We start from the raw sequence: 72,089 nt of genomic DNA on the forward strand, positions 1-72,089 counted from the left end.
CAACTCTTGACCACATGTCACCGCTCAAACTACAGAAGGTGGACTTGGAAACTCTCATTGGTCGCCATATTGGTCGATGGTTGAGGCACATACTTTGATTAATTGTACTTTTTCTTGTGTGAGTTATAATGAACCGTACTTTTGATTTGATATCAGACATTCCGTATTTAATGACCTAATGCTGAGTTTCCATTTGACCACGTGTCACTGCTCAAACTACAGCACATGGACTTGGAGACTCTCGTCAGCCGCCATATCGGTTAGACCTCACTACCACTTCTTTGTGGCTTTGTACCACTTTTAAGGAAAAATATTCAATTTTCAACAAGCTGTGGAAAACCCTTTTCTCGATTTCATTGTGGATGGTTGAGGCATGTACTTTGATTAATCATACTTTTTATTTTATTTTATTTCTTTTTTTTTATTTCAGCATATTATGGGAGTACAAAAGTTTAGGTTATGTATATTGCCCCCCTGCCCCCCCCCCCCCCGGGTTAGAGCTTCAAGCGTGTCCATTCCCCAGACAGTGCGCATCGCACTTATTATGTAGGTATACACCCATCCCCTCCCCCCACCCCCCACATCAGCCTGACACCCAATTGGTGTTATTCCCAGATGTGCACTTAGGTGATGATCAGGGAAACCAATTTGCTGGTGAGTACATGTGGTGCTTATTGTTACAGCCTAAGATGCAAGAAATGACCACCTAAAGACCAAATTGAGCCAAATTAGCAGTCTTTATTAGCTGGCCAGCGACCACCCCTGTTCTGGGAAAGTCCAGAGACAGAATGGCCCCAATCTTAAAGTGGTCAGGGGTTATATACCTTCACCACTAACAATACTAACAATACACATACAGCTCAGAATATGTTGATTACAATAATTCATAAGCAAGCAAACTTACAGAAGCAAATAGCAACCGTTAAATCAAGGAACATTTCTTTGAGGAACATCCAAGGAACATTTTTCCAAGGAACAACCAAGCATAGTACAATGTAAGTATACACACCTAATGATTTTAAAGAATCACTTACAAGTTAATCACTGTATAAATTTTTTTTTTCTGTTATTCATGTATTCTTCTCTCAACTTCGCACAACAGTGAGTCCTTACACAAGATGGCTGCACTAGCCTGTATACAAGATGGCTTCCCTTCAGCTCATAAAACTATAGTGAGTACTGCGCTTCATCACACTTATTTTTCCATTCTTGGGATACTTCACTTAGTAGAATAGGTTCCAACTCTTTCCAGGAGAACATAAGAGATTCTATATCACCATTATTTCTTATAGCTGAGTAATACTCCATGGTATACATATACCACATTTTACTAATCCACTCATGTATTGATGAGCATTTGGGTTGTTTCCAAATCTTTGTGATTGTGAATTGTGCTGCTATAAACATTCAGGTGCAGGTGTCTTTTTTATAGAATGTCTTTTGTTCTTTTGGGTAGATGCCCAATAATGGGATTGCTGGATCAAATGGTAGGTCTACTTGTATCTGTTTAAGGTATCTCCATATTGTTTTCCAGAGGGGTTGCACTAGTTTGCAGTCCCACCAGCAGTGTATGAGTGTTTCTGTCTCTCCGCATCCAGGCCAACATGCATTGTTTTGGGACTTTTTGATAAAGGCCATTCTCACTGGACATCTCATTGTGGTTTTGATTTGCATTTCCCTGAGATGTTGAGCATTTTTTCAGATGTTTGTTGGCCATTCTTCTATCTTCTTTTGAGAAGTTTCTATTCATGTCCTTTGACCACTTTTTGATAGGATTGTTTTGTTGTTGTTGTTGCTGCTGTTGTTTTTGTGTTTTTTTTATTTTCTTCCTTTTTTTAATTTTATTTTTCTTTCCTTTTTTGTTTTTTATTTATTTTTATTTTTTATTTTTTTTTCCTTTTTTTATTTTATTGTTTTTTTTTATTTTTCTTTCCTTTTTTTGGTTGTTTTTTTCTATTTTATTTTTTTTTCCTTTTTTTTTAATTTTATTTATTTTTTTTCCTTTTTTTTTTTAATTTCAGCTTATTATGGGGGTACAAAAGTTCAGGTTACATACGTTGCCCATGTACCGCCTACCCCCTCCCCCCCCCCCCCCCAGTCAGAGCTCCAAGTGTGGGTTGTTTGACTTTTTCTTACTGATTTTCCTGAATTCTAAATAGACTCTAGTTATCAGTCCTTTATCCATGTGTAGCATGTGAAAATTTTGTGGGTGTTGAGAAATAGAAGTGGCTTATATTAGGGAAAGGGGGGAGTGCCTGCCGCGAGCCTGACACCACTTTCCCCACTTTTCAAATTCAAAAGCAAATTAGGTTGACACCACCTTTGTATGCATTTCCTGGAAATTTTTGCATAAGTTATCTGATCATTCAACGTGTATTCCGTTTTGCAAATGAGCACTTAGCACCTGATTAGAGGTTGTCTTCTTGTGGTTAAGTGTTGTTTACAGTATGTTAACAAGTTTTTGCTTTTTCCCTTTTTTGGTAAATTTTGAAAGGTTCCTAACCCTCAGATCACTTTAAATGCGTTAGGCCACGCCTTTTATGCCTTCCCTACCGCCATACTTCCTGCTGTGCTTAGACCCTGCATTTGCCTCCTGCTGCCATTGTTTCTTCTTCTCCAGACTACCCTCTAACTTCCGGACTGAAGATCCTTCTGTACCTACGGACCTTTTTGGACCCTTTTGCCACACCCTAACACCTATCATGGTGTATTTCTTGAAAAAAAATCATCAAAATTCTATAAAATATTTTAAAAATTCTATACTTTCTTCTAGTTGTTTCTTGACAGTTCCTCCATATTTTTCAGGTATTTGGAGTATTTTTAGGTAATTTTTAATTTTTAAGGAATGTTTTTCTTTGGAATGATTTTTGGTTGACATCACTTAGTATTCTAAGGGTATACCCTTTTTCTATATTTGGCCCATCGGGGCTGCGGATACCTGGTTACATTATTGTTTTTTCTTTGCCCATCGGGGCTGTGGATAGCTGCCTTTTAATTCTTTTTCTTTTTTTAAATTTGCCTATCGGGGCCATGGATACCTGCTTTTTTTTTTTTTTTTTTTTCCTTAGCCCATCGGGGCTGCGGATACTTGCTGTGTCCACCCGCCCCTCCCCCCATTCCTCTCTGGCTGATCGGGGCAACGGATACCCGCTTTTCAAAAATATTTGTTTTTGGCCCATCGGGGCTTCGGATACCTGCTTTTATTATTTTTTTCCTTGCCCATCGGGGCCTCGGATACCTGCTTTTATTATTTTTTTCCTTGCCCATCGGGGCCTCGGATACCTGCTCTAATTTTTTTTCCTTCGCCCATTGGGGCTTTATATGGATGAAAAAGTGTTGGTTTTGTGGGCTGTTCCACTATCTGGAATAGCTACACATTTTTTTTCTGCTGATCATTTGGTGGTTGTGAGTGTACCTACGGCTATGAGAGGAGAATGGCTTTGCAGTTATGCTAAGGCGCTGTTCAGGTTCTGGAGGACAAGGGGCGGCCATTTTATACTTGCCACATAACTCGGTTTAGGAGTGTTTGTGCTAAGTATAATCTAGGGAGGCAAGGTGGATGACAGAGGCTGTCAAGTGCGTCGCAGGAGCTAAACGTGTTTGAAGGAGCTAATTTGGGGTTTATTAGGAGCTTTGCCTTAATTGTATAGGGAGGCAAAGAAACAGGATTTCGTCTTATATTGGTACCGGGTGCTAAGTGAAAATGAGAGGTTCAAGAAGAGTTATGCATAGGGCTTCAAATGGCGATTTTGACACTGAGGCATTGCTCAGGATGGCAGGCTATGGTTTCCCCCAAATGGTGGATCCAGTTCTGCCACAGTGTTCAAGTGGCAGGAAGGCCACATCATGACGAGTGAGGCTTTGTTCCTGTGCATAGCATGCAGTGGACATGTACAATCACAGATTAAAAGATGGCGGCTGAAGGACTTGCCGCAGTGTACAACATAGTGGTCCTCTTTGTCTTTGCTGTGTGCTTTCCATGTTGGATTTCACAGCAGGGAGGATATGGCAGACTTTGTCATGTTAATATCATGGCTTTTGTCACCTGGACGTCACAGCAGGTGTTTGGGTAGTATGATCTTGGTGGACTTGCCGCATCGTTAAGGTGACATGCTTGCCGCTTATTGCCGCACACAGCAGGAGACCCGGAGAAACGGTGGGATGGACGGTGCTGGATTGCTACAAGACACAACCAATGAGAAATGAGAGTGGAATTGGTCACAGTCAGTTAGAGCAGAGGATGTAATTAGACTGATGACACACTGTCCAGCTACTCAGGGAGGACCTGGGTGAATTAGCACATCCCAATCCTTGGTATTGGTGCCATGGCCTGAGGCTAGTCTACTCCCCCCTCCTCAGCCTCTAATCTCTGCACTGTGTGGAGATGGTGGTGAGCCATGGCAAGCACCAGAGTGGATCACAGATGATCGTTGCCCAACAGGTGGGAGAAGAATAATTCCTACCTTCCTCAAGAGAAACACCTACCCCGTGGCTAATGCTGGGGTCGGATTTTGATTTATATTTATCTTTCAGATATCAGTCATATTGTCTGATTGTGTGATTTGATGCTGTTTGAATTTAAGTCTTAAGCGACTATTATAGAAATGTACTTAGGGGCTTTATTTGTAGAAAATTCATTTTAAGTACATTTAATGCATTTTCATTTTGGGTTTTAAAAAATTGCTTAGTCTCCAGTTTCTCTTTAAATGCCTTAATTTTTTTTTTTTTGACAGTAGATATTGAAAGTCAAATCATGTGGCATTTTTTTAAAAAAGCTGATTATTTTCTTTAAGATTAGCTTAACAAACTACTTTCCTTTGGCTTTTTAAAGAATTTTGTATCACAGAAACAGTTAATTAAATGTTTAACATCATGACTGATTGTAAAAAGGAGTATTTGAAGGTCTACACTGGTCCAGGCCTTGCTTTGTTTCCATCCTTGATAGTACTGCACTAATTGACTAATGACCTACCTAGTTGGTTAATGGCCTACCTATTCAGCAATTTGATTGCTGTGGTCTGATATCCTATCCAGGCTCATTCGAATGTTAATGGCCACATTTCAATTTTCCATGATACCCAGCCTTCCCAGTACCCAGTTCCTCCCATGTCCTGCTCCCAGCAACCCCCAGCCTATCCCTGGCCCTTCCCCAGCCCCTATGCTCCATCCCTGCTCCAGCCCCAGCCCCAGCCCGAGCCCCAGTCACAGTCCCCTAGACCCCAGCCCCGGCCGCAATTCCCAGCCCCAGCCCCGGCCCGAAATTCCCAGCCCCAGCCCCGGCCCCTAATTCCCAGCCCGAGCCCCGGCCCGCAATTCCCAGCCTCAGCCCCGGCCCCCAATTCCCAGCCCCAGCCCCGGCCCGCAATTCCCAGCCCCAGCCCCGCCTGCACCTCCCAGCCCCAGTCCCCGCTGGCCCCACCTCCCAGCCCCAGCGCCGCAAGTCCCAGTCCGTTCCAGCCAGGCTTCTATTTTTTTTTCTTTTTGAGACCGAGTCTCCTAAGCCTAGCTCACAGCAACCTCAAACTCCGGGGCTCAAGCAATCCTCCTGCCTCAGCCTCCTGAGTAGCTGGGACTACAGCCACGCGCCACCATGCCTGGCTAATTTTTTCTATGTATTTTTAGTTGTTGGATTCTACCTGACTCGGCCTCCCAGAGTGCTGGGATTGTACCCAGGAGCCACTCCGCCCCGCTCAGCTTGTTTCTAAAGCCACGCTAATTTTCATTGATTCAGTGCTCAGAATAGTCTGTTATTTATCTCATTACAATGGGATATTCCACCTACCTCTGGCATTGGCCATCTTCATTGCTGAGGACTGGAGTCACCGTCTTTCATTTGTTAAGCTGGTGACGGAAGCCGCCATCTTATCTTCCATTTGTTAAGCGGCTAACCGGAGTCGCCATCTTTCATTTTAAGCATCAGCATTATTGCCCGTACCTTGAGTTACTCATCTTCTCAGTCTCCGTCTAGTGAGGAAAGGGAAGCCATTACTCCGTCAGTCCGAGTTTTCTTTTCTTTTTTTTTTTTTTTTTTTTTTTTTTTTTCAGTCCGAGTTTTCTAAGCGGTTCTGAGCCAGGATTTGTTGCCTATGAAATCAGCCCCCCAAAACTTTGCTCATAATGAAATTCTCCAATCTCCGATCTTAAGTGATCTTTGCCTCTGGATCCTTCTTCCTCGGCCTCCCAGAGTCCTATGGTGAAAGGTATGACTCACCACACCCAGTCTGAGTGAAATTCTAATTGCCAGTTTCCTGCCCACTTTTCATTGAATTAACCCTCAGGGGGAACCTAATTTGCATTCATGCTGGTGTCATTTGGACAGACTTACCTGTTAAACGCAGGGACTGTCTTTTTTTAAGACAGAGCCTCGCTCTGTTACCCAGGCTAGAGAGCCGTGGTGTGAGCCTAGTTCACAGCAACCTCAAACTCCTAGGCTTAAACAATCCTTTTGCCTCAGCCTCCCAGGTAGCTGGGGCTATAGGCAGGTGCCACCATGCCCGGCTAATTTTTTTCTCTATATATTTTTAGCTGTCCAGATCATTTCTTCCTATTTTTAGTAGAGACGGGGTCTGGCTCTTGCTCAGGCTGGTCTCGAACTCCTGACCTCTAGCGATCCTCCCTCCTCGGACTCCCAGAGTCCTAAGATTACAGGTGTGAGCCACCGCACCTGGCCTGATAATCTTTTACAGTCCTGCTGTTCTTGGACAATTAAAGAACAAAAATAGTAATTATTCATTGTCCCATTGAGTAATCACAGGTACCTCCAATTCCCTTTGCATCTGCTCTGAGGCAGTGCTGACCAGCTGAGACCACATTTCTTAAATTTTAGAGTCCCTACTGTCGATAGTCTTGCTAAGTACACCAGGGCCCTTTGCAACCTCTTTGCACAACAGCAGAGATGCTCATTCTCAAAGCCCCTTCCCTGGGAATATTAATGGATATAATCGTAATTGTTCATGGTCCTACGTAACAGAAAAGACACACCTATGCCCTTTCCATTGCTCCTACATACTGCAAACTACCTACTACCTTGCATTAATATGTAAAATCCTCATTGCCCATGGTCCCACCCATTAGTGTAGGATGTCTCCTATGTATACCTCCAGGCTATTGTTGCTGAGTTCTCAACTACCCAAGGTTCCTTCTCTTAAACAGCTGATATGCATAATTGCATATACCATGGCTCTGTGCAATAAAAAATGGATTCTCACCCCATCCCACCCTCTGTGAAATGTTGCTAGGGAATGAAAATTATTCAAGAGCCCAGTTCTTGGACAATTAATCAGCACACTTGCAGATGTCCAGAGTCCTGTCTATGAGAAAGGGCCACTGTATCCTATGTGCATTCTATAATGTGGGCTAATCACCCAAGGCCACTTCTCTTGAATTAATAATGTCCATAATTGCATTTGTACAAGATCTTGTGTACTAGCTTTATCCACTGTCTTTATATTCCAGCAGCATAACCTTACTGCTCAAGACCTCTGCACTGGACAGTGCATATGCATAATCTTGATTGATTAGAACTGAGTTTTTTTTTTTTTGAGACAGAGTCTCACTCTGTTGCCCAGGCTAGAGTGCCATGGCATCAGCCTAGCTCACAGCAACCTCAAACTCCTGGGCTTAAGCTATCCTACCGCCTCAGCCTCCCGAGTAGCTGGGACTACAGGCATGTGCCACCATGCCCGGCTAATTTTTTCCATATATTTCTATATATATTTTAGTTGGCCAGATAATTTCTTTCTATTTTTAGTAGAGATGGGGTCTCGCTCTTGCTCAGGCTGGTCTCGAACTCCTGAGCTCATACAATCCACCCGCCTCGGCCTCCCAGAGTGCTAGGATTATAGGCGTGAGCCACTGCGCCCCGCCAGCACCTATCTCTTCTACAGCTCTCTTTTGTTGTGTGGGCTAATGTTTAATCCACCAAGCATGTTGTTGCCATCATGTACTAATTGCTTGAGTGCAATTAGGATAGGTGTTTTGTACTTAAAAATGTTCGGTACCCATACTATTTTGATAAAATACACATAACTTGAAATTGACCATCTTAATCATTTTTTTTTTTTTGAGACAGAGTCTCGCTTTGTTGCCCAGGCTAGAGTGAGTGCCGTGGCATCAGCCTACCTCACAGCAACCTCAAACTCCTGGGCTTAAGCAATCCTCCTGCCTCAGCCTCCCGAATAGCTGGGACTATAGGCATGCGCCACCATGCCCGGCTATTTTTTTTTAATATATATTTTTAGTTGGCCAGATAATTTCTTTCTATTTTTAGTAGAGACGGGATCTTGTTCTTGCTCAGGCTGGTCTCGAACTCCTGACCTTGAGCGATCCACCCGCCTCGACCTCCCAGAGTGCTAGGATTACAGGCGTGAGCCACTGTGCCCAGCCAGAACTGAGTTTTTTATATCAGGATCCTCTTGCTGTATATCAAGAGGGTGCTGATTACCTAATGGCCCTCCTTCTGAAATTACTGGAGTGCAAAATGGCAACTGTCCGTTTCCCATGAGATTGCATTCCCTCATACTCCTTTTGCCTCATTGCAGGGGGTACTTGGGACTGTAAATGTGCATAATTGCGATTTCTCCCTTCCATGAAACTAAGGTTCCACCTACTCACACCCTCGTAGCATTACAATAAAGGGTGTTAACCACTAAAGAAAGCCCCGCCTTTTGTACTGCTAAGGTGCACAGTAGCATTTGTTCCTCTTTCTATGTACTAGGTAAAAGACCTCACTCACTTCCCTTGAATTCAGCAGTGGATAACCTCTGCTGAAGACCTTTGCAGTAGGATAGTTAACATGAACCATGGTAACTGGTCACAGCTGTCTTTCAGATCAGTTCCACTGCACACTCCTTGTTTTACAGCAAGGGGATTAATTACCTTCATAACTTATTCCTGGGACTGTGAATGTGCCAAATTCCAATATTCGTTGTCCCTCCCTTTGAACTAATGCCCCACTCCTTTTATATTAAAGCAAGGGATGCTGGTGACCCAAAGTCCATCTCTTGGGACTCTTAATGTGTATATTTCCAATTGGCATGACTCTTAATCTGCATATTTCCAGTTGTCTATGGTCTTTCCCAATAAGCTAGTATTATAGCAGGAGGTACTGATGCTTGAAGTTTTTCTCTTGCACTGTTCATGTGCAAAATTGCTCTAGGATTCCATCCCCTCAAACCTCCTTTGCATAAAAACAGGAGCAGCTATGGCTGCTTCTCCTATACCGATTAAATATGCATAATTTACAGTAGTTGATGTGCCCTTAGAGTCAAAGCCCATTTTCCTTGCTCCATTTGGATTACTGCAGGAGCTTCTAAATAACCAAGGTTCACTCTTATGCATACTTATATTTTCTCCTGTACTTTTACACCAGGTAAGGACCCCACCCACTCTGTTTACATTCCACCAGGAGGTAATTACTACTCAAGACTCTTAGACTAGTAAAGTTAATGTGCACAATCTTAGTTGTCTTGTACAGGCTCTCAGTTGTCCACAATTATGCATTTTAGATCAGGACTTCTGTACTTATCAAAGCAGAGAGTGCTAACAAACATAAAGCCCTTCTCTAATTATGTATATTATGCCCATATAAATAATTGCAATGTCAGTGGTAGTGTCCACTACTCGAGACTCTTTCACTTGGAAAGTTCATGTGAACAAACATGATTCTCTCAGCATGTCTTACACCATCAGAACCCTTCCTGTATCCTCCTTGCTTTAGAGCAGGGGATGTTGTTCACCTAATGCCCCTTTTGGACTTTAATGTGCATTAATGCAATTTCCCATCCCTTCTTTTGGACCAGGATTTTATCTTCTCATAGCCCCTTTGGGTTAGGTGCATATTAACTATGAACGATCCCCTCTCTTTTGAATATTAATGTGCATAATTATATTTGTCTGTGGACCTGTATAGTAGAAAAGGACCCTGTGCTCCTGCCACTGCTTTTTTGATTGCTGCTGAGGAGTGCTAACTATTCATAACTTCAGCTCATGGACAGAGATCCCTTGCATCCTCTTTGCATATATCATGGGTACTGACCAACTAAGGCCTCTTGGACTGGTAATGTGAATATTTGCAATTATACATGCCCCTTTCTGTTAAACTGGGATATTATGCCCTCACACCCACTTTGTATTACTACAGGGGCTGCTTCCTACCCCAAACTTCTCTGGGACTGTTAATAGACACAATGGCAATTATCAGTGATTTCTTTTTTTTTTTTTTTTTTTTTTTTTTTGTTGAGACAGAGTCTCACTTTGTTGCCCAGGCTAGAGTGAGTGCCGTGGCGTCAGCTTAGCTCACAGCAACCTCAGACTCCTCGGCTTAAGCGATCCTACTGCCTCAGCCTCCCGAGTAGCTGGGACTACAGGCATGCGCCACCATGCCCGGCTAATTTTTTCTATATAGATTTTTAGTTGTCCATATAATGTCTTTCTATTTTTAGTAGAGACGGGGTCTCGCTCAGGCTGGTCTCGAACTCCTGACCTTGAGCGATCCACCCGCCTCGGCCTCCCAGAGTGCTAGGATTACAGGCGTGAGCCACCGCGCCCGGCCTATCAGTGATTTCTTTCTTTCCTAAAACTTTCCTGGGATTATTAATAGGCACAATGGCAATTATCAATGGTTTTTTTCCTCCCTGGCCTTGTGAAGCAAGCATCCCTCACCCCCAGTTTCCCATGGCATAATAAAGTATAAACATTGCAGTGTGTCATGCACTTGTCCATCCAACAATGGCCCGTACTCCCACTCCTTTTGCATTACCCCAGTGTATAAAATCCTAGGTAGCCATGGTCTCACCCTTCATACAAGGTCTTCCCTTTCCCTGCCCCTGTCTGCCCTTGGCCCCTTCTTATGGGCTACTAATGATCGCAATCTCAGTTGTCCATGTATCCAGCCATTACATAAGATTGTGCTCCCTCTCTCCCCACTTCTTCCTGGTCCTGCCCCTTTGGCCTCTTTGCTGGGTAATGTTGACTGACCAAAGCCCTTTTTCTTGGACTTAAAAAGTTAACAATCCCAGACATCATTGGTTTACCTACTTTGTATTGCTATAATGTCTCAGTTGCACTTTCCTTGCTCCCGCCCATTATGAACCCCTCTATTTCTTTTGCATTGCTTCTGAGTAGTGCTGACTACCCAAAGCCCTCTCTGTGTTGTTTAATGAACACAGTACTAATTGTCCCATTTTTAAGCCCATCAGTCCAAGGTCTCCCTACCACTTTGGTGTCTTTGTGCAGTGTTGACTATCAAAAGCAGGCCTGAACTAGGTGGATAAACCTTAACTCTTTTTCTTTCATTTGTTAATAATCTCAATTTAAATTATTGTCAGATTCTGGGGACAGGAACTATTCCTGTCCACCTTTGCTACTGCTTTGCTGTGAAAAATACTCAAGGCAAGTCAGGCCCAGGAAGCTGAGTTGCTACCCTTTATTTTATGTTTTTAATATACAGTATCAAATTGTCTCCACAGCAAGGAAGGTTAGCACTTTTTTTGCATTCTTCAAGAGGAGATTGCCTGGTTAAAAATCTCTCCTTGTCTCCTTTGTATATTGCTATTGTACAGTGCCAGTTGCTAGGATACAACCAGAAAAGTTACTGTTGATTTTTTAAATCTTTTATGAAAGACATCTAGATTGCAAAGTGGAATTGATAACCTGGTCATTTTTTTAACCACCCCCCCAATCCATTGATGTTATGATGTACCTGATGACCAGTGTATCTTATTTTCTCATTTTACTGAGGGTGGTGGGTCTGTGGATAGACCACTGTGACTCTTGCTATTTTAATATTACCAAAGGAGTTCGAGAATGGAACTCTTCAGACTAGTATCTTTGTTTGGGCTGTACCACCATTTTAGAACCAATCCTTGTTTGAGTTTTAACACTATTCACTTTAAGAAAAATGACCTACACTTTCTAATCCTTAAATTTCTTCATCTGGAGCACCAGCCTCTACTTATTTCAAGAATAATGCTGTAAAAGGATTAAAGGAGAGAATATATGCAGAGGCACTTTTAAGAGCATAGGTCACCTTGTTTGATTAATCTATAATATAAAATGAACCGTTTAATTATGCTATTAATTGTAAGTAGTTTGAAACACCACCCTAAAGTGAGTACTTATCTGAGAAATGATGAAATCAGTTTGCCCATTTTATAAGAAAAATAAGCCAAGATCTAATAATTTATATTTCAACAGTGAGAGATAGCTGCCTAGTAAAAATGAATTAATATCCCAGCTTCTAGTGTACGGGGTGTTTGTGGCAAAGGAGCATTTAATATGGGATTGCTGAAGCAAATAACTAGTTAATGCAACAGAAGTTCTTTTTAATCACTTGAAAAGGATACCATTTCTCTGAGAAGACTGTCAAAAGATTGGCCCAGCTCAGCGTGCAGTTTGCACTACTAGCTCCTTGGACTGCTGTAAGAAGAATCTCTGGCTCTACAGAATGCTGTAAGTACTACTTTGTAGTTATTAAGTAATCTTTTCACCATTCTATTTTCTTTCTTTTAAATGCCACCCATAGAAAAGTCAGAGGGTCCAAAGGGTCTTTCCCTTTTCCCACCTCATCTGAAATTCACGGGTTAACAAATGGAACTGTAGAAATAATATTGTGTACCCAGCCCTATGCTAGGTTACAGTGAAGTGAAGGGTAGGAATGATATCATCCCGTATAATTTCACCCCTGAGAAGGTGGTATTGTTGAAGAGCTATTATAATATAAGCACACTTAATATAACTTTAGGAAATGATAACCAGGTGCTGTCTTGTGCTGAATTATAGGTAATAGAGTTTTTAAAAGGGAGCCCACAAGGGTTTGAAATTGATAGGATAAACTTAAAGAAGGAGGTGAGTGTACTGCGGGGAGTTAGCTACGCTCCCCTCAAAGAGGTTTTTCCTTCCGATCAGGTCTCTCAGGCAGGGGTCATCCCAAAGGATGAAAAAATAGTAGAAAACAGAAACAAAAGAATAATAATAATAATACACAGAGCCAAAGGCCAAAGGCCGAGTACAGCCCTGTACAGCCAAGGGCAACGAAATTTACATACTAACAGGCAGTTTGCTTTAGGGTCAAAGTCTTCTAAAAGGCTACTACAGATCCTTTAACTAACTCTATCTAGGGGAACAATGAGTTACAAAATCTTCTTGGGGCAAACTTCTAAGTTTTCTGATAAGGCTATTACTTTAGCAAAAAACAGAGACATCTTGGCTCCAGTGATTGTGTTTTTGGAGACAGAGATGATCTCAGAAGTCAACAAGAGCTGTGCTTTGTGTTAATTACTTTAACCGCATGGTCTGTCCCTTGAGAGAGGCTGTTTTTCTAACTTTTAAAGAACAAACTAAAATCTTGGAAAAAGATGATCAGGTTATTGCTCAAATTCAACAGTGCTGTATTAGAGCATAAGAAAAGATAGCTTCTCCTAAACAGTCTGTGCTTTCTTGTGTAAAATGTTAAAGAAAATGTTAATGAAACTTAGGTAGATTTTATTGCTAGATTGCAAGATGTTGAGCAAAAAACGGTTAGTCCGCCTGACTTGGGAAAATTGATGTTACTTATATTGGCTTTTAATAATGCTAATTCAAAGTGTTAGTGGCTTTTGCAACTTCCGCTCAAAAAATTTTTAAAGAAAATTTTGCCGAAAGGTTTAGTCAGAGGCCTTTAAAATACAAATGTTAGCTGAGGCTAGCGGCGGGAAAGGCATTCCCGGAAAGCAAAAAACTGTCGTAAAATGTCTCAATTACGGCCGTAAAGGACATTTAAGAAAAGTTGGTAAACAACTTTCCGGAGCTTTTATCAATGACCGGAGCTCTCTTACATTAAAAAGCAATTTCAGTGTATTTGAGTATAATTGATTCAGATTACTCAGGAGAAATTTCAGTTATGATGAGTTCGAATTTTGATTATCTTATTCAGGCTGGAGACCGTATTGCACCAACTTCTATGGTTACCTTACAGACTGGAAAACTTTTAAGGCAAGGAGGTTGTGGGAGTACTGGAACTAAAGTATACTGGCAAACTTTTATTAACGACCAGAGACCTCAATTAGAAATTAAGTTAAGTGGTCTATAGGAAATATAGAAAAGAGAAAAAGAAAAAAAAATTCTAAAGGAGAACTTTCACTTTAAACAAGGGCTCTCTGCCTGGCTCAAGTCGGCTGCTTTAAGCTTGGGCACCGCTGCTTTCTAATGCAAATGATCCCCAGAAGCATGATCCACCCTTGAGAGAGGCTGTTTTTCTAACTTTTAAAGAACAAACTAAAATCTTGGAAAAAGATGATCAGGTTATTGCTCAAATTCAACAGTGCTGTATTAGAGTATAAGAAAAGATAGCTTCTCCTAAACAGTCTGTGCTTTCTTGTGTAAAATGTTAAAGAAAATGTTAATGAAACTTAGGTAGATTTATTGCTAGATTGCAAGATGTTGAGCAAAAAACGGTTAGTCCGCCTGACTTGGGAAAATTGATGTTACTTATATTGGCTTTTAATAATGCTAATTCAAAGTGTTAGTGGCTTTTGCAACTTCCGCTCAAAAAATTTTTAAAGAAAATTTTGCCGAAAGGTTTAGTCAGAGGCCTTTAAAATACAAATGTTAGCTGAGGCTAGCGGCGGGAAAGGCATTCCCGGAAAGCAAAAAAAACTGTCGTAAAATGTCTCAATTACGGCCGTAAAGGACATTTAAGAAAAGTTGGTAAACAACTTTCCGGAGCTTTTATCAATGACCGGAGCTCTCTTACATTAAAAAGCAATTTCAGTGTATTTGAGTATAATTGATTCAGATTACTCAGGAGAAATTTCAGTTATGATGAGTTCGAATTTTGATTATCTTATTCAGGCTGGAGACCGTATTGCACAAGTTCTATGGTTACCTTACAGATTGGAAAACTTCTAAGGCAAGGAGGTTGTGGGAATACTGGAACTAAAGTATACTGGCAAACTTTTATTAATGACCAGAGACCTCAATTAGAAATTAAGTTAAGTGGTCTATAGGAAATATAGAAAAGAGAAAAAGAAAAAAAATTCTAAAGGAGAACTTTCACTTTAAACAAGGGCTCTCTGCCTGGCTCAAGTCGGCTGCTTTAAGCTTGGGCACCGCTGCTTTCTAATGCAAATGATCCCCAGAAGCATGATCCACCCTTGAGAGAGGCTGTTTTTCTAACTTTTAAAGAACAAACTAAAATCTTGGAAAAAGATGATCAGGCTATTGCTCAAATTCAACAGTGCTGTATTAGAGCATAAGAAAAGATAGCTTCTCCTAAACAGTCTGTGCTTTCTTGTGTAAAATGTTAAAGAAAATGTTAATGAAACTTAGGTAGATTTTATTGCTAGATTGCAAGATGTTGAGCAAAAAACGGTTAGTCCGCCTGACTTGGGAAAATTGATGTTACTTATATTGGCTTTTAATAATGCTAAATACAAATCTTTTTTTGGACTTGTAGATACTGGAGCTGATGTTAGAATTATTTCTAAAAGTTTCGAGGCACCAAAGGCACATACTTCTCAGCACGGTTTAGGGTATCCAAATTTTGGATAGCAGCCACTGCTACTGAAAAGCACCGTTATGCTCTGGCTTTAAATTGGATATCACAAAAGCCTATATGGACAGAGCAGTGGCCGCTAAACAAAGAAAACTTGAGTGCTCTTCAAATATTAGTAGAAGAACAATTACAAGCAGGACATATAGAGGAGTCCACCAGTCCGTGGAATTCTCCTGTATTTGTTATTAAAAAGTAAGCACTTAAATTTTTTTTTTTTGGCATTTCTCTAAATGATTATCATGATTTCTGACTTTTATAGAACCTTAATGTATAAGATTACAGGAAGTTTTCTGACCCTGGTTTTGTACATCTTTTCTCACACCCCCTTTCAGCTTTCTCTTTCTGTAACTTTTCTACCCATTTCTCTGACCACCTGCCTAAATTACAAAAGACCACGAGACTGAGGGCTGTTATGATTAAGCATTCATAATTTCTTTTCAGGGTATTTGGGCCCTAGTTATCAAATGTATGCCTGGATGGGAGTTTGTGTCTTGAAGTAATGAATTAAAAGTTGGTCTGTGGTGACTGCTGGAATATTCTTTTTTTTTTTTTTTGAGACAGAGTCTTGTTCTGTTGCCTGGCCTAGAGTGCCGTGGCATCAGCCTAGCTCACAGCAACCTCAAACTCCTGGGTTCAAGCGATCCTCCTGCCTCAGCCTCCCAGGTAGCTGGGACTAAAGGCCTGCGCCACGACACCCGGCTAATTTTTCTATTTTTAGTAGCAACGGGGTCTGCTTTTGCTCAGGCTGGTCTCAAACTCAAGCGATTCTCCTGCCTCGGCCTCCCAGGGTGCTAGGATTACAGGCGTGAGCCACCACACCTGGCCTGGAATATTGTTATATGTGAAAGCATCCTGAAAAAATTCTTTCAGCTTAAACAGAAGGAAACTAGAAATTAGATCTGAACCAGCTAATGTCTCTTTTGTTCCTCCAGACTTTATAAGCTTGGATGACAAAGAGTACTGATATGTATAGTTAAACAGAGCTAATGCCTTCCTGTGCTTCAGGTCTTACAGATTGCATTGAAAGGAAACTTGCTATTCCTACTACCATATTTTGGGTTGCAGACAAGTAGCATTTTATAGGGGTGTCCTTCAAAATACAACTCAAGTTGGATCCTCAAGTATTTGAGACTTAGCTGGCCTGCTGAATTTAACAAACTAAACTTCAGTGGCCATGCACGGTTATGTATCAATGTGTTGGGCCATTGAGTTGGATATGCTTTTGTGGTGAGTTAGGCTTTAATTCATTCATAGCTCTTCCTTGGCCTCTCCACATTAGAGCTCTGAGATATGGAACATTGGGCTCCTTCTGCATCTTGTACAAATGAGTTTGGTAAAGAACTCTTTCCTTTACTGTTTTGATGCCTATATTGGAAATGAGCTTTTGATTTTTTTTCTTGTTAGGATAAGAAATTAAAAACAAAATATAAATTAGACTAGTGCTAGACTTCTTAGATTATGGGTACAAGGGTAGAATTAAAGTATTATTTTCTTTAACCAACTAGAATGTTATTCTTTTAGTTTCCCTGGAAATATTTGAGACTATACAGTAGACCTAAGTAATATCTTCTTATTGCATAATCTATGTAATCAAATGCTTAAAAGAATTTAAAAATAGGGACATAGCTGGGAGATCAGTATACTTTACTGGGTCCCATTATAAAATGTCTAGGTTATTTTACCCATAGCTTTGGAAACTATTGGCAGACGACTGCCATTGTACAGTGTTGGGGTATAATCACTCTACAATCTATATATTAAAGTTTTCCAGCCTTATAGGTCTCCCTTGACTGAAAACTAGCTACACACCCAGAGCCACTGGAAGGCAAACCCCTGAGCAGAGGAGAGGAGCTGCTATGCCCCTCCACGTGTCCCACCCAGCAGATTATGGAACTTTCAAACCCTGGAAGCAAAACAGGATGGGGAAGGCTCCGTAGGACTGAGGCCAAGTCACTTTGCCCTTCCCCTGCGGCCTTGGGGGGAGGCCGGACACTGTCCTAGGCCTTAGCCCGAGCCCCGTCTGTCCCTCTGCCTCCAAGCTCTCTCATCACCTCTTCTGAGAAGTCCTCCTGAGGGGCCTGTCCTGGCTACATCGCCTGTGTTCTCTGCACAGCACTCGGGCGCGTCAGAAGCAGCCCATGTTCACATGCTGGCTGCGTCCACCCCATGCGTGCTTGTGACCGAGCCCCTAGGACAGCACCTGGCACAAAATAAGCTCCCAACACGGTGTCACGATGTGACCCAGTGGCCCCCGGGCCTGCGCTGTCCCCCCCCCCCCCCGCTACGCGACCCACCATTGCAGGGGCCCGGCGCGCCATGCGACCTGCCATTGCACGGCCCTGGGCACTACACGACCCGCCATTGCGCCGCCCCACACCCAAACAGACCAAGGCGTGACCCGCCATTGCTCGGCCCCCAGGTGCTACGCCACCCACCATTTTACGGCCCCACACCCAAACAGACCAAGGCGCCTTTGGAGGCAGTGGGGTCACCCGTGGAGGAGGAGAGGACAGCCCTTGCCATGGGGCTCCCTCTCCAGCCATGGCAGGACCCGGGGAGCGGTTCCACTCCTTACCTGAGAGCCCCTTGTTGCAGTCAGGCTCTGCCGCCAGAGCCGCCAATCTGCCCCCGCAGACCCGGCACAATGGCGCGAGCTACCACACTGAGGACTCCAACGTCAAGCACAATGTATGTCTAACTCCTCAGCTTAAAGGGTCAGCCTCCCGAGTAGCTGGGACTTCAGGCATGAGCCACCATGCCTGGCTAATTTTTTCTGTATATATTTTAATTGTCCAGATAATTTCTGTAAGGTGTTTTGGAGTGGCCGGCGCCAGAGAAAGAAAGACGAGGAGATTTGAAAGGGATAAGTAAAGAGGCTTTATTGGAGAGCTCTCGGGTGGGGGTAACGAGTCCCTGAGAGTGGGACCCGGGCGAGCCTCACAGTCCCACCAGTGGAACTAGAGAAGCCGCCCCACCCAGAAGTCTGAGTGGGTTTATATAGGTTTTTAGGGCTGGGGGATGGGAGTTTTTTTCTGCCAGGAGATGTCGGTGCAAGGAGTGAGGAATTTCTTTATTTCAGCTTTGGGACGGGAATTGAGGGATGGGAGGGACTTCTTTTTTCATTAGGGAAGGGAGGGGTACCTGCCACCAGCCTTACAATTTCTTTTTATTTTTAGTAGAGATGGGGTCTGGCTCTTGCTCAGGCTGGTCTCTGAACTCATGAGCTCAACCACTTTCTTTGGCTTTGGTTTCTCTTTAAGGGAAAGAGAGTGCTCCCTGAGCATGTCATTACCATAACAATAGGCAAAGCTAGATGCTAAAGCAGGCGTACTCTGTAAATATGGTTCAGAAGGTTTGAGAAGACTGGAATAGTTGCCTTTTAGATACCATAAATGAATTTAAGTTAGGATCCATTAATTTAAAATTTCTTCAGGTAAATTCACTTGCACATGGAGTGTTCATTTACTTTCATTAATGGAGTTTCAGGAAGGAACACAGTAAGTATGCATAAACTGCCATGTGTACCAGAAGCCTGTATTATCTAAGATAGATAATCTAAGTATCTATCTTAGATTAGATAAGAATGGGAAAGGATATTGCTAAGAGATTTTGAAGCTTATTCTGCTCATATTGAGAATATCACAGTGTTAACGGCAAGTGTTACAGCGAGTGGTCCTGAGGACAAACCAAAGGGCACACGGAGAGTTGGAGAATCAAAGTTTATTTGCCGGTGGGCTCAGAGGGGTCTCACCACCAAATTCTGAGCACCGTCTACCCATTTTTTCCCATTTTTATTAAGTTGGGGTGACCCAAGGGGAGGGGTCTCAGGTGACTAATGCCTGCTAGGTAATAAGTTTAGTGTTTGCACTAGGCAATAGGATTAGTGTTATGCTGATGTGCCAGATGTTAGGTTAGTGATATGTTAATGTACTAGGTAATTAGGTTTAGTGTTATGCTGAAGTGCTAGATATTAGGTTAGTGGTATGCTAATGTGCCAAGTGTTAGGTTAGTCATATGCTAACGTGAGTCTTCCGTGAGGGGTGGGGGTCTCAGGTGGCTGCCGTGCTAAGTAATAGATGGGGGTTTTCCTCATCAACAGGACACTGTTTGGCCTTACTAGACATCTTATCTAGAAAATAGAGTTGAATAAATGATCTTCCATATACTCCTTAGAATGTCATACTTACACAAAGGACCTTATAATATAGTACTCCCTGATCAGGGATCTGGAAGCCTGTGTTCATTTAAGGTCCCCAGGTTTGCTATACCTGATGCTTTCCACACCACTCCATACCATACCATACCATACCATACAAAGTGCTTTCAAGGCTGCAACTTGGCTCAGATCCACTTTAGTGAGCTCCTATGCTATAGTAAAGGCAGACAGCCAATTATTAAAATAGTCAAGACAATTGCGCTGCTAGTCAATAGTAGCAACTGCTTTCCTACCTTGTATCTTAAAGTATTTTAAGCAACAGGATGACCTTTATCAACAAATTTAGGCTGGGTGCTGTGGCTCACGCCTGTAATCCTAGCACTCTGGGAGGCCAAGGCGGGTGGATCCCTTGAGGTCAGGAGTTCAAGACCAGCCTGAGCAAGAGTGAGACCCCGTTTCTACTAAAAATAGAAAAAAATTATCTGGCCAACTAAAAGTATATATAGAAAAAATTAGCCAGGCATGGTGGTGCATGCCTGTAGTCCTAGCTACTCAGGAGGCTGAGGCAGGAGGATCGCTTGAGCCTTTGACCATTCTTGGTTTCTCTGAATATCCTAGAATTCTGGTGGTGCCCTACTGTACAAGTTGTTCAAGAAATGTTACCATGTGGATTGAGTAGAAAGCAATTATGTGTACCTTGTCAGTATTTCAGCATGGTAATACTTAAAGTACAAATTAAAAGAGGGGAATGCTGAAAAAGACAGGCACTTTGATTGAGGTGGATTGCTCAGTTCCTAAAATAGTGCTTTATAAAAGAAGCCAGGGGCAATGTGAAGGAGAATTCTTACAGAATTCATAGGGTCAGACCACATTTGAGCTTTTCTAAGTGGCTTCATGACTTTCTTGGTTAAGAAAGCTTTAGCTTCTCCTTCCATTACTTTCAACCCCTTGATTTCTTGCCCCCCACTATATTTTCTGATGAGAACCCAAGAGTGTTAATAATCCACATTCTAGAGGATTGTTCATTAATAAAGACTGGAGAATAAAATGCAGTGTGGAAATTTTGGTAATTATTCAACTCTAAATTGCTCTTGGAGATGAGGAGAAGTACATGAAATGAAGCTGGAATGAATAGAAGAAGTCTATGTTGCTAGACTGGTAGCCAGGATAAAGAGCTCTATACAGCTCTAAATGTCCACTCCTCAATCCATACGAAGAAAAGAGTTGAACTCAACTACTAGTTACCCATTGGGACAGACTTTCCCAGTGTACTCCATTTCAATAATTTATTTTTCTTTTGTCTCTTTTCCAGGTTTTCCTCCAAAGAATAGGCTTGTTGCTTTACAGTGTTAGTGACCCATTCCCTTTGACGATCCCTAGGTGGAGATGGGGCATGAGGATCCTCCAGGGGAAAAGCTCACTACCACTGGGCAACAACCCTAGGTCAAGAGGTTCTACCAAGATACTTTTCTGGGCCCAGATGGGAAGATGAAGTCTCGAAGACAACCACCACATGTCAAGGGGGGTAAGCTGTCCCTAAAAGCATAATAAGTCATTGATCTTATTTTCCAGTATACATTGCACTTAGCTTTCCATTAGAGGTTGTATTCATCATTATCCTGTGTCTGCTTTGACAAAAACAGCTTCCTCACTAACCTGGGAAGCAACTGGGTGAGAGATTGGTGAAAATGATGATGTGTAGAGGGTAGAAGGTTGCATGATTGATTTAAGGTGTTTAGGGTGAGAATGTAGTAAGTGGTAGAGGCCTACAACTAAATTGTTCTTGTTTTTAGGAGAACATGGACAACTGCCACATCAGTGACACCGATCTCATGGGCAAATTGTTCTGTTCCATCTCGTCCTCAGTCTCCTTGAGGCCTAAAGGAGAACTTTGTCAATCATTTACATATAAGATGCCTTGGGTTGTCCATGGGAGATAACACACAAGAAGCTGTTTGAGAAGATAAATAAGAGTTGTATCTTTTTATGCTGTGTTTGCTGATTCATGGGCACCTCATAATCACAAATGGAAACCTGACCAAAGATGGCACAAAGTTTTCTCTCATCAGGCAAGATCTAAAGAATCGGGACCCTACATTCTCTAGGTCAGTGATGGAAGAGGCTGATTAGTGGGTGAGGGTTGGCAGATGAAGGTGACCATTCAGTGCAGTGAATTCTGATTGTATAGGCATTGTCCAGCATTCTTCATAACAAGTGGGTGCCTTGTGCCTTGTAAATTTCTTTCTTTTTTTTTTTTTGGCTGGTCAAGTGAAGTGGTGGGAGTGGAGAATACCTTGTAAATTTCATGAGATGTTTTCATGAGTAGAACCCTTGAAATATTATAATTGACTAGAAAGACCCATAGATTTAAAAATAGAGAAAGTTAGTAACAGAACATAATAGAATGCTAAGGTGAGAGTTATCTAGGAAGATTGCTACTCTATGGTTGTGTTTTGGTAGTCCTGAACCAAGATTTAAATAAAGCAAATTTGAGGCAGTCCTGTTCTTAAACCTTATTCCCTTTCTCCCTCATATCTATTATTTGTTTTTGTGATCTCAGGTATTAATCATTTAAAGGGACTCGTTTCTAGTTGATTGCCATGTTAAACAGGATTTCAGTCTTCAACTAAAGGTATAAACCTGTGACTGGTGGTAGTGTCTCCTAGTGAGTTATTAAGTAATATTGGGCAAGACATTTTCCCATTTATGTCATAGTTTCGTATTCTGTTGAATGAGGAATTATACTCATTTTATCTCTAAAGACCTAAAAGCTTTGACTTTATAAGTGTCTAAGCTCTGTAGAAACACTGCCTATATCATTAATTTGAATCTTCTGTAATCTAGCACAGTTCTTAATACCTACAGCATTTACATGGTTTCTTTCTTGTTTTTTTAGCTCTTGATTGTTCCCTTCATATTTGCCAAATCATTATCCTTCCCAAAAGCAGTGGAGAGAGTTGGGTTTTCATCAGGAACAAGAAATTTGAACACACCTAAAGAAGTCAGCCTTCCCACCCGAAGATCAACATGCCTGGCACTCTAGCACTTTGGAATGGCAGAATGAAGTAAGTTGTTGGTGTTGCAATTCTGTGAGGATTGCTCCAGAACTAATAGCTGTTTTTTGGGAGTTGGTGTTGGATGGGAATGTGGTGGCCTAACATGGAGCAGGGCCAAATGTGAGATTAGAAGATGAGCAGTCTCCCATATTACTGACTGGGTTCACTGAAACAACTCAAAGACATTACAGTCTGCTTACCAGATGTATCAGAGGAATTTAGCCTCTTTTTGTCTGTCCTGTGTCTTCACTGCATAGGTCCTCTGTCATTCTTAGAGGCTTAAACATTGAGAAGCCTAAAACAGTTTTTGCTTTCTGCCGAAAAGGTGGCCCTTTCTCATCTCCATTTGTGAGCGAATATCTGCAGTTAAGGTTTAGTATAAAAAGAAATTTAGACTCTGAAGCAACCATTATAATTGTGAAGGGTGTGAAAACTAAGTCAGTTTTCTAAAGGGAGGGGGAAAGGAGAAGGTTTAAAATGAGGGGAATGATTAAGTGCTGTGTAAGGGTCCTTTATGGAAATATTCACTCATCTGTGATGTCTCATTTGGCTCTTATGGAAATCCTAGTAAATAGTTGGAGAAGAATGTTAAGAGGCACACGTTCTAATTAAATCCTCTCTGCTACTCACTGAGTGTGTGACTTTTGACAATTTAGAGTCTCCCACTAGACTTGTCTGTTTGTGAGGTTAAATGAAATAATGTATGTAAAATGCTTAATACAGGTGGCTGGCACATGGCAAGTAAAAGGTAACCCAAGATGTTTCATAAGTTCATTGGATACAATACAACTGACCACTAACACTATTTGGTAGCAGGCAGAGTCGGCACATTTTGGTTGTATGTAAGAAATTCCTTAAGGGAAAAATTTGTTTAAGTAGGAGAGCATCTATGCTGGTGGTCGTGGTTGTTTTCATTATTATTCGTAGTAGTATAAGTAGTATTGTTATAATAATTGCTTATAATAATTATTAATGGCATTTTTTGCTTTTATTTTTGTAATCTTTTTGTGATGTTTTTCATGTCTGTTGTGCCCCTCACTGTATCTTATTTTTTCTACTTCTTACCGTCTTTTCCTAAATGTTTGCTTTTGCTTATATCTCACTTATAAGTGTGTATTCCTTTGCTTATTCCTGTCTTTCTTCCTTGAGTGTCTTTGCTCTTTCTTCTCTGTCTACAGTGTCTTACCCATTTCCATGTTGTCTCTTGCTAATTTCTTCTGTGTGTGCCTTTGCCCCATTTTCTCTTTGTTCCTATGAGTGGTCTGTGCCTTGGCTTAGATGTATCTCATTTTTTCATTTTGTTGCTCTGTCTCTTTGCTGTCCTAGATCTCACTCTTCTTTCACTCTTTTGTCCTTTTGTGTCTCTTCTTTGGGTCACATGCTCTGTGCTTTTGTGGTTTTCTTGTTCTGCCTGCCTCTCTTCTTTTTCTCTTTGTGAATTCTGATTGTCACTCTTTCCCTTTTTCTTTTGACATTTCACCTTTTTCTGAGTCTGGCCTCCTCTCATTTGTTTCTACTCCTTATCTCACATTTCTCTTTTCTAGATTTCCTTTCTGACTCTCTTGGACTGTTTTCTCTCCCCGCGGCCCCATGTGCCTAAGTGTCTCTTTGCTGTTTGTGATTTTCTGTTTCAACATTAATCTCTCTGCTTGCCTGTGTTTCTTCTCTGCTTTTTACCTTTCTACTCATCTTTGAGTATTCCAGCCTCTTCATGAGTCTATGTCTCCCTCTCTTTGATTTTATATAATCCTCTGTCCTTGAATTTCTTTGCATATGTGGGCATGTGTACATGTGTGCATCATGTGTGACAAAGTAGGTGCAGAATGTCAGCTATCAAAATAAGCATTGCAGAGCTGTTCCTTATGCCAGGCTGCCGTGTGAGATGATCGAAGACCAAAACAAGGCACTAGGGTCTAGACTGAAGTAAATCCCAAGATGTAAGATGGACAGAAGGTGGAAGGCTCATAATGTACAGATGGCCCAAAGTAGAAGACAAATGGTTTGAGACCTGAGGGCTAAGATGGAAAGCCCATGTCCCAAGATAGATGGAAACCTCAGGCCTGAGACCAACAAAAGCCTCAAGAGCCAAGATGTACAGAAGGTAGCCTGAGTTGGACAGAAAACCTGAATTGGATAGAAGCCTCAAGTCTTGAGTTAGACAGAAGGCCAGAGACTAGGAGGGAGGCTGAAGGCCTAAGAGCTGGGACAGGACACATGGAAGGCCTGAGAACTGAAACCTGTAACACAAGGCCCAAGTCCTGAGATAAGCCCAAGTTTGTATTTTGAAGACCTATGACTCAAGGATGGAAGACCCCAGACACAAACAAGACCAAGTACTCAAACCTCCCTGGTTGGACAGAAGGCCCAAGAGAAACATATCTTAAGACTAAAGGCTGGAAGCTGGAGGTCCATGACCCAGAACCCAGAAAAAGTAGAAGCCCCAAGACCAAGGGAAGTCTCAAGATGAGAACCCTAAACCCTGTCTCTTTTCTATTGTTATATCCCCTTAGACATTTTCAGTTCTCTTATTTCCATTTAAGCCTGTTTCTTTCGAGATGTACTTTTTTGATGTTGCCATTTACCTTAAAGGAACATATCTTTAGATTGATGGTATTATTGCTGGGCAAGTCTTGAGCGAGTTTTTAATTACATTTTTTAGCTATTTGTTAAGGTGTTAGTGTTTTTTAAACTTCCATTTCTATTCACATCTACTCCACTTACAAGAGACACCAAAATCCAGCCAGTATCTGGGCTGTCTTTTGTTATTCTTCTCAGGAGCAAACATACATATACGTGACATTGTGTTTCAGTCTTCTCTTTTAACCTCAGAAGCCCTAGGCTGATGAGAAAAAGAAAGCATCAGGCTGTTGGGGGAAAAAATGTGCCAGGCTATCTATAGAAAATGTGAAGAGATACTCCAGGCCAATGAGAAGAATTAGACAAGAAATACACAGATATGCCAGCTTTCTAAGAAGCACCTGCCAGCAACACCTACCTGCTTTGAGTGTAGGTGAGCAGGATTCCTGGGCTTTGGGATTTCTAGTGATGGTTACAGAAAGGGTGACTGGGCCTGGGACAGAGTGAGGCCCCAAAGGGACAGCTGAACTCCCTGCTCATAGTAGTGGCCAACTAGTTTGGTGGACTGTGCCAACCCTACTCCTGGATTTAATAGACATCTCTAGGCTTAAAGATGAGAGAACTTGGGACTATTTAGTAGGTTTAATCCTTTCCTTGATTTTCCCTCCTTTATAAGGGAAGTTGATTGAAATGATTGATAATGTGTATGAAAGTACTATAAAACACAAGAGAAAAAAGCAAGGCATGCTCATTAATAGTATATTGGCAATCATGCACAGCTAACATTTGAAAGTGCAGTGTAAGTTGTAAAGCATTGTGTAAATCAGTAGTCATCACAGTTTTTCTGTGAGGAGTCAGATTGTAAATACTTTAGACTTTACAGGCCATGTGGTCTCTGTTGCATATTCTTTGTTTACACAACCTTTTTAAAAGGTAAGAACTATTCTAACCTTTTGAGCCAAATAGATTTGGCCTACCATTCATAGTCTACCACCCCCTGATGTAAATGCCAGAGAATTCGCCTGAATAATATTATTAATTTCCTTCTCTGTGCCTGTCCCTGTGCTAGGCACTAAAGACACAATGATTATTTGTCACATCCAGGTTACCTGAAGAAAAATATGTGAAAGTGCCTTGTAAACTATAAAGCACTTGCACTCTACTGTGCAAGGCACTGTGGATACAAAGAAAGAAGCATGAATAAAAAAGTGCTTTGTCAAAAGAATACTATGTAGACATAAGAAATTAAATGTTCAATAAATGAATAATTTATTCATACTTATATATTTGAGGCCAATGTGTTTCTGTTGCTCTGGTGATTTTGAGTAAAGATACAGTATTCCTGGTAGCAGAAAAGAAAACACATGGAAACTGCTTTTAAACTATAAAGTATACTGCAAACACAAGGCATTAAGCTATTGTGATCACCTATAATGTGCCAGATACCATGCTAGGCACTGGAGATACCAAAGTGTTCTCATAGAACTCAAGATTTCAGAAAAGGAGCACAGATTGAAGTGCTTTGTAAGCCAAAGCACTATACAAATGTCAATGGACTGTATATTCATGAATGAATGAATATTAACCACCTCTTACCTACCAGATATTGTTTTGTGTACTGTGAAATCCAAGATAAATTCTCCCAAGTAATTCTCCCGTGTAATAAGAGGAAAGTTTATGTTCTATACTATTTAGATGTAAGGAATGAGATATTGTTTAATTTATCAACCAAGCCCTTACTGGTGAAGTCAAGTTAAGTTATTACCAGTATATTTTCCCAGGTAACAGAGGAATAGGCAATGAATGTGAATGTGCTTTCTAAACTATAAAGCACTATGTAAATGTAAGACATTAGATGATTTCTGTATGAGTAAACTTTCTGTAAGATAGGCATTGTCTCTGCAAAATTCTTTTTGTACTTGACCCATACTGAGAAAGGGTAGTATAGGCCAGGCACAGTGGCTCACGCCTGTAATCCTAGCACTCTGAGAGGCTGAGGCGGGAAGATCCCTTGAGGTCAGGAGTTTGAGACCAGCCTGAGCAAGAGTGAGACCCAGTCTCTACTAAAAATAGAAAAATTAGCCGGGACGTGGTGGTGTGCGCCTGTAATCCCAGCCACTCAGGAGGCTAAGGCAGGAGGATCACTTGGGCCCAGGAGCTTGAGGCTGCTGTGAGCTAGGCTGACGCCACAGCACTCTAGCCCGGACGACAGAGCGAGACTCTGTCTCAAAAAAAAAAAAAAAAAAAAAAGAGGAGAAGCATGGTGTAAATAGTTATACAAACCAATGGTTCAAATATCTGTTAAATGAACTAATCGATTTCAAATGCCTACTGTGTGAACTCACTGTTAAAGACACTGAAGAGATACACAGATTTATTATATTTAATCGTGCACACAGCTGAGAATAAGGCAATACATATGTCAGCATTTGGTGAACTCTAAAGCACCATGTAAGTGTAACTATTGATTTTCTCACTTGGTGCTGAGTACTAGTTTTATAAAATTATATCATAGTTATTATACTATGCAAATAAAGTAGAAAAATGTGGGTGAAAATTGTTAACTGTTGAATACTCTAAATATAATATGTGTGGGATTCAAAGTCTGATGAGTGCAAGAATAGATAGTAATCATCTAATATGTGCCAGTCTCATTGCTAGCCATTGCAAAGATAAACCATTTTTATTGTGTCCTGGGTAGCAGAAGAAAATATGTGTAAAATCAGTTTATAATTTGTAAACTGCCATAATATATAAGCAGTATGTGCAGAATGAACATTGATTATTTACTCTTATCCTCAGAGATGGCAACTGAGGGTACAAAAATTGATTATCATTATTATTGAACCTGCAACAGAGATCTGTGTGTAAATTGACAAAGCCTTCAGTTCAACACAGAAAGGAATTAACTATTGGCTTATTGAATGATTACTGATTACTTTCTGTGAGGCTTAGAGCTACATGCCCTAGGATATAAAAATGATGTTATCATTATGGGGTGCTCACAGGAGGAAATGAAGTAATAGATGTGAGAATCAGACCAAAAGTCACTTACCTACTATTAAGTCAATGTGTCCAATGCTGAGCTAATTTGAGAGAGAAAATGCTGTCCAGAAGGATACATGCTCCCTGGCCTGATTGAAGAGATGGAAAATATTTCTAAAAGCAAGATGTTGTGGTCCTCCATCCAGTTTCTTAAATGCTGAATGCTGATGATGGAGATGAATTAGGCCTGCCTTGGCCTGGCTTAGAGACAGTAAAGGATTAAAAATAAAGAGCTCTCATTTGCTTCTTGATTCATTTGCTAAACAAAGCATCTTTTATATGGAATACACCGTTCTGGGTTCTGATAATAAGAGAGGTGAAATGGGCCTAGTCTAAAAGGCATTAAATCACTGATCCAGCTAAAGACAGAAAAACATCTTTGATTTGATTATTGTGTAAATAATATTTCATTGCCTGTTCTCTGCAAGGTACTATGCTTAAAGAATTAGTTAACTAGGTCTGGTCCAGAAGACCTATTGACTTGCCTTGGAGATTAAAAAGAAGGAAAAAGGCAAGGTTCTTTCAATGTAAAATGGAGACTTTTTTTCTAGTTCCAGAAATCCTCAAAATCACTTGCTCATTGGCCTGGTTTGAAGCCAGAGGACTGCTAAAAGGGCTCATGGTTTGTCCTTTAATTTATCAATTAAACATCTGCTTTTATTATAGTTAAATGGTTCAAGATGAAGCAACTGGTTTTAAAGGTATTTGCTCATTGGCCTGGGTTAGTGTCAGGAAGACACTTGACCAATAAAAATGATTCTTTCATATTTACCATTATTTAGTAAAAAATTATTAAATCTGAATTAAGTGCTGTTCTTAAGTACTTAAAAGACATAGACCAAAATGCACTTTATCTCATTAGTTTATGGAGGAAACAAGAACAAATTTTATAAGACACTGCATTGCTTTCTTTAGTTGAAAAATCTTCATCAAACAGCTGTGATATGTAAGACACTGAGAAGGTGAGATAAAATAATAGGTCACCTTCTCTTCTGGCATGCTTTGTAGAGTGTGAATAAGAGAGGGCTTTTTATTGTTTCATTCATACAAATATTGATAAAGATGGCACTAAATGCTAAATGAAATAGATCAGTTCCAAAAGGCATTTAGTATGACTTGGAGATACAATAACACAATAAATGGAGTAATACTTTTCATCAAACAGAAGTGGCTATTATGCTGAGCCACGGTGTTAAATCTTAGAAAACAAAAAATGATCTTGACTGAAAGACATTTGCTTATTAATTGGCTCAGAGACTAGAATATAGGAGGAAGGTTACTGTTCATTCATTGTTTTCTTTTATTCAATTCATTCTACAAGTATATTTAGGTGCCTATTGGATATAAGATCCTTTTGTAGGTTCTCAGTTGACTCAGAGATATGAAAAAAAGTGCATTCCTTCCCGGAGAACTTCTAAAACTTTCCTTTTGGCCTGTTTTCTTGTAAAGGGTATGGCTTAGTCCCTAAATAACATTGTGCAGTGTAATTCCTGCTCCATAACTCTTCTACCACTCTGGCCACTACGATAAGCAGGTAGCTAGGTTTTGTAGTATGCTTGCTCCTTAAGTTACAGGTACCCTCCTTATAATAGACAATTCATTTTCCCAGCCCATCCGTCATGAAAAATGTCTGTGACCACTGTTGGGCAGAAGGAGGGATGATGACCAACTAATTAATTCCTAACCCCCAGTCTCATTGGTATCAGCCTTGGGGAACCACCCATACTCGAGCCACAATTGGTTTTGAAATGCATTTAAAAGTTTTATCTATTTTTGATTCTTTACCCTTTACATGCTGACACATATACACTGCCTACTTAAATCTCTTTCAGAAACAATCCTCAGCACGTAGCAAACTAGCGATGGAGACATGATTTCTCTTGCAGCAGATTTTCAACGTACACCTTAGGAATGTTATCCTTTTTATCATTAAAATCTGCTCAAGAAGGGCTTGTTATAGTAGAATAATGTCAGTGGATGAAAACAGCTTAAAATTTTACCATGCATAAGTTTTAAGAATAAAATAAAAATTGGAAATAATTGGCAAAAATTGAAAGGAAAAATCCCCTCCCCCCCCCCAAAAAAGAGAAAATCCTCTAAATCTAGACCTGACTGGGCTTTGACCTTTTCCATTTTTAAATCACTCACAGAGGGTGGGACAGGAGGAAGAGTGAAGGAAAAGGTCAAACCTATTTCTAAGAGCAGCCTCCGTTTGTTCTGGGTTGGCCTTAATAATATTACTAGCTAGCTCCAGGTCAAACTTGGAATTGCTGTTTTTAATTTAATGCAGTTCTAATAACTGATCATTGTTGAGATGAGGGGAAAGTCCTTTGTTCTCACTAATTTGTTATATGTTTTTGAGAAATAATTTTGTCTGAATGGTTATCAACTAAGCCTTGGGTTAGATGGCAATGGAATTTCTTAATTGAATCAATATGACCTCTATGATAGCATAAGGTTGTCTTAAAGCTGAAGTCAAAATTTGCTTTAAAGGAAGAGGACTTTATTGTTCATTGTAGTTCATACATACTTTCAAAACATCTAAACTGTAGTTTCCATGTCAAGCCAACAATGACATCCATAAGTGTAATAGGAAATAGATAAATAGCAAAGTATAATAGGTGGAGGGAGCAAGGTTGAAGATTTGGGGTTGAAATTTTTTGGTTTTCACTTTGTACATTTTTAATCAGGCATCAGATACATCTGAAATATTAATAATGTTTGGCTTTTAATGTGTGGTATCAGTTGGACTTAGTAACACCCTTTTCTTCAGGTGGGGGTCGGGGATACATTAACAGAAAATGGAAAGGAGAAGTAACTAAAAAGCCTTCCTTTCACAATTTCTGGCATCACTACCACTACTGATTAAACAAGAATAAAAGAACATGCTATCATCATCTGCTTTAGTTGCATAAATGAAATGGCTTCATCTCTACCCTTCTATCTCAAAGGGAATCCATGCCAAAATGCTAAGATAAATGGAAGACACTTGTACTTGTAAACTGATGTGAAGTGCAGAATCTCTATTGAGTATTTAGTGTTTTGAAGATTGAAAAATTTTGCTCAGCTTGAGTCACCACAAAAAAGTAATCCAAAACCATGTGAATGTCACAACTGAGACAAATTGGGGAGTTTATTGTCTATTGTAAAATAAAATGTACTATTTTGAAAACTTTGTATTTTGATGTGAGAGTTTCTAACCCACTGTCCCTTTCTAACCACACTAGTCACCTTAATTTTTTTTTCTTTTCTTTTTCTGTTCTTTCACTACCTCAATTACCCAATTTGGGTAACTGATTTGAGATCTCATTTTTTACAGCTTCAGTTGCTTTGGTCAGGATACTAAGAAGCACAAGACCAATAAAAAATGTGAGAAGCAAAAACTATTGAGAAACAGGAGTGGCGTAGGAGTAGGGCATAAATAAATTATAAGGTTCTGGGAATTAAGAAGCATTCATTAAAAAGGCCCAGTCCCTGAGTAGGTGAAGGGATTTTTGGTGTTTCTAGAATTCTGAATGATTAAATACCCAAACGTTGGATTGGTGACTTCATAGGCAGTCACTTCATAGGCAGTATTTTATAGGCTTTGTTGGAAATTAAACTTAAATTAAAACTATTGTTTCTGGAAGAAAGCCTTAAGCTATTATGGGCCAAATGATTATTCAGTACATGTGCTTTTAAAACTGATGCCTGAAGAACTCTTATCTTACATGCTACAGTTGAGTCTTGTCCTTATAAATGAGTAGAGTTTGAGGTGATAAAATTGACCCTGGGTTGTTGCTTCTGAACTGGGGTGGTCCTAGGTGGCCTTTGCTGGTTACTTTCATTTCTCTGCAAGACGAGGTGTGTGGGCCAGGGGGAAAGCAGGTGGGGGAAACAGGTGGGGAGGTGAGGAAAGACTTCTTCCTGTCCTCCCTGCCTCTGCCCATCCTTTTTTTTTTTTTTTTTTTTTTTTTGAGACAGAGTCTCACTCTGTTGCCTGGGCTAGAGTGCCGTGGTGTCAGCCTAGCTCACAGCAACCTCAAACTCCTGAGCTCAAACGATCCACCCACCTCGGCCTCCCAGAGTGCAAAGATTAGAGGCGTGAGCCACCACGCCTGGCCCGTTAACTCTTTAATGCTGGAATAATCATTGGAAAGAGCAGATCTTAGCAGGGAATAAAGTAATTTTTCAGCCACCACTTTTTCATCACTTAATAAGTGGTGAAAAGGTACAGAAATGGATTCTATCTGTCCTCACCACATTAATCTGTTGCCTCCAAAGGGAAGAGAATGAACCAAGAAGAATATAGCTGACACTGACTAGTATTAGCTCAACCAGATTCCGACAGAAGGGACTTTCTGTAAAGTAACTGCACACAACTGGTTTTTGGGTTCTAAGACAAGGGTTCTAGCTAGCTCTGAGCAGCAGAGGGTTGATAGCAGGACATGAGCTGTAGCCAGATGGAAGTGACCACTGATTCTTGTAGATGGCAGGTTAGCTTTGGAGAGAATCCAGAATGAACAGTAAATCCCATAATTTTTAGCACAAAAGAGTCTGCTGGAATTCTTTAAGGTTCACAGAAAATAGCTTCAGTAACAATAGCCCTTTTAGGCACTAGATTGGTTGAAGGGCATAACATTCATTTTAGCTATTCTGGAAAGGTTAAGCAAAAGCCACGGGGATGTCCCAATCAACCATATCTTTCCTTCCAAATATAGCCTCGAAGCAGAAATCCGTTTATTCAAGGGGCTTCTATCTCATGTCCTCTCCCTGCATTGCCATATAAAGAGTGAAATGGCCAGAATCTACTCACAGCTCCTCAATTAAGTAGTGAATGGCAGAGAATGCTTACATCTTACAGGGGCCGGCTGTGGGGGTGGGGTGGGGAATGGAATAGCCCATATAGTTCCTTCTATTATGCTAAATCAGGCACTGGTTAAGCTAAATCAAGCACTTATCCCTTTTTGTTTCATTTTTAATGGAGCCAGGGACAGTGCTCAGCTGCCTTTTTTAATGCCAATCCCTGCTCAATATTTCCTCTATCAAAGTTTCTTTGTCCATCTTTGTAATAAGAAATGCTGGAAGAATGGCCAGTGTTAAAGGAAACAAATCTGTAAAGGAAGGCACAGAAGATGGCATCAGGCTTAAAACACAAGGTTGTCCCATATCCTAGAGGTCAAAAACAGATGTTAACTGGTAGAGAACAGAGTGGGCAGATTTAAATTGATAGGCTGATTAGACAGATACAAATGCCATTTAGTGGCTTCTATAACCAATGTCTATTGTTAGAACCAGTTTCCCTCGGCCCCAGGAACAGAGAGCCAGAGTCGCCAAGGCTGCAAAAGGCAAAGGAGTTTATTGGCTAGATGGAGCTAAGGGTCCAAGTCCCAGAGCACCAATGCAGTGGCCTCTCTACGAACCAGGACCCCACCCTGGGGTAAAAATTAAGCTTTTATATTTTTCAGTAGGTTACATATGCTGGGCACATCATCCGCCTCCCTCCCTTAGTTCATTTGCTCCTTCAAGAGTGGCTGATCGTGTTGGCTCCTGATTGGTTGGCTCCAAGGTTGTGTTGGCTTCTGATTGGTTGGTTCCAAGTCTCGGGACCTTTTAGTTGTTATCAGTGTCATTCTGGGGAAGGGGAGGACCCGCGTTGGGGAAACTTAGGCCTATTCCAGGAGGTCCAGCCTGTCATGGAGTCACTCCTGCTCTTTTTCGTGTTTTACACTATATTCTGATCCTTTCTTACCTTAGTGTTTGCAGTTTTTGCCCCTGTCAACTGCTGTCTCTGTCCATTTCCTAAGTAATGTCTCTGAAACACTCCAATCTCATGTATATAGAGCTAGACTTATATATAAGTACAGCTATTTGGTGCCTGTGTAGTATAATTTCCAAGGTACAAGGCCTTCTTTCCCAAGACTATATTTGTCCTTAGTATTAATAGCTGATGTCTGAAATTCCATTGTCTAGAGATGAATCATTGATTTTATAATAAAGCAAGGACTACTTTATTTTTGAACCTACACAGAACCTAATAATAGTGCCTTTCTCATAGTAGATGCTTAACAAAACTGTTGAATTAACTTTTTAAGATTAGATTTAAACTTCAGAGCCCTCTAGAAGAGAAAACATGGCCTTCATTCCACATTAAGGCAAGATCAGATAATACATAACATGCATGGGTGCCACAGTTTCTTTCTTCCAATTCATGGAAGATATCATTAATCAATCATGGCACTTATTCCTGCTAAGCCTAGTGAGAGAGAAACTACTAGTTGCCCACCAAAATACATTTTCCTCTTCTTGTGTGGCATATGGCTGTCCAGCTATACTACGTTTCCCAGCCTCGTTTGCAGTTATGTGTAGACAAATGACTGTTATAATCAATGAAATGTGAGTAGAAGTGATGTGTGCCATTTCCATGACTGGGTATGACACAGGATATGCTCTGCTCCTTATTCTTTCCTTCTCCCACCAGCTAAAACTCAGACTTAAAGGCTACCCAGTTTCAGTCATACAGATGGCAGTCACTCCTTTTGAAAGTACAATGACTTGGAAGAAAATCAAGCCCCTGAATGACTGTTAGAGTAGACTGTTAAAGTTCAGTAGACCTGAACTTTTTACATTGGGACTGTCATGTAAGAAAGAATTAACTTTTGCTTTAATCCATTGAATTGTTGATTCTATTTCTCACAGTAGCCAGTTTTCCCTATAACTAATTCAACTGGGTATAGCCCCCAAAGCCGCCTTTACACAGCATTTTAGGTAGCTACTACTAATAATTTAGAGTTGGCATGCAAAGTAAAATTTATTTACCATCCTAGCACTAAGGGATAAATCACTGAGAGTAGATCCTATTTTGAAAGCAGATTTTGAAGAAGCTGGAGAACAGGAGGCCTTTAGTCGCTGAGAAGGGGTACGACAGAGAAGGGAATAGACATTAAAAGAGGCTGGCACAATACAGACCATCCTTATCTTTTTTACAACTTTCCCTTAGGCCTGCTCTATGGTTCACAGTACAGGCGGGAAAGATGTGCTCAGAGAATGTAGGGCCTTCGGTTTCAACCACGTGGCCAGAGGGAAAAGAATGTCTTACCTGAAATAGGTTCCCTTGGTGATAAATGCTAGAGAGAGAGAAGATAGATAAGGAAAAGACAAAAGAAAGGGTCATCCAGAACCAGTTTAGGAAGAAAGGATATATAGGTCTTGCAAACAAGTCAGGGGAGGTCTAAGAGTTTGCTGTGTCAATCTTTTAACATATTGGGAGAATAAGAATTGGAACTAGTTCATGCTTTCCAGTAGTAAATCTATATAAAACGAGTGAGAGGACCATATGATAACAAGATAATGGGCTTAAAAGAAATGGCCTACACTCTGTTTATCTTGTTTAGTCCCTCTGTGTTTGGTTTTGACAGTGTCCCAGAGTAGATGTTTTGCAGCCTGAGAATAATGTGAGTACCACTCTGTTCTGTGGTAGAGTTAGCTAGAAAACATATGGATTGAAGGCAGATCATCATGTACCCCATATCTGTGAAAATGAAAAGTAGCAAGTGGTAATCATTGTTGGACTAGAGGCTCTACTGGGAAATTTGGATAAGGAGAAATGTAAATTTCATACTTTCTACCCACAGACCATTTTACCATTGGCAGCAATATCTAATACTAAAAACAGCAATTATAGTCATAAGTAATTTTGGGAACTAAAAGTCAACATAAGGATGTGTTTTAATTTTGCTAGACTTAACATCCACTGTTTTGGTATGCTGATAGTCGGCCCCTAAGGAGGATACTAGCTGTGAATCTAAAACAGGGGTTGGTGGTCACAGCTAAATTCCTCATTTATGCTGATGTCTGGCTTCATATCTATAGCCTCTCCAACCAGTGGCAGCATCAACATTCCCACAGTTAGATATTTCTTCTCTAACTTCATTTATCTTTGATTTGAATTTTAGTTTTAGCATTATCACTTTTAGTTTCTTTCTGGAGTTTTCATCTTTGTTGGCCAATTCCCTTTTTCATTATATATTTTTGTTAAATGTCACTTGGGTTTATCACTGGGAAACAAAGAGGCAACACAAACACATAGTTTGCTCTCTACACATGTACTGAATAGATACTCAGTGACCGATCACCAGAAGACTGTGAAATAAGTGATGTGATTGGTCATTGATCATGATGCACATCTGTTACGTACAGAGTAATTTATGTGCTAAAGACCCAGCAGTGAGATTTGTACTTTACTTAATATCACAGTCAATATACCATGGTAACTGAAATTTAAACCTTGTTATTTGTTGACTTGTATTATTTAAACCATGGTAATCACAATTCATGCATTCTGGAACTATGCAAAGCTAGGGCTACTTGAGTTTTTACTATTTGCTTTGAATATTGACCACTTTATTATGTTTGTAGATATATATATATATGTGAAATTGTGTTTTTTAAAACAGTAAGATGTTAACTATAAGCTCTCATGTTTACTGTTTTAAAGTAGACATTTGGGCCGGGCGCGGTGGCTCACGCCTGTAATCCTAGCACTCTGGGAGGCCGAGGTGGGCAGATCGTTTGAGCTCAGGAGTTCGAGACCAGCCTGAGCAAGAGCGAGACCCCATCTCTACTAAAAAAAATAGAAAGAAATTATATGGACAGCTAAAAATATATATAGAAAAAAATTAGCCGGGTATGGTGGTGCATGCCTGTAGTCCCAGCTACTCGGGAGGCTGAGACAGGAGGATTGCTTGAGCCCAGGAGTTTGAGGTTGCTGTGAGGTAGGCTGACGCCACGGCACTCACTCTAGCCTGGGCAACAGAGTGAGACTCTGTCTCAAAAAAAAAAAAAATAAAAAAATAAAGTAGACATTTGGTAGAGTATAATCAAATGTATCTTTCAATAGATGGCCCTATTTACAATGCACTAAGTGTCACATACTAAATAGCTGTGGAGTAAACAGAAAAAAGGCTATCTGCTTGTTTTAGGCATGCCAAGGCCAGTGTCTGCAAGGGAGAAATCTGTAGCTTTGTATGTCCAGAAACCCAGTTATACCAAAACAGTCATTGTTTACCAGACCTTCTAGGATTAATAAATTCTGTTCAAGATGTCAAGAAAGAAATTGCAAAGCTAAATAAAAATTTTGATTTGACAATCAGAAATACGATCATAAATTGGATGAAAATTGTCATGGTGGGTTTCATGTACATTCTTTCCAAGATAGGAACCTCAACATTACTTTCAATTGATTATTTGGTGGACTTGGACCAGTAACAGAAGTTAGAGGGCTTTACCTTCAAAGAGAAAGTGATCTCATGTTCCAGTTGACTAGGGCCTCTTCATAGAAAGCATGCCTAATATTTAAAAGCAAATATTCTAGGGTATCATGGCCCAATATGGTAGCCACTAGCCATATATGGCTTTTGAGTACTTAAAATGTGGCTAAGTCCAACTTGAGATGTGTTATAAATGTAAATACATAATTTATGAAAAGAAAATGTAAAAACTTCATTAATTTTTATCATTATATCTTAAAATGATATTATCTGGATATGGCAGTTTTAATAAAATATATTATTAAACTTTTAAAAAGAAAACAAAATAGGAGTTGGAAAACTATGGCTCACCACATGCTTTTGTTTATCCCACAAGCTAACAATGGTTTTGCCATCTGTAAATTCTTCAAAGAAAATTTTTAAAAGTATATTTTATTACATTTGAAGATTATGTGTAACTCAAGCTTCAGTTTCCATAAATATTTATTGGGTAAATGCCATGTCCATTAATTTACATATTGTCTATGGCTGCTTTTTATTTTGCCAGGTTTACAAGCTTTATTTCAAATTTAAATCATAATCTTTCTGGTTAAAACATGGTGCCTGACATAATCTCATTAATTCTATATAACTGCCCTATGCTATATTTGAAAGTAGCTTCTAGAATGCAGGGATTATTTGGATTCCTCAGTTCACATGCCCAGCTTCCTATTATTGAAATAGTATTCCTGAACTATGGCTGCTTTTGTGCTACAGTGGTACTGCTTAGTAGTTGTGACTGAGAGCATATGGAATTTAAAATCTATACTAATTTTTCTCAACTGGGGACAATTTTGCCCCCTGTGGGACGTCTGGCAATGTCTGGAATATTTTTTGGTTGTCACAGCTGGGAGTGAGATATTACTGGCACCTAGGGAGTAGAAGTGAGGGATGCTATTAAATATCCTACAGTGACAAGGAAAGTCCCCCACAAGAAAGAATTTTCTGGCCCAAAATGTGAATAGTGCTGAGGTTGAGAAACCCTAGCCTAATGTATTTATTCTGTGGCCCTTTACAGAAAAAAGTTTTCTTACCTTTGTCTAAATACAAGTCATTCAGTTTATAGCTATGCCAGCAGAGGCACTGTACTAATTTGCTGAGTAATGCTTTTAAGTATATGTTACTTAAAAGAATTTAGCTGTGTTATATCTAGCAGAACTCAGGTAAGTGGTCAGATTTTGTAGGGAAGAAAATGTAATTTCTTTTCTTTCCCTCATTGGTTCTTAGTTGAGATACTCCTGAAAACAAAAGTCAGATTAACAAGAGAAAAACCAGAAGTTTATTGACGTGAGCTATACCTATACATCATGTGCACAAGGCCTCAGTTGAAAAGTCTCTCTCTCTCAAGGCAGTGACTTAGGTACCTTGCTTAAATTACAAGACAAAGAAGAGAGCATCTTCAGGCTTCCAAAAGGCAGTAAAATGTAGGAAGGTAAATTAACGGGAAGAGTAAAGTCTTCTCCCACATCCTCTGGTGCTACAGTCTCTGAGCGGATAAGCAAGCCTTGTAAAGAGGTCTATTTTTAGGGGGGAAAAGGCAGAAAGGAGGGCAGGAAGTTTTTGCCTTTCTAAATTGCTATTTTGCCATCAGGCAAGCAGAGTGAGGGGCATAGTGTCCCCTTGCATTTTAACCTTCTTTAGCTCAATAATCCTCAGGTTTTAGAGGGGAATATTTTGGTTTCCTTTATCTGCAAGGTACCTGGTTTAAAATTGGGCCTCATATACTCTTATTTATTTTACCTAGTTACATTTGACTAATCATATCTCCTTGAAAGAGTCAAGAATTGCCAAGATGACTCTCTGGGGAGTCTGGGCAGGCTTTATGTCGCGGCCCGATTACAGAACGGGGGATGAACACAGAAAGAAACACACAGACACACAAAGATGGTACAAGACTGCAGTGCCAAAAGCACCAGTCATTTTATTTTTATACTTTCTGCCCCACAGCTACTTCCTGGTACTTGACTTTCTTTGATGCCTTGAGGTAACCTGTTCCATTCGTTCTGGGCGATTGCTCAAGGGAGGTGAATGTTTGCATCTCAACCTCTTGATCTCATCACTGAGTGTAGACAATGAGATGCCTTGGCTTGCGTGCAAGACCCCAGGCCCTTGGCTATCTGTCATAGGGAACAGTTTGTTTGTTCAACAGGCCATGTCCAGACCTATTGATCTCTGGCCTCAAGAAGCACATCCAGTTTCGCTGACTCTGGGCAAAAACCAATTTTCTGCCCAGGGACAGCCCCTACATCTCCCCCTTTTCTTTTAAGTTTTGAGATCGAATATGTTCAAAGACCGTCATGATATTTTGATTGTGTTGGTTGATTTTTATTCTTCGGTAGTGTCAGCATCTGTAGGCTAAAAACAGGCAAAGAATAAGAACAATTAAAATTCCGACATTAGTTCCTATGTTATTAAGGAAAGATTTCAAAGGAGTTAAAGGATTAGCTTGTGACAGGCCATTTGCCAAACCTTGAAAGAAATCTTGTTCATTAAATTCTGGCAAATTCTCTTGGAATGCACTGGTTATTTCCTGCTCTAAACTTTGCAAATCAGCCGTCAGGTTGCGCCCTCCAGTCAGCAGTTGGCATAGAACTCGCCAATGTTTGCTACTGTTAAAAGGGATAGGCAGGCGTAACATAAAACCTGGAAGAATTCCAATCACAACGCAAAAATGACTGAGTGGTTAGGACTTGAATTTGATCTCCCAGCCATTGGACAGTATTTTGTAAGTGCAAGATTTCTCCTTCTAAACGACTATCAATTTCCTGTTGGTGTTGCCACAGTCGGTGGGAGTCTTCATGCCACTTACGGATAAAGTCAGCGGTCTGAACAGACTGTTGTAACGCTACTCCTGCTGTAGCAGCTGTGGCAGCTATAGATATTAATCCTGCCACAATGGCAATTATAAGACCGATAGCTGTTTGAACTCTATGGCTCAAAGAAGTTATTTTGTTTAAAAAGGTGGTAATTAAGGCAGATTCACTCCAAGGCCGGGATAAATTAACTGGAATCCAAAGCTCTGTCCTAGTCCTTAAAACATATAAACTTTGTGAACTAGCATTGAAGTTAGCCCATGAAGAGCGGTTAAGGCAAGTATATGAAGAGCAGTTACTAAGACAGGAGATATTTCCTGTGGACTCATTCCACCGAGCAACACTTAGCAGCAGCAAATAAGGATAGGACACACAAGCCAATAAAGGCCAAGAGACATTAGTATGAAGATCAACCTGAAATGGAGCAGAAGCTGAATGGTTAAGTGACATATTACCAATCCATATATTAACTAACTTTCCAGCTGTAGAGGAATTTAAAGTCTGCCAATGATTTAAAAAATTAAGGGTAAAGAGTGCTCTTAATAGATGACGATGAGGAGACTCAGGGACTCCCCCTTTTTGTTTTTGTAATTGAAGCTTTAGGGTGTGATTGGCCCGTTCGATGATTGTTTGAACCTGACTGTTTAAGGGAATTCCTGTAATATGGTGTATGGAATATAGCTGAAGGAAGGAAGCAAGTTTATTAGAAGTATAGGCGGGGGCATTGTCTGCTTTAAGTATAGCCGGAAGGCCCATTACTGCAAAACAAGAATATAGATGAGTGATAACAGCATCAGCCTTTTCAGAACTTTGAGCAGTGGCCCACTGAAAGTGAGAATGAGTATCAATAGTATGGTGAACATAACGAAGACGGCCAAAAAATGTAACATAAGTAACATCCATCTGCCAAATATGATTACCTCTCAAGCCTCGTGAATTACAACCTGGTAGTAAAGAAGGGATGGTTAAGGGTGCACAAGAAGCACAGGAACGCACAATAGCACGAGCTTGTTTACTGGTAAGAGAGAAACGGTGTTGAAGTCCCTTTGTGTTAATGTGATGAGGTCATGTTCCTGTGACGCCTGTTGAATAGAAGCTATGAGTAAAGAGCCCCCCCCCCACCTCCTCCATAGGCTCCCGGAACTTCCCTCGCTGCTGCCGGTCAGTTGCGGTCTCCTCCCTCCCTCCCCTCCTGCTCGCTCGCGCTTTCTCTCTCTCTCTCTCTCCCCCTCTCCCTCCCTCCCCGCCCCCCCTCCTTCCCCGGGGTCGTTGGGCCGGTGGCAGGGAGAAGAGAGCCGGGGAGGGAGGTGACAGCGACGGTGTGTGTGTGTGTGTGTGTGTGTGTGTGTGTGTGTGTTTGGGGGGGCCAGGTCGCGCGCCGGCGGCGGCAGGGGCCGGGGGCGTGGGGGTCCTGGTCTACCGGCGGGCCCGGACACCTGGGGGGCCGGCGGCGTGGGCAGTGACTATGGACGCGAGCCAGGCCCTTCTTGCGGTGCCTAGCCTCGGAGGCGCCTCGCAGCCGACTTAGAACTGGTGGCGACCAGGGGAATCCGACTGTTTAATTAAAACAAAGCATTGGGAAGACCCGCAGCGGGTGTTGACGCGATGTGATTTCTGCCCAGTGCTCTGGCCAATCGGAAGGGAGTCCCAACTGGGGCCTCCCCCTGGCTCTCTTTGTTTTCGGGTTACACTGTGTGCTGAAAATCGTGATAAGGGATTAAAACAGCAGGGGACAAGTACAGGATTGGATGGTGGCTCACTTAGAGACGTGGCTGACTGATTGGATTCACGCGAACAGAGGCTGGGAAGGATTCAGAACTTTATGTGGGAACCAAAGCCTGGAAAATCAGCAGAGGAGAGGTTGGGCATCAATAACAATGATGCTGGTTGGAGCTGTTGCACTGGGAGCCCTCAGAATTATAAAGTGTCTCACTTCGGTAAAACTCTGAGGGGGAAAAAAAAAGGGGGCTAACAGTAAAAATATTATATCATGACCAATTCCCTTTTAGGCATTCTGCATGGGATTTTGTGAACAGAGTGTGGAACCAGGTAGAGACCGGGCCAATGACAGATGCGGGTTTTATGCATGGGAAGGACGGCCTTCCGGGCCTGATCCCAGATGTCCCGATTGCCACCATTATTGTCTAGCCTGCCAAAGGCGCATATTGGCAGAGGCAGATATCGGTACCTCCGCTGGCTCCGAGATCGACTTGGTGTGTGTCTTTTGGTAGAAGTGCCTCCACTCTAGTAGTTGGGCGTTTTCTCTGAGATTGTGTTTTCTTGTGCAATAATGGGCCAGTCCCAGTCTGTACCTTGTGTCCACTGTACACCTATTGAATGTTTTTTGAAAAATTTCTGGACTTTCAGCGCAGGGCAAAGCCCTATGGGTTCATGTTAATACTTTTGATTTACAGAAATTTTGTGAGCAAGAATGGCCCACATTTGGTGTGAGATGGCCGCCAGAAGGAAGCACCCAGGCCACCCTCACCAATCGTGTTCAGGCTATAGTTTTTGGAAACCCAGGGCACCCTGATCAGATTCCTTATATACAAATTTGGAGTGATATTTTAGTGGATAACCCAAAGTGGCTACAGGCTTGCAAAAAAGCCAGGTGGAAAGGCTAAAACAACAGTTCTTATAACCAAGCCTTCCACTGGGGATAAAAAATAACCCAAATTATACCCAGTCTTGCCTACTTCAGTGGAGGATCCTATTTTGTCAGAACCTCCTTCATATGCTTCTGCCCCTGGAAAACCCCAAAATGAGATGGAACTGAGCCCCAAGCCAATGAGCCCCCACACACTTGGAGTGGCTCACATTATGGTTCCTCTCCTGATTCATCCCCAGGGGCGGCCTTACTCCCCTTAAAACAAGTGCCTCCCCCATTGGGTTCTGATTGGCCACCATTCATGGTCTATGTGCCCTTTCTAACTAGTGACTTGTATAATTGGAAGAACCAGAATCCTTCCTTTTCTGAGAAACCCCAGGGCCTAATCTCTCTTTTAGAGACTTTTTTACACATCAGCCCACCTGGGAAGGCTGTCAACAGCTGCTCCAAACTCTCTTTACCTCTGAGGAGTGGGAAAGAATACAGAGAGAGACTATGAAGACAATCCTTGGCCCTGATGGACAACCGACTACGGATTTGGGGCATGCGCAACATGTCTTCCCTTCTATACGTCCTAACTGGGACTCTGACTCAGATCAAGGTAAGGGGACTCTCAATCAGTATTGCCAGACTCTGTTTAGGGGCATACGGGCAGCGGCTAAAAAGCCTACTGATCTCTCTAAGGTAAGCGAAACTGTACAGGGACCCAATGAGTCTCCAGCAACGTTCTTAGAATGCCTTTTTGAAGCTTACCGCCTGGATACCCCTATTGACCTTGAGGCACCTGAGAATAGGCGTGCTATTAGTATTGCATTTGCCACTCAGTTGGCCCCTGATATTAGGAGGAAGTTGCAGAAGTTAGAAGGTTTTGAGGGAAAATTGCTGTCTGAACTGGTAGAAATAGCTCAGAAGATTTTCAATAATTGGGAGGACCCGGGAACTGTGGAATCAAAGACAATGGCAAAAATTTTGGTCTCTGCTATGGCTGAGCCCAAAAAGGATAGAGAATGTTCTAGACAAGGCATGAAGAAACGGAAAGGAGAAGATAGGGGAAGAAGAAACAATCTAGACCCTGATCAGTGTGCCTACTGTAAAGGTCATGGGCATTGGAAACAGGACTGTCCCTGCCAGCTGCAGGCTGGGGTTAAACCCACCCCAGTTCTTGTGGAAGATGCAAAATGACGGGGCTGGGGCTTCATCATGATGAGCCCCCAGGAGCCCAAGGTAACTTTAAATATTGGGGGCAAGCCAATAGAATTCCTGGTGGACACTGGAGCTACACATTCGGTCCTACAGAGGGCTGGGGGGCCTGTATCTGACAATAAAGTTTTAATACAAGGAGCCACGGGGAAAACTAAGGCTTACCCATGGACAAAGACTAGGATAACTGACCTAGGGACAAGAACCATTACTCATTCATTCCTGATGATGCCTGAGTGTCCGTATCTGCTCCTGGGAAGGGACCTGCTTCAGAAACTATGAGCCACCATATCCTTTCAGGGGGATACAGCTGAACTTTCATTCAACCAAAGCCCCTCTGCTATCTTCCTTACGTGTCCCCTATCGGAGGAATATTTACTAATGGAAAGAGCACCCTCACACCCAGTCCCAAGCCTATATCTACGGGAACTCCAAAGTAAAATTCCCAGTGTGTGGGCAGAAGCTAACCCGCCTGGATTGGCTTCCCACTGACCTACTGTTGTACAGCTAACTAGTATGGCTACTCCCATCCGCATTTGACAGTATCCCATCAGTTTAAAGGCAAGAAAAGGAATTACTGCCCATATTAAAAGATTTTGGGAGGCGAATATTTTGGTTCCCTGTCAGTCGGCTTGGAATACTCCTCTGCTCCCTGTCCAAAAACCGGGGACTGATGACTACTGGCCGGTACAGAACCTCCGGAAAGTTAACAAGAGGATTGAGACCATCCATCCAAGTGTGCCTAACCTGTGTACACTTCTGAGTCTACTACCTCCAGGCCATTATGTTTACACTGTATTGGATCTGAAGGATGCCTTCTTCTCACTTCCTCTATCTGCAGTAAGTCAATCCATCTTTGCTTTTGAATGGACTGACCCGGAGGGAGGGTATTCGGACAGTTAACTTGGACAAGACTGCCACAAGGCTTCAAAAACTCACCCACCCTGTTTGACGAGGCTTTGAGTCAGGACCTAGTTCACTTTAGACAGGAGCATCCAGAAGTGACTCTCTTGCAGTATCTGGATGACCTTGTCCTAGCCACGGAGGACCAAGCCACGCGTAAGAGAGCAACTGAGGATTTACTGGCAGAGTTGGCTCAGCTAGGATACCATGTTTCAGCTAAAAAGGCCCAGCTGTGCACCCAGATGGCAACCTACCTGGGTTATAAACTAAAGGAAGGGAAAAGGAGTCTTTCCACTGGTAGAATTGAGGCCATCTTAAAAATCTCACAACCCCAGACTAAGAGACAGGTATGCGAGTTTCTGGGGGCAGTGGGATACTGTAGGCTCTGGATCCCCAAGTTTGCTGAGATAGCAAAACCCCTGTATGCCAGCACAGGAGGAAAAAGGGGACACCCTTTGGACTGAAATTGAGTGTAAAGCTTTTGAGATCCTCAAGCAGGCACTTGTGAATGCCCCTGCACTGGCACTGCCTGATCTAACCAAGCCTTTCCAGTTATATGTTGCTGAAACCCGAGGAATAGCCAAAGGGGTCCTAACCCAAAAGTTAGGACCCTGGAATAGACTGGTAGCATACTTGTCCAAAAGGCTGGAGCCGGTAGCCTCTGGCTGGCCAGGATGCGTGCGGGCCATTGTGGCAACAACCATCCTGGTGAGAGAAGCCTCTAAGCTCACCTTGGGGCAGGATTTGTGTATAATTGCCCCCCACTCGGTAGAGGCTTTACTAAAAAGCCCGCCTGAAAGGTGGCTTTCCAATTCGCGTATAACCCAGTACCAAGTGCTGTTGCTAGATTTCCCCCCAGGATTCGCTTCTTCTTCTTCTTCTTCTTCTTCTTCTTCTTTTTTTTTTTTAGCTGCTTATTCAATAAATTTATTGCCCTGTATTTGTAAAATTCTCATAAAAAAATGCTGTTTGGTTTAGCTTTCAGCAGCCCGTTCCTGAGCTCTGAGGAAGCTTGCCTTCTTTTGAGCTACCCGATCTTTCTTCTGGGCAAGCGACATTTTGGGATGGTTCCATCTCTTCTTCTTAACTTCTTTCTTAGGCTTCTTCTCGTAGACTGGATTATCTCGTATAGCAGCATGGGCTTTCTTATACATCTCCTCCATCATGTCTGGAGTAACGTTGTTCTTTATGTATTGAGAGAACTGTTTCTTGTAAGCATCTTCATTTTCTTCCATTAGATAATGCATATAATCTGCAACATTCTGACCCATGATGTGCTTCCGATGTACTTCAGCATTAAATTCCTTGCTTTTAGAATCATAACCAGGGAATCGTTTGGTACTGTGAGGGATGGACAAGCCTCCATCCACAGCTCCCTTCAGTGCCCCAAAAACTTTATTGCCAGTGGTAGTTCTGGCAAGGCCTGCACACAAATAGCACATAAAAGCACCAGGCTGGTTGTCAATGCTTTCCACATTGTATTCGTCTCCTGATACTTCCACTTGGCCTTCATAGATCTTGTCCATGCCAAACCTATTGAGAAGCCTGCGGGCCAGCAGCAGGCCAGTACAATATGCTGCAGCATAATTTGTCAGGCCAACCTTCACACCATATTTTGGTAGTTCATGTGCATAAGCTGCACAGACTATCATATCCCCTTCTATATGGGCATAAGCAATCTGACAAATGATATCTCTGTTAGTTACATGAACCATCATTCTGTATTTGGGTGTGTTGTACTTATTTTTATCCTGTGTCACCAAGCGTTTCTGAGCATAGTAATCAGTTTTCCTCTCTCGTTGTCTTCTGAGTTTCACTTGGTATCTCTTAAAGTAAGCCTTATTTTTAACAAACCCCATCCTGCTGAATAGAGACCCGCATTCGAGGCTCCACACAGACTTGCAGGCCCAGCAGTGCTGGGGGGAGAAAAAGCAGGATTCCCTTATTAAAGACAGCCTCCCTCAACCTTGCCACCCTGCTCCCAGATTATGAGCCTTCAGAGCCCCTGCATAACTGCCATGAGATACTAGAATCCCTGGTTAATCTGAGGGCTGATCTCACCGATCAGCCATGGCCAGACCCTGATGAGGAACTGTACATGGATGGAAGCAGCTACATGTCTGAAGGAGTCAGGTATGCAGGGGCATACCTGTGGTTACTGCTGACTGGGTTATCTGGGCACAGGCTCTGGGACGTGGGACCTCAGCCCAGAAAGCAGAACTCATAGCCCTAACCCAAGCCCTGAGGTGGGGAAAAAATAAAACTGTTAATATCTACATGGACAGTAGATATGCAACAGCACACGTACATGGAGTGCTCTATCAAGAGCAGGGCCTCTTAACCTCAGAAGACAAAGAGATAAAAAAGTAAACTTGAAATACTGGCCCTATTAGAAGCCATCTGGTTACCAAAAAAGGTGGCTATTATCCACTGTAAGGGACACCAAACTACTGACTCCCCAGTGACAAAAGGAAATGCCTTTGCTGACGCAACAGCCAAGGAGGTCGCACAAAAACCAGTGGGGCCTCTCCAGATTCTCCCTGTTTTGCCAGAGCAGCTCTTGCCACATTCCCCGAACTACACTGAAGAAGAAGTTAAAATTGGAAAAGCCCTAAAACCCAGAACTGATTCAGGAGGTTGGAAAATACTCCCAAATAATAGGGTCTTGGTCCCTAAACACCTGGGACGAGTCTTAATTAAACAGATCATCAGAGCACTCATCTTGGCAGTACCAAATTAACTGAACTTCTTCAAAGGGACTATTATAACCCTCGACTTCACCAGATGACTTGGCAGGTAACTACAAGATGTTCCACCTGTGCACAAGTCAATCCAGGTAAAGGAATTAATCTTCCCTCAGGGGCTAGGCTATGGGGACAAGCCCTGGGAGAACAATGGGAAGTAGATTTTACTGAAGTAAAGACAGGTAAATATAGATACCGGCATTTGCTTGTGTTCGTTGATACTTTTTCTGGATGGGCAGAAGCTTTTCCTACAAAGTCAGAGACAGCACAAGTAGTTGTAAGGAAGTTAGTGACTGAAATTGTCCCCAGATTTGGCCTCCCGCTAGCATTGGGATCCGACGACAATGGCCCGGCGTTTATCACCAAAACAACTCAATTACTGGCCCAGGTGCTAAAGATTAATTGGAGATTACACTGTGCTTATAGACCTCAGAATTCAGGGCAAGTAGAAAGAATGAATAGGACATTAAAAGAGACATTAAGTATATGAAAGCTAGAGACTGGCGAAGACTGGGTAAGCCTCCGTCCCTTTGCTTTGCTAAGGACTAGATGTACTCCCTATGTTAAAGGCTTAACCCCATATGAAATCATGTTTGGCCAACCACCCCCGCTTATCCCCAAGCTGGGGGAGGACAAGGTAGCGGAGTTAAATAACCATTCCCTTCTTAAGTCATTACAGGCCTTACAGTCTGGTGCCCAGCAGACCCAGGGCCTTGTAAAGGCCACTCATCCTGGACCAACTAATCCTCCCTACGAAAAAGCTTCATTCCAGGTGCAGCTGGGAGCCCTGTCTGGATAAAAAAACTCCAACCAGCTACCTTGGAGGCCAGGTGGACTGGACCCCTGCCAGTGATCCTTACCACACCAACAGCCATAAAGGTTGCCAGAAAGCGTCACTGGATCCACCACACACAGATTAAGAAGGCAACTCCAGATCAACTTCCCGAGAAATGGATCGCCCGGCCCACCGAGGACCTGCTAAAGATAAGACTTTCCAGAGACTCCTCTGGTCCCTTCTAGTTATCTGTCTCAATCCAGCAGACAGCACCTCCCACCAACCCATAAATTACACCTGGGTGCTTACCAGAAGAATGGATGGGACTGTAGTGGCCCAGAACTCTTCCCTATCTCAACCCGTCTTCCATTTTGATCTTTGTCAATTGTTTGGTAAAATAGGAGACCAACCTAACAGAAGGGGATACCAAATGGGGTACACTGGAGCCAAAAACTACGGGTGTGGTAACAGAGGTCTAGAACAGGGTCTGCAGACCTACCAGCACTATGTTTGTCCTGCAACTGGGCCTCCAGAATGTCAAAAGCAGGGCGAGTACTATTGTGCCAACTGGGGTTGTGAGACAATGGCATCATGGCTAAACAAGGACCCCTATATTTCACAGAGTCGAGGCAAGCAAAGCTGCACCACTAATACACTCGAGTCTTGTAACCCTGTGGCCATCAGGATTTATCAGTGGCACACTCAAACCTGGGCCCTGGGAAAGACATGGGGATTTAGGCTTTATGCCACAACTGGAGGATACTCAGACCCAGGGGTCCTGTTCACCATTCAAAGATTCACGCCTGCATGGCCTGATAACCCTATAGGACCCAACCATGATTTATATTTAAATCTGCCACTGCCATAGACTCCCCAGCCTACTGATCAACCGAACCCTACCGAAAGCATCCCTATAGCCCCTCCTTTCCATATCCTGATGCCTATGCCCCGAAGGCAGCCACTCCTTAATCTGTTAAACTCAGTCTATGGATTCCTCAATGAGACTAGTCCTAATATAACTGAGGATTGTTGGCTCTGCCTAAACCCAGAACCTCCCTATTACGTGGGGATTGGAGACACCAGCTCTGTTGGCCACGCAGAAACAGATATTAAAAACTCCACAACAGAAGAAGCCAAAAAGCAGCATTACTGTAAGTGGGGTCAAAAGCCAAAGCTCACTTTAGAGGATCTCCAGGGACAGGGAACCTGTCTCTGCTCCCCTGAGTTCATCTTAGCCAGATCTCCCTATAGTGGCTCCTGCAGTTCTGTTATAAAGATCAACTCCACTGATCCAGAGGGTAAAACACTTCTGGTGGCCCCAGAAGGAACTTGGTTTGCTTGTACCACTGGAATCACCCCTTGTGTGCGGCCGTCCATTATATCCCAGGAAAAGGACCTTTGCGTCCTTATACATATTGTCCCCCAAGTATACTATTACTCTGGGGAAGGAGGAAGAGAACACTTACAGGTTCCAGTGCCCTCCCGTGTCAAACGAGCCACACCTGTCCTAGTGCCCCTACTTGTAGGATTAGGGATCTCGGGCTCAGCAGCTATAGGAACCTCTGCCTTAATAACAAACAATCAGAATTTTAAAATCTTAAGCCAGCAGATCGATCTCGATCTCAGTGAACTAGAAAAATCTGTCACTCGCTTGGAACACTCGGTAGATTCCCTTGCAGAAGTAGTTTTGCAGAATCGCCGAGGCCTGGACCTCCTGTTCCTTAAACAAGGTGGCTTATGTGTAGTTCTAGGAGAAACATGCTGTTTTTATGCTAATCATTCAGGAATAATCAGAAATAGCCTCTCCCAAATACAGAATAGACTGAGAGAAAAAGAACAGTGTAAAAATAACAACAATTGGTATGAAAATCTTTTTTCATGGTTCCCTTGGCTGACCACTCTCTTGTCAGCAATAGCCGGGCCAATAGTCTTATTCCTGCTAGCCTTACTAATTGGTCCATGCATACTAAATTGCCTGTTATCATACATACAAAAGCGGATCCAAAGTGTAAAATTAATGGTATTCTGAACTCACTATCATCACATCTGTGATGATGAATCAAGGATTTGATTCTCACAAAAAATACCAGTGGGGATGTAGGGATCGTCCCTGAGCAAGAATTGGCTTAAGCTCAGAGTAAAGGTCAATGGGTCCAGAAAGCTCCTTGAGGCCAGAAGTCAATGGGTCCCACACGGCCCATTGACTGCTGAGTGCTTCTTGGAGCTAAAGGTCAATGGCCTATTGAAATAGACAAACTGTTTCCTATGGCAAATAGCCAAGGTGTGTCTCATGGTCCTGCACACGGGTAATGAGGTCCAAAGGTTAAGATGCAAACGTTTGCCTTCCCTTGAGCAATTTCCATAAGAAATGGAAAATGTCACCTCAGGGCTCTAAAGATAGTCACATACCAGGAAGTAGCTGCTGGACAAAAGGAGTATAAAAATAAAGCGACTGCTGCTTTCCGGACTGCAGTCTTTACCGTCTATGTGTGTCCGTGTGATTTTTCCGTGTGTCTGTATGTATGTTTATGTGTTCATCCCCCGTTCTGTAATCAGGCCGCAACATGGGGAATGTAAAGGCTCACTTGAAAACTTATGCTTGCTCACTAGATGACCGATGTCCGCTTGACCTAAGTCTATAATTTAAACCTATGTTTGCTCGCTAGATGACCTATGTCTGGCTTAACCTATGTCTGTAACTGGAAAGATGTACCCTGCAGAGATAAAACAAAGCAATTAACTTGTAGCTAATTGTTTAAACTTTCCAGCTGCCTGTTGTGAAATTTATCATGCTTGCTTAATGCCTGAAAGAATGTTCCTTAATTGGTGCTATCTGTTTCTGTAAACCTGCTCACTTAAAGATTGTAACCGAAACAGGGGAGTCTGAGGCTGGTCCCAGACCCCACAGCTGTGGAGAAGCTGATATAAAGTCGTTTCAACCACCGTGCCTAAAGTCACGTAGCCTAAAGTCACGTAGCCTAAAGTCACATAGCTCTAACTTAGGATAGTATAAAACCTTCCTGTTTTTTCAGCTCAGGGCCATTCTCTATACCTGTACCCTAACAGGCCAGGGGGTGGTCACTGGCCAGCTAATAAAGACTGATAACTTGGCTCAATTCGGGCTCTAGGTGGTCATATCTCGCACTCCATACTATAACAATTTTTGGCATTCAGTTTCACCCCTGCTGGTCCAGAAACTCATTACAAGGTGAAGTGATTGCTAATCAAAATTTCTGGGCTCTATTTCTTCCCTGATAAGTCTTCCCACCCCTCCAACTCCAGGCATTTTATCCCAATTTTCAGCTTATATCAGCATGTCTCATGTCTTGCCATAAGTAATAAAATATTATAAAGGTTATGTGATATTTTAAAATAATACAGAATAGACACAAATTATGTAAAATGATTTTCCTTTGTTTGGATTTTCTAATCATGACATCTCTATAATGGGTTATGTTTGAATCTGAGACACTGGATATTAAAATGGCCCATTATCTGGAATCCCATCTTCTCATTGGTCTATAAAAACTTGAAAGGTGACTTATCATGCCTATTCTATAGCTGTCCATTCCTGGAGCCCTGCCAAAAGGAGACGGGATTAGAGCTAGTTGGGATGGAATAGATGGCTAGTTGGGGAGAATGGCCAAAATGGGGTTTATTTTTTTTTTCTTTCAGGATACTATGGGAGTACAAACATTTTGGTTACATATTATGACTTTGCCTCACCCAAGCCAGAATTAGAGGCATGTCTTTCCCCCATACAATGCTCACAGCATCCATTACTTTTGAGTTTACCCATCCCCACCCCTCTAACCCCCAATGACTATTACTACCATGTGAGCACCTTAGTGTTGATCAGTTGGTGCCAATTTGATGACGAGTACATGTGGTGCTTATTCTTCCATTCTTGTGATAGCTCACTTTGGAGGATGCGCTCAAGCTCTATCCAGGATAATATGAGAGGTGCTAGATCACCATTGTTTTTGTAATTGAGTAGTATTCCATTGTATACATATGCCATATTTTATTAATCCACTCGTGGATTGAAGGGCACTTGGGTTGTTTCCATATCCTTGCATTAGTGAAAATAAGAAAGAAAGAAAAATATTTTTTCCACTATTGCAAGGATGTGGAAAAAATCCCTTTTTTCTCTCTATTATTTTCCATCCCTATAGAAAAGATGCTTAAAGGAAGTTCTTCAAGGGCTTCCTGTCTTTACTTTTTTCCTTCATTGTTTTTGTGGTTTCTGTGTGTTGGCGTTATACTTTCTCTTGTATTTCATTGAGCTTCCTTACAATCTATATTTGAAATACTTTATCAGTCATTTCAATATTCTCATTTTGGTTGGTTTCCACTGTTACAGAGTTATTGTTTTCTTGTGGGGGTATCCTTTTACTCTGATTTTTCATATATCTGGAGATCTTTCACTGATTCCTTCTTATATGGAGCAGCTTTTGCTTATTATTTTTGGATTTTCTTTTGATTAGATAATGGCACACCCAGTTTAATTTCTGTGATTACTTTGGACCTACTCATACAATACAGGAGAATCTCTTCATCTCAAGGTCAGCTGATTAGCAACCTTAATTCTTTCTTGCCATGTAATACAGTATATTTACAGGCTTTGGGGCTTACAGTGTGGACATCTTTATGGCCATTATTCTGCTTTCCACCCATCTCCATTTGTATGTAGTAATACATGCAAGAATGTGTATAGTTATTATAAAATTGATAATTCCCAAATCCTTCCTCTCCCACATTTAAATGCTGAACACTAATTTTTCTTCTTTCTAAACTGGACCTATTCCTGATTAGCCCTATTATTGGTGACCTTTGGTTCATCTGGGCACACTCAGTATAGCAAGGGAAGGAATGTGGAGTGCTCATGATATCATGAACTATGAATTGGCAAATATAGTCTAATCAGAAATTTTTGTCTAGGGCTGTTTTTGGAGAGTAGGAAATATTTTGTACCAATGGATTAAGAAAGAACTTGGATTACTTGTGAATTCAATTATGTTATATCTGTGTTCATCTGCTCCTTAGAAACAAAGAGGATTCAGAATTAAATTTCTAGGTCTCAACTTGAACTGCCTCTCTTAGAAATAAAGTATAAGATGTTCTTAGTTATTTCAAATGCTGCCGGTGCTTTTCAGCTTTAGTTAATCTGTGGCTTGGCTTGGTTAAACCACTCAATTAAGGGTGAACTTCCACCCTTACCTCATTCCTCCATCTCTTAATTCTGTCCTAATGGGATTAAAACACTCAATGGTAAATTTGAATCCAAGGGTATACAATTAGAAAGGCTTATCAGTTGGGGGTAAAAGCACATTGTCTTCTTTGTAGGAAGATAGCAAAGAAGGGTACATTTATATTCCTAAATCTGATTCCAAGATCAGCTGAGAATCTAGCCATAATGATTTGGGCATCATTCCACCTTCTTCAAATTGAGTTCTTCACCCTATATCCTACGTACCAAATGCACACAACTTGGTACTTCTCCCAAGAAAACCTTTGGATAGAAATTGAGAAGCTTGGTTTGCTATTTGTGTGCCTGTGGTATTTGATAACCTAGCTTTCAGTTATGACCTCATTAGAAATGGCCCTCCTCTTTTCTTCACCCTACATGAGATTATTATATGTGAGATTCAACTATGCCCTTGAGGCCAACTATTAAGTTGTCTATTCTTTTTCTCAAGAAAATTAGAGAAATTCCAGAATTGAACTATGACAACTTTTATTTTTTGTTGAGCCTAAGAATACTGAGTTATAGAAATGCCCCCTGTATTTCTGGAGACAAGATTTGATTTCAGAAGTCAAATAAGGCTTTGCCTTAAAGAAAAAATAAATGTGTTAGTTCAAAAGCTGCCTTGTCTCAGGAGGACGTCTCGTTGGTCAGTAATAGCTGCACTTCAAAGAGACAGCTGTAAACTGGGCCTATGGTTCTCACCTGTTTTGAAAGACAAGACAGGCCTCTCCTAGAACCAAAAGGTTGCTGGAGCTGACAGACAAAGACCCCCAGAGATGAGAGCTGATCAGATAGATATGCTAATGCCCAAGCCAGGCCCAGATGGAACCATGTGGTTAAAGTAATTAACACAAAGCACAGCTCATGTTGACTTCTGAGACCATCTCTGTCTCCAAGAACACCATCACCGGAGCCAAGATGTCTCTGTTTTTTGCTAAAGTAATAGCCTTATCAGAAAACTTAGAAGTTTGCCCCAAGAAGATTTTATAACTCATTGTTCCCCTAGATAGAGTTAATTAAAGGATCTGTAGTAGCCTTTTAGAAGACTTTGATCCTAAAGCAAACTGCCTGTTAGTATGTAAATCCCATTGCCCTTGGCTGTACAGGGCTGTACACGGCCTTTGGCTCTGTGTATTATTATTCTTTTATTTCTGTTTCCTACTATTTTTTCATCCTTTGTGATGACCCCTGCCTGAGAGACCTGATCGGAAGGAAAAAACCTCTTTGTGGGGAGCATAGCTAACTCCTCGCAATTTTTTTATGCTTAGATATATTTATTTTATTTTTTTTTATTTCAGAATATTACGGGGGTACAAACATTTTGGTTACATAAATTGCCTTTGCACCACCCAAGTCAGAGCTACAAGCATGCCCATCCCCCAGACAGTGTGCACTGCACCCATTAGGCATGAGTTTACCCATCCCCTCCTCCCTCCTCTCAACTGTCTGATACCCAATGAATGTTACTTCCATATGTCCACATAAGTTTTGATCAATTAGTACCCATTTAATGGTGAGTACATGTGGTGTTTGTTTTTCCATTCGTGTGATACTTCATATGGAAGCAGAGAAGACCCTATATAGCCAAAGCAACCTTATGACAACTTCTATAGCTCATAGATTTACCATAAAGTTGTTGTCTGTGATGTGGAAAGGGGAAGGTATAGACTTAGGTTCATCAAGCCATGGACTTTGCACTGCTTGACACAATAAGCCTTCCAGGTGTCTTCAGTGAATCCATAATTAAAATAGTCAGATGGATTAGCACTTGAAAATAAGCAATGAAAGCCCAAAGGGGTAGAAGTAGGTTGACTAGCCAATTTAAATTCAATCAGTACATTTCATAAATATTTATTGACTACATACTAAGTGATAAAGTCAGACACTGGTAAATGAAAACATAAACATATACATTGTGATAAGACCATAAAAGGGAAAAATTGGATGTAATGTTTAAGAATGGAAAAGGGTATATCTACTTTACAAAGCATAGTTGGAGAAGGAATCTGTGAAAAGGTGACATTTAAAGCCAGATTTGAAAGGTAAAAAGAAGCCAGCCATGAAGGGGTTGGTTGTAGTTGGAATATAATTTAAATAAAGAAACTATGGAGGCTAGATAGAGGTCGGGAAACTACAGCTCATTGGCCAAATCTGACATGGTGCATATTTTTGTACATTTTGCAAGCTATGAATGATTTTTACATTTTTAAATAGTTGATAGAATAAAACCTATAGAAGAAGAATATTTCATGACAAGTCAAAATTATATGAAATTCAAATTTCAGTGTCCATGAATAAGTTTTATTGGAATGCAATCAAGGTAATTCATTTATGTGTTATCTATAGCTGTTTTGTGCTACAACAGTAGAATTTAGTAGTTGCAACAGAGACCATATGGCCCCAAAGCCTAAAATATTTACTGTCTGGCCCTTTACAAAAAAGTTTACTTACCCTTTGGCTAGACTATAGAGAATAGTGATAATGGCATCAGGTGAGGTTGAAGAAATAGGAAATAACGAGATCATGCAGGACCTTTTAGGCAAAAGAAAAAGATTTTGATGTTTTTTTATTTTTAAAGTTGGATGAACAATGGGAAACCACTGCAGAATAGAAAGCAAAGGAGATTCATGATTCAATTTATGTTTTAGAAAGATTATTCTGATATTTAGCTTTGGATCAAGATGTAGAAGATAGTGAAATATCTTGATTCTCACTGTGACAACTAGAAAAAAGGCCTAGACAAATAAAACACAAATGAACATCAGAGATTTCTGGGTTCTCCATTGGATATAGAAATCTGGAAAAGGCATTGCTCTCCCCATAACAATAAGAAAAATCCAGATAAACCATAAAATCACAACTTGAATTTATTAGAGAGCTGAAAGTGCAGGGCAACCAAGTAGCTTGAATTCTAAGGAAAGATGGACATTTCTAAGAAAATACAGAATATAAGCACTGGCTCACCTGTAGCAATGGGAATATGAGGCCTCTATATAAGCAGGTTCAAAGGACTCAACCAAAATTTTAAACAAGTATCTAAATGTCAAGTGTGGGCTAGCATGAGTGCATATAGCCCCTGGGAGCCACAGACACAGGGCAATTGACAAGCTTGCAGGATCTTCTCAGTGGACCTCACTGAGCTTATAAGAACTGGCGAAAAGATAAAAGACTGGAAAGCAAATCACCTTCAGTGGTAAAGGCTTGGTGGAGAATAGCTGACATCTCTATGGAGGCATGAAGCCCCACCCAAAACCTATTGCCCTAAGGAAGAAAACATGCTTTAAGACACTGGGAAAGGCTGGCAAACCACCTAGGGCAGTGGTGAAGACCTATTGTAGCTGTAACAAGAAAACACTCTCTACTCTTGGGGGAGGGCCAAGAGCATTAGAGGTTTGGATTCCTTGGCCCAAAACATTAGAGGTTTCCTACTACTGGGGAAAGGGCAGTGCCACACTTCAGAAACAGGGGCACAGGATTTGCCCAAGACTATCGTTGAATCAGAACAACAGAAAATCATCCCCCATTCTCTTCCCCCAAAAGGGCTCAAAACACTAAGCAACAAGAAACAGCAGTCTACCACTGATGGAGGAGCAAGATTATGGAAGAGTCCCTCTCTGAGGCAAAGGCACATAAGAAAGGCCTAAAGCTGAAGAAGGAGAAGGAAAATTGAGGAAAACCAACAAAAACATAAACCAACTCAACTCCCGACTAAATTAACACTTCACACTAACAGCCTGGCAGATGATGAGGCATGCCAATTTCCACACAAATAATATCTACTTATGTCTCTACTATTCTACGCACTATATCCAGCAATCAACTAAAATTATGACATGCACAAAAAAGGCAAGAGAAACAACTTACTCTTAAGATACAGAATGTTCATAAGTGCCAGACTCAGTGATGACATGAAATTTAAAATTCCTATAATTAACATGTTAAAAGGTCTATTGGAAAAAGAAGACCACATGTACAAGGAAAAATTTTAACAGTTGGAAACTACTCAAAATTTCTAATGCTAGAAACAAAAATATGGGAAGAGAGAAGAAGAATGTCTTTTACAGGCTCATGAGAAGACTAGATAAAATGAAAACAAAATCAGTGAGGTTAAATATAGGTCTACTGAAAATTATGAAAACTTCATCACAAAGACAAATAGTAGTTAAAACAGAGAAGAATGTATATAAACCAAAGAAAAACAGTATAACACATGGTCAATTTCATTCCAAAGATAATGAAAGACATTAATCCACAGAACCAGAAATATCAATCACAACAAAACCAACAACAAACCCAAGGAGGATTATTAAAAAAATAACCCTAGACCCATCATATTGGAATTACTGAAAACAAAAGATAATGCAAATATCTGGAAGGCAATCAGAAAAATAGTGGCATTGCATACAGAACAACAAAGATAAGATTACAACAGACTCTCATCATATAGCATGCAATCCAGAAAACAATAAAGTGGAATTTTAAAATCAGTGAAATAAAAATGTCAGTCCTGAATTTTCTACACAGCGAAAATATCTTTCAAAAGTGATTCTCTAAAAACTTTCTCTAGTTTTTGAAAAACAGAAAATCTACTACCATAAAAATGCACTCTAAGAAGTATTAAAGGAATTTCCTCAGGCAGAAGGACTAGGATACTTTGAATCTACATAAAGAAATTAAAATATCAAGAAATCGATAAAGGTAAATTTAAATGGTTTTTTTTACTGATTTTATCACTTTTAAAGGTAACTGATGGCAAGAATATCCTCTCTAACCAACCTTTTTTTTTTTTTTTTTTTGAGACAGAGTCTCACTCTGTTGCCCAGGCTAGAGTGAGTGCTGTGGCGTCAGCCTAGCTCACAGCAACCTCAAACTCCTGAGCTCAAGCGATCCTCCTGTCTCAGCCTCCCGAGTAGCTGGGACTACAGGCATGCGCCACCATGCCCGGCTAATTTTTTCTATATATATATTTTTAGCTGTCCATATAATTTCTTTCTATTTTTAGTAGAGGTGGGGTCTCGCTCTTGCTCAGGCTGGTCTTGAACTCCTGAGCTCAAACGATCCGCCCACCTCGGCCTCCCAGAGTGCTAGGATTACAGGCGTGAGCCACCGCGCCCGGCCTCTAACCAACCTTAATCAACATTTTACTAGCAATTCCAGTCAATGCATGAAAGCAAAAACTAAAAAGCATATACAGTAAAGAAACAAACAACCCCCCCCCTCAATTCACATATGACAATTGTCTACATATAAATTCCCTCAGAAATCACAAAAACCTGAGGCTGGGGCAGGACTATCATTTGAGGACAGGAGTTTGAGACCAGCCTGGGCAACATAGCAAGATCTCATCTCAAAAAAAAAAAAAAAAAAAATGAAGGAAAAAAAGAAAGGAAAGGAAAGAAAGAAAGAAAAGAAAGGAAAAAAAGAAATTTACAAAAGCTATTATTTAATAGTTCTATAAAAAAGATTAGCAATTTTCCAGGATACAAGATTAACATACAAAATCAATTTTAGGCTAACCAAGAAAAAACATCCAAATAAAATCAGAAACCATAAAGGAGACATCACAACTGATATCATAGAAATACAAAGTATCATTACTGTTACAAAATATATGCCAACACATTCGAAAACCTAGTAGAAATGGGTAAGTTCCTGGAAACATACAACCTACCAAGATTGAACCAACAAGAAATTAAAAAATTGAACAGGCCAATTATGAATAATGATATTGATTTGTACTAAAATGTCTCCCATCAAAGAAAAGCCCAGGACGTGATGGCTTTATTGTTGAATTCTACCAAACATTTAAAGAACTAATACCTATTCTTCACAAGCTCTTCCAGAAAATTAAAGACGAGAGAATCATTCTAAACTCATTCTACAAGGCCAGCATTATCTGGATATCAAAATTGGACAAGGACAGAACAATAAAAAAAACAAGAAAACTACAGGCCAATATCTCTGATGAGCATAAAAATGAAAATCCTTAACAAACCAAAAAGATTAAACCAAGAGACTCCTGGAATTGATAAATGAATTTGGCAAAGTCTCAGGATAAAAAAACAATTCACACAAATCAGCAGCTTTCTTATACACCAATAACAGTCAAGCCAAGAATCAAATCAAAGACAAAACACCTTTCACAATAGCATCAAAGAAAATTAAACATTTAGGAATATTTTTAACTAAGGAGGTCAGAGACCTATATAGAGAGAACTATGAAATACTGAGAAAAGAAATTGCAGAGGATGTCAACAGATGGAAAACCCTACCATGGTCATGGATTGGCAGAATCAATATTGTTAAAAATGTCTATACTATCTAAAGTGATCTACAGAATCAATGGAATCCCCATCAAAATACCATCACTTTTGACAGATCTAGAAAAAAATAATTTTATACTTCCTATAGAACCAGAGAAGACCCCATATAGCCAAAGCAACCTTAAGCAAAAAGAACAAATGGGGAGGCATCTACCAGACTTCAAGCTATACTACAAAGCTGTAGTAACCAAAACAGCATGATACTGTCACAAGAACAGACATATAGACCTTTGAAACAGGACTGAGAATCCAGATATAAAACCATCCTCATATTGTCAGCTGATGTTCAACAAAACAGACAAAAATATACACTGGGAGCAAGAATCCCTATTCAATAAATGGTGCTGGAAAAACTGGATAGCCACATGCAGAAGATTGAAACTGGATCCCCACCTCTCACCTCTCACAAAAATCAACTCACGATGGATAACAGACTTAAACCTAAGACATGAAACCATAGGAATTCTAGAAGAAAACATTGGGAAAACTCTTACAGACATTGGCCTAGGGAAAGAATTTATGAAGAAGACCCCCAAAGCAATCACAGTAGCAACAAAAATAAATAAATGGGACCTGATCAAATTAAAAAGCTTCTGCACAGCCAAGGAAACTATCATTGGAGCAAATAGACAACTTACAGAATGGGAGAAAATATTTGCATGCTACACATCAGATAAAAGGCTGATAACTAGAATTCACATAGAACCTAGGAAAATCAACAAGAAAAAAATCAAACAACCCCATTAAAAGGTGGGGAAAAGACATGAACAGAAACTTTTCAAACGAAGACAGAATAATAGTCAGCAAACATGAAAAATTGCTCAACATCTCTAATGATCAGGGAAATCCAAATCAAAACCAAGATGAGATATCAGTTACCTCCAGTGAAAATGGCTTTTATTAACAAGTCCCCAAACAACAAATGCTGGCATGGATGTGGAGAGATAGGAACACTCCTACACTCCCAGTGGGACTGCAAATTACTACAACCTCTGTGGAAAGTATTATGGAGATACTTCAAAGAACTAAAAATAGAACTACCATTTGATCCAGCAATCCCACTACTAGGCATCTACCCAAAGGAAAAAAAGTCATTCTATAATAAAGACATCTGCACTTGAATGTTTATAGCAGCACAATTCACAATTGCAAAGATATGGAAACATCCAAAGTGCCCATCAATACATGACTGGATTAATAAAATGCAGTATAGGTATATAGTAGTATGGAATACTACTCAGCCATAAAAAACAATGGTGAACTAGCACTTCTTGTATTATCCTGGATGGAGCTAGAGCCCGTTCTTCAAAATGAAGTATCACAAGAATCAAAAAACAAGCACCACATGTACTCGCCATCAAATTGGTACTAACTGATCAACACTTATGTGCGTACATGGAAGTAACTTTCATCGGGTGCCAGGCAGGTGTGGGGGGGGGTGGAAGGGATGGGTAAATTCACAACTGATGGGTGCAGAGAACAGTGTCTGGGGGATGGGCACACTTGTAGCTCTGGTTTGGGTGGTGCAAAGGCAAAATATTTGTATCCCCATAATATCCTGAAATTAAAAAAGAATAATTATAAAAAAATTAAATGAAGACAAATAAAATTCTGAACAAAATACTAGCAAACCTAATCCAACAGTACATTAAAAAGTGATTCACCATGACCAAGTGGGATTTATCTTAGGGATACAAGCAAGCATGTTTCAATATGTGCAAATCAATAAAAGTGATACATCAGTAGAATCAAGGACAAAAAACATATGATCATCTCAATAGATGCAGAAAAACATTTGATAAAGTTAACCATTGCTTTGTGATAAATATTCAATAAGTTAGGTATAAAAGGAACATACCTAAGCACAGTAAAGGCCATGTATGACAAACCTACAGCAAACATCATACTGAATAGGGAAAATTTGAAAGCTTTTCCTTTAGGATCTGGCACAAACAAGGACATCTACTTTTGCCACTTTTATTCAATATAGTACTGGAAATTCTAGCCAGAACAATCAGGCAAGAGAAAGAAATAAAGGGTATTCAAACAGGAAAGGAAGGAGTCAAATTGTCCCTGTTTGCAGATGACATGATCTTTTATACAGAAAACCCTAAATTCTCCACCAAAAAACATTAGTAGTGTTTTTATACATCAAGAACAAACTAGCAGAAAAAAATTAAGAAAGCAAATTTAACTAAGGAGGTGAAAGGCCTCTACAAGGAAAACCATGAAACACTGATGAAAGAAATTGAAGAGGACACATAAAAAACGAAAGAAATCCCATGTTTATGGATTAGAAGCATTAATATTGTGAAGATGACCACATTACCCAAAGTGATCTATAAATTCAATGCAATCACTATAAAAATGCCAATGACATTCTTCACAGAAATAGAAAAAAATCCTAACATTTGTATGGAACCATAAAAGACCCCCCCCCCCCAAAAAAAAAAAGCTGGAGGCATCACACTACCAGACTTCAAATTATACTACAAAACTAATGTAACCAGGCCGGGCGCGGTGGCTCACGCCTGTAATCCTAGCACTCTGGGAGGCCGAGGTGGGCGGACCCTTTGAGCTCAGGAGTTCGAGACCAGCCTGAGCAAGAGCGAGACCCCACCTCTACTAAAAATAGAAAGAAATTATATGGACAGCTAAAAATATATATAGAAAAAATTAGCCGGGCATTGGTGGCGCATGCCTGTAGTCCCAGCTACTCGGGAGGCTGAGACAGGAGGATCGCTTGAGCTCAGGAGTTTGAGGTTGCTGTGAGCTAGGCTGACGCCACGGCACTCACTCTAGCCTGGGCAACAGAGTGAGACTCTGTCTCAAAAAAAAAAAAAAAAAACAAACAAAACTAATGTAACCAAAACAACAGGGCACTGGCATAAAAGTAGACATATAGACTAATGGAACAGAATAGAAAACTGAGAAATAAATCCACAGATTTGCAGTCCACTGATTTTCAACAAAGATGCCAAGAAAATTTAATTTAGTGGGTAAAGGATAATCTCTTCAATAAATAGCACTGGGAAAACTATATTTCCACATATAGAAAAATGAATCTAGACCTCTCTCTCTCACCATACACAAAACTCAACTTAAAAATGACTTAAATGTTAGACCTGAAACCTTAAAACTACTGGGAGAAAACATAGGTAAAACATTTTAGGACATCAAAGAAATATCTGCTCTCCCATATTTATTAGAGTACTATTCATAATAACCAAGATATGAGATCAAGCTAAGTGTCCATCAACAGATAAATGCATAAAGAAAATGTGGTATATATATGCACAATGCAATACCACTTGGTCATAAAAAAATAACAAAATTCTGTCCTTTATGACAATATGTATGAGATTGGAGGACATTACATTAAGGAAAATAAGCCAAGCCCAGACAGGTAAATACCACATGTTCTTACTCATATGTGGAAACTAACAAAGTTGATCTCATAGAAGTAGGGAATAGAATAGTTGTCACTAAGTGTAGGAAACGGTATCGGGGACTAGGGTGTAGCCAAAGATTGGTTATCAGATACAAAATTACAGCTAGAATAGGACAAAGAAGCTATAGTGTTCTGTAGCATTAAAGAGTGATTATAATTAACAAATTATTGTATGTATTAAAATAGCTAGAAAAGCAGATTTTGAATGTTCCCAGCATAAAGAAGTGATAAATGTTTGAGGTGATAGATATGCTAATTACCCTGATTTGTTTAATACAGATGGTATACACGTATGGAAATATCACTCTAACCCATAAATATGTACAATTACTATGCGTCAATTAAAAACAATAAGAAACAAATCAATTTTGTGTCTAAAAAATAACAATGAGAAAGCTGAAATTTAATAGCACCAAAAAACATGAGCTAGTTTGGTATAAATCTAAGAAGATATGTGCAAGATCTATATGTTGAAACCTACAAAGTACTGATTAAAGAAAGCACAAAAAAGAGATAAAGGCATCAGGAATTCGAAGAATCAATATTATGGAATGATGTCAATTTCCCCTGAATTCAATGTAATTGTATACTATTCACTCTTGTGTAAAGCTTTCTTGACTCAGTATAACACTTCATGAATTGTACTGAGGTATATACAATCAACTACATCCATTTAAAAGTGTAGAATTTGAAGAATTTGGACATATGTATGCACATATAAACTAATCTGTATTTTTTTTTATTTCATCTTATTGTTATGGGGGATACAGAATTGCAGGTTACATACGTTGCCCATGTACCGCCTTTCCCCCAAAGTCAGAGCTCCAGGCATGTCCACTCCCCAGATAGTGCGCGTTGCACCCATCATGTAGGCACATATCCCTCCCCCCCCAACCCCCCTGAGTCAGCACCTTCAAGCGTTACCATTCCCCAAATGGTGCGCAATGCACTCATTGTGTAGGCATACACCCATCCCCTCCCCCATCCCCCACCTCAGTCTGATATTCGATTGGTGTCGTTCCCAGATGTGTATTTAGGTGATGATCAGGGAAACCAATTTTCTGGTGAGTACATGTGATGCTTGTTTTTCCATTCTTGGGATACTTCACTTAATAGAATGGGTTCCAACTCTCTCCAGGAGAACCATAGAGATGTCATATCTTCATTATTTCTTATAGCTGAGTAATATTCCATGGTATACATATACCACAGCTTACTAATCCAATCATGTATTGATGGGCATTTGGGTTGATTCCACATTTTTGCTATTGTGAATTATGCTGCTATAAACATTCGGGTACATGTGTCTTTGTTACAGAATGGCCTTTTTTCCTTTGGGTATATGCCCAACAATGGGATTGCTGGATCAAATGGCAGGTCTACTTGAATCTGTTTAAGATACCTCCATAATGCTTTCCACAGGGGTTGCACTAGTTTACAGTCCCACCAGCAGTGTATGCGTGTTCCTGTCTCTCCACATCCACGGCAACATGTGTTGTTTTGGGTTTTTTTGATAAAGGCCATTCTCACTGGGGTTAAGTGATATCTCGTTGTGGTTTTGATTTGCATTTCTCTGATGACTAGGGATGTTGAGCATTTTTTCATATGTTTGTTAGTTTGAGAAGTTTCCACTCATGTCATTTGCCCACTTTTTGATAGGGTTGTTTGATTTTTTCTTGCTGATTTTCCTGAGTTCTAAATAGATTCTTGTTATCAGTCCTTTATCTGATGTGTAGTATGCAAAATTTTTTTCCCATTCTGTAGGTGGTCTGTTTATTCTGGTGACTGTTTCTTTGGCTGTGTAGAAGCTTTTTAATTTAATCATGTTCCATTCATTTATTTTTGTTGCTGCTGTGATTGCCTTGGGGGTCTTCTTCATAAATTCTTTGCCTAGGCCAATGTCTGTAAGAGTCTTTCCTACATTTTCTTCTACAATTCTGATTGTATCACGCCTAAGGTTTAAGTCTGTTATCCACCGTGATTTGATTTTTGTGATAGATGAAAGCTGTGGGTCCTGTTTCAGTCTTCTACAAGTGGCTAACCAATTCTCCCAGCATCATTTATTGAATAGGGATTCTTGTCCCCAGAGTATATTCTTTCCTGCTTTGTCAAAAATTAGGTGACTATATGAGGATAGTTCTATATTTGAATTTTCTGTTGTGTTCCACTGGTCTGTGTCCCTGTACTTGAGCCAGTACCAGGCTGTTTTAAGAACCACGGCCTTGTAGTATAGTTTGAGGTCTGGCAAATTAATACCTCCCATTTTGTTTTTGCTGCTTAAAATTGCTTTTGCTATACGGGGTCTTCTCTGATTCCATACAAGGTGTATAATTATTTTCTCTACGTCTGTGAAGAATGATGTTGGTAATTTAATAGGGATTACATTGAATCTGTAGATCGCTTTGGGTAGTATAGACATTTTAACAATGTTGATTCTTCTGATCCATGAGCATGGTATATTTTTCCATCTATTTGCAAGTTCTGCTATTTCTTTTCTCAGTGTTTCATAGTTTTCCTTATAGAAGTCCTTTACCTCTTTAGTTAGATATATACCTAGATCTTTTATTTTCTTTGTTGCTATTTTGAAGGGTATTGAGTCTTTAATTTGGTTTTCCGATTGACTGTTATTGGCATATATAAATGCCTCTGATTTGTGTATTAATTTTGTAGCCTGAGACTTTGCTGTATTCGTTAATCAATTCCAGGAGTCTCATGGTTGAATCCTGGGGGTTTTCCAGATATAACATCATATCATCAGCAAAAAGTGAGAGTTTGATCTCTTCCTTCCCTATTTGGACTCCCTTGATTTTGCTCTCTTGCCTGATAGCTCTCGCAAGGACTTCCAATACTATGTTGAAAAGTAATGGGGACAGTGGGCAGCCCTGTCTGGTTCCAGTTCTAAGTGCGAGTGCTTTCAATTTTTCCCCATTCAGAATGATGTTATCTGTGGGTTTGTCATAGATGGCTCGTATCATTTTTAGGTAGGTTCCATCTACGCCTATTTTGTTAAGCGTTTTTATCATAAAAGGGTGTTGAATTTTGTCAAATGCTTTTTCTGCATCTAATGAGAGTATCATATGGTTTTTGGTTTTGCTTCTATTTATGTGGTGAATTACATTTGTAGATTTACGTATGTTGAACCACCCCTGAATCTCTGGGATGAAGCCCACTTGGTCGTGGTGGATTATTTTTTTGATAAGTACTTCGATTCGATTTGCTAGTATTTTATTGAAAATTTTTGCATCTATATTCATGAGAGAAATTGGTCTGTAGTTCTCTATTTTTGTTGCGTCCTTTCCTGGTTTTGGTATCAATGTTATATTGGCTTGGTAGAACGTGTTGGGGAGAATTCCATCCTTCTCAATCTTGGAGAATAGTTTATGTAGGATGGGCACCAGTTCTTCTTTGTATGTATGGTAAAATTCAGGTGTAGACCCATCTGGACCAGGGCTTTTCTTTTTGGGAAGGTTTTCTATTGCTGTTTTGATTTCAGTTCTTGATATTGGTCTGTTCAGGTACTCTCTTTCTTCCTGATTGAGCCTGGGAAGACTATGTGTTTCTAAAAATTTGTCCATTTCCTCCGCATTCTCCAGTTTGTGTGCACAAAGATTTTTGTAGAATTCATAGATGATATCTTGTATCTCTGTAGCATCGGTTGTGATTTCTCCTTTCATGTTCCTAATGGAGGTTATTAGAGATTTTACTTTTGTGCTGTTGGTTAGTCTAGCCAGAGGTGTGTCTATTTTGTTTATCTTTTCAAAGAACCAACTTTTTGTTTTATTAATTTCCCTTATAGTTTCTTTGTTGTTCTTTTCATTTAATTCTGATTTGATCTTAGTTATTTCTCACCTTCTGCTGGGTTTGGGGTGGTTCTGTTCTTCTTTCTCCAGCTCTTTGAGTCTATTCGTTAGGTTGTCTATTTGCATGTTTTCTGTCTTTTTGCTATAGGCATTTATGGATATGAATTTTCCTCTCAGGACTGCTTTAGCTGCGTCCCATAGATTTTGATAAGTTGTATCTCCATTGTCATTTAATTCAAAGAAACTTTTGATTTCCATCTTGATTTCTTCCTTTATAGAATAATTATTCAAGAGAAAGTTATTTAGCTTCCATGACTTTGAGTAAGAGTGAGGGTTTCTGTTTGTGTTCATTGTTACTTTTATTCCACTGTGATCTGAGAAGATGCATGGTATAATTTCTATTTTTTTGAATTTTTTAAGACATGCTTTATGTCCTAGGACATGGTCAATCTTAGAGAATGTCCCGTGAGCTGATGAGAAGAATGTATATTCTGTGGACTTTGGGTAGAATGTCCTATAGATGTCAGCCATGCCCATTTGTTCCAGCATTCTATTTAGGTCCATTATGTCTTTGTTCATTTTCTGTTTAGAGGATCTGTCCTGTACTGTCAGTGGGGTGTTGAAGTCTCCAGCTATTACAGTATTGTTATCTATCATTTGGTTCAGATCTAGTAGGGTTTACTTTAGGAATCTAGGTGCACCTAGGTTGGGTGCATATATATTGAGTATAGTGATGGCTTCTTGTTGAATTGTGCCTTTAACCAGTATGTAGTAGCCATCTTTGTCTTTTATTAGTTTTGTTGGTTTGAAAGCTAAGTTATTGGAAATTAAGATTGCCACACCAGCTTTCTTTTGGTTACCATTTGCTTGAAATATCGATTTCCATCCTTTTATTTTCAGTCTAAATGCATCTTTGCAGGTTAGGTGAGTTTCTTGAAGACAGCAGATACTTGGATTGTGGTTTTTTATCCATTGGGCCAGTCTATGTCTCTTGAGCGGGGAATTCAAGCCATTCACATTTATTGAGAAAACTGATAAGTGAGACAGTTTTTTGTTCAGCTTGTTGGGTAGAACTTCATTGCGACGTTTTCTCTCCTGAGCCATTGTGGTATCTGGAATTTCATCTTTAGCTCTTGAGTACTTTTACATTCGTGGATCTTTCTTGTGCTGATCCATGTGTAACTCTCTTTTGAGTACTTCTTGGAGGGCTGGTCTTGTCTTGGTGAATTCCCTCAACCTTTGTTTATCTGAGAATGTCTTAATTTCTCCTTCCTATAGAAAACTTAGCTTAGCTGGGTACAAGATACTAGGCTGGGCATTATTCTGTTTCAGAAGCGTGAAAATGGGGCCCCAACCTCTTCTTGCTTGTAAGGTTTCAGCTGAGAAATCTGGCGTGATTCTGATGGGTTTTCCTTTGTAAGTTACTTGTTTCTTTCTTCTTACAGCTCGGAGAAGGGACTCTTTAGTGGATATTTTGGTCAGCCTGATGACTACGTGGCGTGGTGTTTTCCTATTTGATATGAATCTCCCAGGGGTCCTTTGAACTTCTTGAATCTGTATGTCTAGAGTATTGACAAGGCCTGGAAAATTTTCCTCGATGATGTCTTCAAATAGCTTGTCCAACCCTTGCTTATTATCTTCTTCACCCTCAGGAATGCCAATAACTCTCAAGTTAGGTTTCTTCACATAATCCCACATTTCTTGAAGACTCTGATCATTTCTCTTACTTCTTTGATCTATCTCTATGTCTGACTTATTTAGTTGGAAAGAGTTATCTTCAATTTCTGAGATTCTTCCCTCTGTTTGATCTACCCTGCTCTTGAGACTTTCCACAGTGTTTTGTAGCTCTCTGAGTGAACTCTTCATTTCTAGGAGTTCAGTTTGGTTTTTCTTCAATATTTCAATTTCTTTAGTGAATTTTTCCTCCAAAACCTGTATTTTTTGTGTGGTTTCCTTGTGTTGTTTATCCATTGATTCTTGTATATTATTCAGCTTGTTTATGATCCGTAATTGGAATTCTTCCTGTGACATGTTGGTGTTTTGAGTCTGGATTGTGTCAAATGGTTGAGAGCTGGTATTTCTCTTTGGGGGTGAGCTTTCTTGTGATTCTTTGTGCTCTCTGTGTTTTTTCGCTGGGCCCTTCCCATCTAGATTTATCGTTGGATCTTTTCTTATAGATTTAGTCTGGTTAACAGCACTCTTTGTGCTCTATTCTTAGGCTGTGAAGCAGTCTAGGTATGTTGCTTCTTTTGGCAAGAGGGGGAGACTGTTGTGTATTGTTTAGAGATTATTCTATTTCAGCTGGGGGACTGCTTCTGATGGGTCCAATCCTAGAGGATTGGAGTGATCCAAGACCGCTTTGGTGAGTTAGGACACTGTGTTGTGGTCTTTCAGAAGGCAGGCAGGGTCCACACTAGTAGTAGACTGAAATTCTCTTTATTTGTTTGTTTGTTTCCCTTTGATTCTTCCTCTATAGAGGAGGTTTCTGTCTCTATCCGCAGGAAAGATACTAGCAATGGGGAGAGGACGGTGCCCTCGCTCGCTCAGCGCCCCAGTTGCTGCAGCTCCCACGGGCAAAAGTCTGCCTTGGCCCAATGTCCCCAGGGACCAGGCTCCACACTCTTGCTTCTGGGGAAGTTTTCAGTGTTTACACATGGGCGGGGGCCCCTATATAAGGTCTGTGGACCAGGGGAGGGGGCCGTCCAGGGAGCCTATTGGTACCCTATTGCTCCGCAGTGACTTGGCTGTGGGCCCCAAGATGGCGATTGTGCACCCACAGATCACCGGCGCTGGGGGTGCCTGCTCAGGATCTGGTATATACCAGAGCCAGGGGCCTGGCCCGTTACGAAGCTCACCATGGCTCCCCAGTTAGAAGGCAAAAAGAGAGAAGAAAGAAAAAAAAAGAAAAGAAAAGAAGAGAAAAGAAAGAAAAGAAAGAGAAGAAAAAGAAAGGGAAAAGAAAAAAGAAGAAAAAAAATATATATAAAAAAATAGCACAAAAAACCAAACCAAAAACACCAAAAACACAAACGAAGAAGAACAAAAACAAAACTACACAACACCACACCACACCGGAAAACGAAAAGATACACAAATCTGAAGTATATAGTTCCGCAACTGTATGTTTTTGTTTTTACGACTTAGTGCAGCTCTGCCCCTTCATGCCCGCTCGGCACCTTTTGGGTCCCGAGCGGTTTCGCTGTCATTTTCAAGATGGCGCCTGCGCGTCCGCAGAGCTCCGGGGGTGGTGGGGATCTAGCTTTTGCGTTCTAAAGGCATGGCAGCCAGAGGCCTGGAGGGCAAAGATGCCTGCTGAGGCTGTTTGGCTCATGAGCCGCCACAAAAAAAACCAGAAAAAATACACCAAGAATAAAATATATAGTTCGGCGAGCCTATTATTATTATTATTTTTTTTTTTTACGCCTTAGCGCAGCTCCGCCCCTTCATGCCGAGCATGGCCCAGGCGGAGATTCCCCCAGGTTCCAAGCTGTTCACCCTTTATTGTCTCCTGCCCAGCGTGCTCATGCATATCCCGCGCTCCTGGCATGGGTTCAGAGACCAGCGGAGGGCGCCAGGCAGAGAGAGCTGCTTGGCACCTTATGGCTCCCAAGCGGTTTCACCTTCACTTTCAAGATGGTGCCTGCAGAGCTCCGGGGCTGGAGGGGACCGGCTCCCTGGCAGGCAGAGACCGCCACTGCCGGGGGTGCTGGCGAGCAAGGACACCCACCGGGGGCCACCGGCTGGAGAACTGCCGAAAAAGGCAGCAAGGAGGTACAACGTAATTCACTGTTCGGGGATCCTTTTTGCTTTTCCGCTCTGGCGCAGGTCCGTCCCTCCTCGCCAAGCACTGTCTCAGCTGAGACCCCCCAGGTTCTAAGCTATTTTCCCAAAAAAGCCTCCTGTCTGCAATGCCCCACGTCTCCCTTGGTGATTCTGCACTGGCTTGAGGCAGGTCTCTAAACAATTGGGAGTGGAGGTCAGTGAGGAGAGCAAGCCGCTTTCCCAGGAGGCTGCCCCCGCCCCACCTGGGGGCGGGTGCTGCTGACCGGTGCTCCGCTGTCTACTCTCTGTCCCGGGTTCTGCAGAATTTCACGATCCTAATTTTCATTCACCTCAGACCTCCCTCACTCTGTTTGTCCCACGTTGATTTTCCGTGGATTCACACCACTGTTCCTGTGTGGGAGCCATCCTCTAGCGTTGTGGCAGGTCCGGATCCACGACTTCCTCACCGGGAGTGCGGATCCAGGCAGTCACCACCACTCCGCCATCTTCTCTCCCTCTATATTATACTTTTTCATTGTATTCTTCTCACACATTTCCTGATTTCCGGGGTGCCCCGGCATCCTCCCTACAAAACTCCCAGTACCTGCTGGTCACAGGGTGACAGAGGCTGCAACAGACCCACATGGAACTCCCTGCGAGAAGGAGGAGTGGTGAAAATGGACCTGAGCAGTGAACACTTGGGCAAAGAAGACAAACGCCCAGCCAGAACCCGGCTAATCTGTATTAAAAATATAAAACTTGTGGTTACTCTGTCAGTGTAGGGGTGGAGATTGACTGGGAAGGGTCAT

At 41.0% G+C, this 72,089-nt stretch overlaps 1 protein-coding gene and 1 long non-coding RNA gene across 2 annotated transcripts; one reads left to right on the top strand and one right to left on the bottom strand.

Moving 5' to 3' along the window:
* The first annotated feature begins 10,565 nt into the window (after window positions 1–10,565).
* Window positions 10,566–31,485, top strand: LOC138379104 (uncharacterized). Its single transcript, XR_011231964.1, has 5 exons — window positions 10,566–12,450; window positions 21,001–21,213; window positions 21,482–21,793; window positions 22,585–22,753; window positions 23,855–31,485. It is a non-coding gene; the product is annotated as an uncharacterized lncRNA (long non-coding RNA).
* Window positions 31,486–46,128: 14,643 nt separating this feature from the next.
* LOC138378246 (large ribosomal subunit protein uL18-like) lies at window positions 46,129–47,036 on the bottom strand. The gene has a single exon (XM_069463595.1). The coding sequence runs from the start codon at window positions 47,034–47,036 to the stop codon at window positions 46,152–46,154; it is 885 nt and encodes a 294-aa protein (XP_069319696.1). The 3' UTR covers window positions 46,129–46,151.
* Between the last annotated feature and the right edge of the window lie 25,053 nt (window positions 47,037–72,089).

This window comes from Eulemur rufifrons, chromosome 30 (genome assembly GCF_041146395.1).
Source record: "Eulemur rufifrons isolate Redbay chromosome 30, OSU_ERuf_1, whole genome shotgun sequence".
NCBI classification, from domain to species: Eukaryota; Metazoa; Chordata; class Mammalia; order Primates; family Lemuridae; genus Eulemur; species Eulemur rufifrons.

What these genes read in the sequence shown, in the direction of transcription:
- LOC138378246 (XM_069463595.1), bottom strand. Translation starts at nt 47,036, where the DNA reads ATGGGGTTTGTTAAAAATAAGGCTTACTTTAAGAGATACCAAGTGAAA.